Source organism: Hirundo rustica, chromosome 4 (genome assembly GCF_015227805.2).
Source record: "Hirundo rustica isolate bHirRus1 chromosome 4, bHirRus1.pri.v3, whole genome shotgun sequence".
Classification (NCBI taxonomy): domain Eukaryota; kingdom Metazoa; phylum Chordata; class Aves; order Passeriformes; family Hirundinidae; genus Hirundo; species Hirundo rustica.
The window spans coordinates 2,600,950-2,667,564 of record NC_053453.1 but is presented as its reverse complement, the minus strand read 5'-3'; the positions used below and the strand labels follow the sequence as shown (position 1 = coordinate 2,667,564).

The 66,615-nt window shown below is 48.9% G+C and overlaps 1 protein-coding gene across 4 annotated transcripts; it reads right to left on the bottom strand.

Moving 5' to 3' along the window:
- Positions 1-7,387: 7,387 nt before the first annotated feature.
- On the bottom strand, positions 7,388-52,300 carry PODXL (podocalyxin like). Of its 4 annotated transcripts, none has more exons than XM_040061822.2 (9): positions 52,194-52,300; positions 23,209-24,057; positions 20,961-21,124; positions 20,410-20,475; positions 14,680-14,836; positions 13,818-13,879; positions 13,561-13,725; positions 12,159-12,215; positions 7,388-10,959 (listed from the first exon to the last, which is right to left on the bottom strand). In XM_040061822.2, the coding sequence occupies exons 1-9, from the start codon at positions 52,228-52,230 to the stop codon at positions 10,765-10,767; spliced, it is 1,752 nt and encodes a 583-aa protein (XP_039917756.1). In that variant the 5' UTR covers positions 52,231-52,300; the 3' UTR covers positions 7,388-10,764. The 4 variants fall into 4 exon arrangements, with proteins under 4 accessions (XP_039917756.1, XP_039917757.1, XP_039917758.1 ...); XM_040061823.2 differs by having other exon boundaries at positions 7,388-10,956; XM_040061824.2 differs by lacking the exon at positions 12,159-12,215.
- Between the last annotated feature and the right edge of the window lie 14,315 nt (positions 52,301-66,615).

Below are 66,615 nucleotides of genomic sequence, written 5' to 3'. Positions count from 1 at the left end.
AGAGGCACCATGTGGCCAGAGAGGTTAATCCAAAGGGAAGTCTTCTTGTGGCTTTGCCAAGTGAATTTTCCTTCTTTTTGTCCTTAAGGCTGGGAGTCAGATGATCTCTTTGCATTGGTGTATGCTATGTAACCTGCTTTAAATTCTAACCAAAAATTCTGAGCAGTGAAGTATAAATTTCCTTTTAAAATCAGCCACTTGCTGTCAGGCAGTAACACAGGTACTTTGAATTTCATTGCATGCTGATCTTTAAAGACACTGGTGATATTCCAGGAAAGCATCTGATGTGCTCATTACAGAAAACCTGAAATACAAACAGTAAAGAAACCCACTGGATCGGAAAACAGCCACCTGAAAACATTTCACAGCCCAGTGCATGCGAGGTAATAAATATCCGAGCTGTGCGTGAGAAGTCTTCAAACCTCACCATCATTGCTTGTAGGCTGTGTCTGAGGCTGCTCTTTAGCTTAGACAAGACAAACATACTCTATTTGCCTTTACTTTAGATGATAAGGTGACTTTGTGTATGAACTTGACACCACATAATCTTTGCACTACAGTGAGTAGTTTTATCTTAAATTCTGTGTTAACTTGTAAATAAGGTATTGCGAAGGAAAGTATCATTCCTTGTCAGAGAGGGACTCATTCATCATGTTTTGGGTCTTTAAAGCCAAAGTTCTGAGGTTCTGGTATGTCTTTTAAAGCTGGAGGAAGTCAGGATGGGGTAAACCCGATACAGACATCCAGACTTCACTCTTGATTTAGCTTTTTAAAAAATATCCCTTGAAATCCCTCCCTGTGTTTGATTCTTCACTGACTGACCCTTACAATACCCATCAGTGGATCATCTCCTTGGAAAACAAGAAATTATTTTTTATGTTGCTCCTGTCAAGTGACACACTTTCTTAGAGAAATAAAGCCCTTCAGAATTGATTTTTTTTTTGTCACTTAGATTAGGTGGAATTAAGTGAGTTTGTTAATGTTTGTCTTACACAACCCCTCATAGTAGTCATGAGGTAGAAGTTGTTGAGAGTCCCAAAATGACTTTTCCAAGCATGTTCTGCTTTTGCAGTGACCCAAAATGTTGTCATGTGGCAGAAGGACTTTGTTACATGTTGTTAAATGAGATTATAACCACTTCAGCCACCTTTTTGCCTCTTTTCTGTTAAGGATCCCATTAATTAGCATTGGTCCTGGGAAAGCCTGGAGAGTGATGCAGAATGTTCATTGGAATGAATTGTAGTTTTTATCTTCTTGGTCTTTTAAAAATATTTGTGATGTGTTTATTCTTACAATCTCTTCCTTTTGCTGAGCATAATGAGGAAGGAGAACTTTGTCTTGGAAAAGTTTGCCCTTTCCCTTGGTGGCATCTTGCATGGGTAGTTAAGGTAGTTGTACCCAGTTGTGTAAATAAACCTCTGGAATTTGGTTTTTGTTTGTCTGAGATGGCTCTGGGTGTACACAGGTACATGCTGCCTCAGGGATCTGGCTGGAGCTTCCTACCAGAATTTCAGTTAGCAAAATCTTGTTTTGGAAAATCAGTCTGGGAACACCCAGTTGGAAAAGCTTTTCTAAGGCATTGCCTTGTGCAGTGGCAACTGGAGTGAAATTAGAGATTTTCCTAAAGAGCATAGAAAAGCTTCCCTTTGTGGGGCGACCAAGTTAAATGAAATCACTGAAACTTGTTGGTCATTGTTTATAATTATCCAGCCTGAAAATTGAATGATTTAATGATTACAGTTTAAAGACTGAGTCAGTAAGCAAATTAACTGGACCCACCTCTTTGCAGGAGGGTGGCAGAGGTGTGGGGCTGAGATTGCCACAGCTCATCTACATGTTACTTTAATTGGCAGCCACGAGTGTCCAGGGCTCCATGAGCTATTCCTTCTTCCAGAAGAAACTCCTTCCAAAGCCGAGTAATGACTCTGGAAGAGTGTTTTCCATAGGGCTTTGTGGAACAGCTGTTGGCTGAACCATTTTCCTGATGTGTGCAGATTTTTCAAAGGGAGTTTTCTCTGTCCCAAAGTTTTTTGCTGACCTGGCCCTGCTGTGCCAACCTGCGCTGGCGAGTGATGGATTCAGAGCAGAGTCCTGAGGAATGCTTCAAAGTTGCATTAATGCTGCTTGTGTTAAATGCAGGAGGGTGGCAGGTACCTGTAACACAAATACTATCAGCTCTCTTGCTGCCTCCTGCATTTCAGAATTGAGAAGTAAATGCTTTTGTAGAGCTTATTGGGTGAACTTTAAATTTGAATAACTTGTGTGCAGGCAGTAATTCTGCTGATGAAATGCTGTGCCACTTCTGGGGAAAATGGCGAAAATTAGTAGATACGTTTCCATTCGGTCCCTTTTGTTTTTAGAAGTGGAAAAATGTCTTGTGAATTCTTGAGTCCCCATGTATGCTTTGAATTTTAGCTTATTTAGTTGGCTCAGAGTTAAGGAATGTTTGGCTATTGTCAAGTGAAGTCCTGACAGTAAAAGCAGTTCATGTGTGTCTCTGGAAGTGCTTGTGTTGTTTTATAGCTGTACTTATTACAGAAACAGAGGTGGACCCGGTTGAAAAATTAAAATTATTGGTGTTTTGATTTAGGGAGAAGATTATAGAAACTCTGAGCTTGGCCTATTTTAATAAGTACACGTGTTAATTTGGAGATTTGTGAGAGGAGAGTTTAAGAACAACTATATGACTTGTTCTTGGTGTAGATTGCTAGTAGTATATAAGCTGTAAATACTGTTGAAATGTAAATGTGCTGTTAGAAGCTTGTTAGTGTATCTAAATGCCTGTGGGAATGGGAAGCCCGATCATATCCTGTCATGGAAAAGGTTATGCTGGAGATTATTCAAGTTGTGGTAATGGCTTATAGGCAAAATCCCTCTTTTACTGAAAGCTTCTAGTATAATGAAAAGTTGGAGTGGAGAAAAAAGGTTAACTGTACTGGAACCAGGATAAGAGTCCACGGCTCAGCGCTTAGATAAATTGACTCCAGATGCTTTTGTCCATAGGCAATGGATCCAAACGTGGTTTTGGAGTGGAAGCCAGCTAATGACCAGCTTATTGCTGCTGGAGAGTCCTTCAGGAGAGCCTGCTGGGAATGCCAGCAGGTATCCATCCCTTCGGCATTCCTGGCAGAGGTCACAGAGCTGGCTGGAGTTTGGGATTATCCACGTGTGCTTTGGTTATATCCCTAATCCTCCGAGGAGGGTGCGCTGCCTGCGTGGGCTGTGTGTAATTCCAGCTGCGTGGCTGAGGTGTGGAGCTCTGCAGGATCCCCAAGCACAGATCCTGAGGATAACACACTGCTGCTGTCTGCTTTGCTTTCATGGGCTCTGTTTGATAGGGGTGAACTCCAGGTATTGCCGTGACCCAGATTCAGTGCTCTGCTTCCAGTGGAGCTGCTGTCAGTGCATCACCTCGGTACCCTGAAATCTCAATTTATTCTTGGTGCAGACACGGCTCCACGCTGCCTTGGCTTCCAGCTGTTTGCTGTAAGTCAGCACAGCTTTTACTGCTGACCTGGAGAGTGTGAGTGCTCTCAGAACTCACTCGACTGTTCAGCTCCGGTGTGGAATCACAGTTCATTCCTGGAAACAGGGATGTGAGTGAGCAGCTCAAAACTGGCTCTGCCAGGTTAGATTTTTGGGTTTGCTACTAATTTGAAAGGAAAGTCTTCTCACTAGCGGGTGTGATGGTTAAAGCATGACCCCTTGCTTATTCCCCCATTTATTCTAAATTTCCTTTCCCTGTGTGGCCGTTCACTGCTATTAAAATGCTTCAGACTTTCCTGAGTTTAATGGGTACCTATGGAGGAATTAAAGGTTAGAGCTGCGTAGTGGTTATTGAGGCATCAGTTTCCCCACATCATACTCCCATTACTTCCTTTGCAAAACTCCTTCCTGCTGCCTCTGAAACGCTCAGGAAGGATCCTTGTGATTTACACTGTTCTTTCCAGGGCTGTTTCTCATCCTGGGTAAGGACAGGGAAGCGTAGGAGATGATTTCCCACTGCAGCACACACTTATTTACTCGTGCCCTTCCATGGCCTCACATTCAGTACTGTGATATTTCTTCCCTCCCATCTCAGGGTTTATTTTGTGTGGCCCCAAGAGGAAAAAAGTGATGATACCGACCCTCAAGTTGTCCTAGGTTCCTGCACCTGCTCTAATCATCCCAAAACCTTCACAAATATTGGGGTGTTTGGTTTGTTTCTGCAGCAGAAAGATTTATTTCTGTAGCATGGCAGAGGGAATGAGAAGAGAAATAATCTTGGAGTTAATTACAGGGATGCCTGATGTGAGCAGGTGTGTAAGGTGTGGTCTGTCTTTGTGGAAGGGCTTTGAAGAACTCTCCTAACAGTAGCTTTGCTGTTCAGAGCTGATTTTACAATGTGAGCTGGATTCTCTGGCTCTTTTTCAAGGAGATGTGATGCAATATCAGCATCTTCAAGTTCTGGAGCTTCACCTCAAACTTTGGCCCCTCTCCACCCCAATGATACCAGAGAGAATAATACAAATTTTATTCGCTCCACAGCAACTGTGAGGAAGCCAGGTGGGTTTAACCCTGCTCAGACAGACCGGAGGTGGTGCAGCACCATTGGCTTTTGGATCAGGTCTGGCTGCCTTAAGGGATTGTTAAAACCTAAAAACATTCTGAGCTTTCTGATGAAAGCTGCCAGTTTGATTAAAGGAGATTAGGTGCTTTTTAATTAATGTGATGGTGGGGAGGCTAGGCCATAACAGTGGCTCCAGTGGTTGCAGTCATCTCCACATCCCAAATAGCAAAGGATAGGTTTTACTCCCCAGTGACAGGAAAATACGCTTTAAATATCCTGACTTAGTAACCAAGGAGTTCAATCAGTTGCTTAGTGTTTCACTAAATAGAGAAGTGCTGCGGTGTGTGAACAGGGTCTGTTCATTAAAAAAGCCACTTTGAGGCTGAAAAGTGGTGGTTTGTTGTGTTTTTTGGGTTGGTTGTTTTGGTTTTTTGGTGGGGTTTTTTTGAGATTTTAACAAAAACTCAGCTTTTAAAAGGGGAAAATGGAGGAGAACTACTGTGCTGCTGACTTGTTTTCTCCTCCTGTCTGCTGTGGTCCTTGGGAATGCAAACCAGCAGTGGAGGGTGAATATTGCCTTCATCTCTCCCTCCTCATTCCTGTCCCTCCCGTTGGTGTTTTGATGTGCAAAACACACTTCACTTCAGATGCTGCTGTGCGGGGTGGTGGAAAGGAAAACAAACCCCTCGTTATTAGTAGCTGTTGCCATTTGCTAAAGCTGTATTTTCTGCTGTGTCTTCCAGCATTCCCTCCTCCACAGCAGGAAATGAGGGGGTGCTGGGGAGACTGTAAGCCAGAAAAAAAAGAGTTTAATTATACAAACAAATGTGTTCATGGGAGTCTTGCGAATTGGAGGCCCCGAACCACGCAGACCACTTTGCTGGGGGACAGAAATCGAAAGTCTTAATTGGAGGTGACGTTCCCGTCCTTATGGGCTGGTGGTGTTGTGCATGTTGTGCTTTCAGATGCTGAGATGCAGCCTGTCTCGTTTTAGGAGAATTGAGCCTCGTTAAATGTTTGCCCTTTGAAACTGCTGCAGTTTGCCCCTCTTAACCAGAGGTAGTTAGGATGAAATGCAGACATAAACGAGGGTGAAATGCAGTAATAAGAGTGAAATGCAGAAATGAGGGTGAGTTGCCTTTCCCTCTGACAGCCTGAAGTTGGTGGCATAGGCAGGACCTGGGTAGCTTGGGGTCGGGCACCAGTGAGCTGCCTGGGCACCATCACCTCTCTGGGGTGGGGTTTTGAGCTGTTCGTTGAGCTGTTGCCTCTACTCTGATGGTATCACTGTAGTGTGTGATGGTCTGTTTGTCTGGACACTTGTGTGTTACACTTCAGTGTTCATTATCTCGTCCTCTGCACCTCAGTGTGGTCCCCAAAAGCTGGTTCTCCCTCCCTAGTGCTGGAAGTGTGAGTGTCCACCCCCCTGTCCATGGTTTGGCCTCTCTGTTCTGTTTTGGCGCCCAGCTTGAAGCGTTTGCACCTCCCCAGCAATCCTGCAGGCTCTGGTGTCCGACTGGAATCCCTTTGGTGTCTGTGCTGCAGTTGTTGTCTGGGACACCTGAGCACAGGAGAGCTGAGCTGAGAGGTGTGGACAGCCCTGGGCTGGAAGGAAGCATCCGTGGAGTGATGAAAGCTGTGAACTGCTCATGTGTTTTAACAGGCAGGCCAAATATTGACTGCTCCTGTGCTGAGCCCATGGTGGTTACAGGCATCTTCCCTAGACTCTGGTGATTCCCCTTCCCACCCTTTTCTTTGTGGATGATCTTTGTTCAGCCTGGAGTGTTAATTTTCTTCCTTGGCATAAATCATCTTTGATGATTTCTGGGTTGCTGTGTGAGCCCCATGCTGTACATAAATGAATGAGTGACACGAGGAATATCTACAAATGTAGTTATGTTGTATGTAATGTACATAAGGAGAGAATGTATTTTGTTCATTTTTTTCTTAATAAAAATGTATATGCTAGCAAGGGTGTTGATTTAAGGTCTGTTTGTTCTCACGTCGCTTCGGAGAGTTGAGAAATGCCTGTGAATGTCTTTTAGTGGTGGAAAAATTGTGAAACTAGTGGTGCATTATCTGACCCTGTTGCCTGACGTCACTGATGAGCTCAGTCAGTATCCCATTAATCCAGCATATTCCCAACATTCACAGGAACTTTTTCTGGGGAGGAGGAGCACGGAGTTAGAACATACTCTGCGGCAAACTGCTGATTTTTAATATCTGACTTCAACCAAATACCCTTTTTTGTTTTGTTGTTTTTTTTTTTTCTTTATGTAAGCAGAAACTTAACCTGGAACAAAATGTTTTATTTTGGGCTCTTGAAGGCCAGTGGGGCCACTGAAGTGCCCACGCTGCTGCTGCTGCCCCTGTGCTGCCCTTGGGTGATGCCTCTCCTGCTTTATGGGTGTGATGTTTGATTCCCTCCTCCACAGCGAGGAGGGGCTGCAGACCAGAGGTTGTTAGGGTGAAGTGCAGAAATAAACAGGGGTGAAATGCAGAAATAAGGGTGAGTTGCCTTTCCCACTGACAGCCTGAAGGCATCAAGAGCTCCAACAAGTGCTCAGGCTGTGGTGGGGGTGCCATCACATCACCCCGGCCTCCCACCCCTCTGAGTTCCTCTGGTTTTTAAATTTAATAGGTTTTCCAGCACTGTAATACTTCCTTCTGGATAGGAAAAATGCAGTCTCTTCCATGGCAGGCTACCATGAAGGTCTGGCTTGGTTTTGTTCCAGCTGGTGCAGTTTTCCCATGGAGCATCTCCAGAGCAGGAAGTTGTGGCCCTGGAACTTATCCTCTGCCCTGCCCACCCCCTCCCCACTCAGCCAAAGACACGAGTTTTTTACATAAGAATGTTTATTGACAGAAATACATGATGCTCTCAAAATATATTTGTAGGAAAATGCAAGAATAATCTCTTACAATCCAGTTCCTCAGTAAATTCCAGTGTAAATCAGACTCCTGTCCCCATGAGAGATGCTGCTACACACAGTATGTAAGAGCTCTACTATATGTGCAAGGTTCAACAGGTGACCACCTGGGGAATTAGGTTTTCCTTCTCCAGTCCCTCATGGATTATGACTTGTGTGTCTTCTGTAGGCAGCAGTCACAGTATCAACCTCATCAGCTGGGTCACAGCACTGTGAGCGGGAGATAAAATGCTCCTAAAGTTATTTACACGTTTCCTCGTGAATCTGAAAATAGGAAAGTCTCTTGCAAGGACATCTGAGCTGCTTGTAAAGCTCTCACCGAAAGGTAAGAGCAGGAATCTCTTTGTACAATGTGTGGGATGTTAAAGCTGTTTTGGGCGAGAGGAGTGCGGGGAAGGGAGGAGGGGCAGGGAGAAAGGAAATGCCTTGGTATTTTTTTTTTTTTTATTTATTATTTTTGGTCTAACAATTATGGCTACAGTCTATGAGAGGAAGGGTTAAGGCCAAAGATGCTCATTGCTGCATTTCCTACCTGATTTTTATATTTTTTTCAAAAAAAAAAGAATGTTCTCAACATTTAAAAAAAAAAAAAAAAAAGGTACTGTTTTCTTTTCCTGTGGAAATAGCTCTTTTAAATAGGGGAAGGAAAATCTACTATAAAATATTAGTGGTTTAAAAATACGGTGTCTGGAAAAATAAATAAATGTACAATTCCTATTCAAATATAAATCACTATAAGCACTTGCTGAGCCGTTAATATCCTCACTGCTCGGAAAGATTTAAGGTTACTTGATCTCAGGCCTCTGTAGGGTTCTCTTGGACAGTCTTTGGACCTGACTCATTAAAGCACTTTGGCATCTCTTTGCTGGGAAGGGGGAATCTTTAGGCACGTGCCAAAGCCTGACCGCCTGGAGGTGCCCTGCCAGGGGTGTCCTCGTGGCAACTCCAGCCCCTGTGGCCACAGCATCGCTGCTGCCCTGTGTTTTCACTGCGTTTGTTTTCTGGGAAGGACAGAAATGTGAGCTCATGGAGCTGCTGTTTGTCTCTCAGGGCAGCTGGGAGGCCACATCGCTCACAAGAGCAGTTGTGGATGCCGAGGCCCGTTCTCTGAGACTCGTGGCCACGTTAAAGAGCTGAACTTGATGATGCCAGAACAGGGACAAAGCCGTAGCACAAAGTTAGCTGGGCACGAAGTGTTTTTCTGCTTCATTTCAATTTTTAATCCCCTACCAGGCTGGCCTTTAGCTTTTTTTTTTTTTTTCTTCTCTTTTTTTTTTTTTCTATTTTTAAGATTTTTATGTTTTTTTTAATTTATTTTGTTTGTTATTTCTCCTCCCCTCCAAAATTACTTCCCCATAGTGCAGTGCACAGGTAAGTGAAGTGTGCGGAATACATTGCTAATGAATAGCAGGAATATTTACATACAAAAATATAAAGGTTTGAACGCTTCAGACTCTGCCCTTCAGTGCAGGACAGAAGGGGGAAGAGCCACTTATATTTTCTGTCAGCTCCTGTCATGGGACTGAGCAAAACACCCCAAATCCCCTCCTTCCTGGGTACTCCCAACTCCACCAGGGTTTCACCAAGTTTCCCATTGCTCGGCTCTGCTTTTCCCCTCATTCAGGGCGGCCATGGGAGCGGATCCCAATGGGGTCACCTTGGTGGCAGAGCCCAAAGGGAAATGTCCTCATCATGCCTTGGTTTATGGCAAGCAGAGGAGCAGGGCTGTGTCTGGGCATCGCTCTTATCTGCAGCTCCTCTGGCTTGCAGAGGGTTTGGGACAAGCACCGTCTTCATGTTGGGAGAGCGCCTCAGCCAAGTGACCTTCAGGTGCTCACGTGCGATGATCCCTGCCTCTGCCAGGAGTGAGCTGCTTCAGCAGAGCAAAGGCATGAAACTCTCCCCAGCCTCTTACAGCCGCTTAGGAGCTGTGGTGGGGAGTCAAAATCCAGGAATGGCCTCAGTCCAGCCATGGTTTTCTTCCCTTTAAAGCTTCAGCAAAGGGAGACCTGGGTGACAGACCAAGGGTTGCAGGACAAAGCTCAGTCCCAGCTTCGCTGCTGAGCTGGAAGTTGCTTTGCAGGTCTCTGTTACTTTAGTGGCTTGTGAAGAAGAGCTTGAGAGCATGGGCTGAGCTTTTAAACCTCATGGGGATGAAACACCAAGGGCCACCTGAATTGCCACCAAGCTCCCTGGCTCACGTTCTGCTTCTCTTTTACCTCTTCTGCTGCTCACGCAGGAAGATGTGTCCTCAAAAATCACAAACCATCGTGGTGCATGTGTCCCACAGTTTTGTGGAGGATGGATGAGGGCTGTGAGATACTGCTGTGTGATTCCTGGAAGGCAAGTTATCCTTCTAGAGGGAAATGCAGCACCAGAACTGGGCTCCTGCACCACAAATCCCCCAGCCTCACACCTGGGCTAGAGACTCTTGCTCTCCACACCCTTCCTAAGAGGGATGAACTCAAGGAATCCCTCCTTTTTCCTCTCCCTCCATCTCATCCTTTCAAAACAAGAAGCTGCTGCACCTCTCTCGGTCTCCGAGAGGGTGCAGGATCTGTTCCACAGCCCTTGGCAGTAGGGCTGAGCATCACTTGGCACTGCTGCATCCCTGCCATCCCATTGGATCCGGATGCATCCATTTACCTGGGGCACAACCAGGGGCTCTTGTGCATTTGAGGAGAGGATGGAAACCAGACTAAAAAAGGAACAGGCTGTTCCAGCTTTTTTCCTTCACTACCTGGGTGTCAGGGAGGGCAGGGTGATGACTAAAGAGCGTGGGCCAGAGGATTAGTCGAGCTGTAATTGCCAGGTGCTGCTTTGCTGTCAGACGTGCTCCATCTCCCGTCCTATTTGCTTCATTTCTCTTGATTTTCGAGCTGCTCGGTAGCTGGAGGCTGCAGCTGGCGTGGTCGCATGTGGGATGGGAGGGGACATGCTTGGGGGAGACACCAGCAGCCCTTCAGGAGCAAAACCACCCTGTTTGCCCTTGGCTGGTCAGGTCTGGCTTGGGAGGTGGCTGGGAGATGGGAGGATGCTTGGCCAGATGTGGCCACCAAAGTGGCTTGTGTTGATGTGCCCCAGAGGTGTCTTCTCATGTCCTTTCCTCTTCCGTCCTGCACCCTCTGTGGGGGCACAAGGGGCCATGATTAGTTCATTAAGGGATTTTCTGTTTTTCAGGGGGGATTTTGCCTTATTTTTGGACCTCTCTGTGTGTGTCTGTGTAGGGTTTATGGGTTTTTCAGGGGGCGGGGGGTTGTTTCTCTCTTGAGCAAGTTCTGCATCCTATAAATGCGTGTCCTCCTCTTCCTCCAGGTCTTCCTTCATGAGTGTGTCCAGAGGAACGATCCAGCTGTCCCCCAGCTCACCGTTGAGGTTCACCTTCTTCTCCTGCATTTCGGAGGAGGTCTCCATCACCTCCAGCGTGGGGTTGTCATGGTAGCCGTTCTCCATGGTCTGCATCTCCTCGGTCAGGCGCTGCTATGAGGAAAGAAAACCATAAACCCCACTGAACAACACCTTGGCCACGCTGTGAGTGTCACCTCAGGGCTGTCACCTCCCAGCCAGCTGTGACAGCTGCCCCATGTGGATTTATATAACTACATACAGAGACTTTGGTGGTGAGGTTGAGGCGGGGGGCAGCGAGGGGATAGCATGGAGCTGGCAAGAGGAGTACTCTGCTGATGGTGGGAAGGAGGAGAGAGCAGCCAGAGACTGGAAAACCTCCAGGAGCAGCTGCCAGCTTCAGTTTGGTCCACCCAGGACCTTGGGAAGAGGTAGAGCATCACTGCATCCCAACTCCTGCCTCCCTACCTCAAATCTGCTCTTCCCCTCCCCTTTCTCTCCACCCCTGTCCCTTTTCAGTTGCTTTATTATTCTCCTTTACTCAGGGGTAGCTCCCACCTGCCAGATCTTGAGCATTATCCTTCCTCATTCTGGAACTCTCAATGGAAACCAGGCAGGGAAAGATGGAATCAGGCACTTTGTCACCCGGATCCTTTGATGTGATATGCTTCAGGCTCTGACTCAGTCCTTCATCCCTTTGCAGAACCCCAGCCCATCCTAATTTTGCATCCGCTCGGGCTCCTGCATCCCCATCCTTCCCTAGAGGGATTCAGTGGGGAACTGCAGCCCTTGGGCATCCCTTTTGGAGAAGCACAGGGCTCTCGCTGGGTCCTTCATCCCCATCCTTCCCTGGAAAGGATTCAGTGGGGAGCTGCAGTCCTTGCTCAGCCCTTTTTGGGGAGCCCTGTTAAAATCTGCCTGGATTCACAGCTTGCTCTATTACAGCGCTCCTAGTAAATGTCAGGAGACAGGCGTGGGAGGGAATCCATGGAGAAGGAGAGGGATGGAGAAGCAAAACCGCAGGGCTTGGCACTGGCAGAGGGGCTGCAGAGGCGCTGCTGGGTGTCCCCTGTGTCACTCGTGGCAGGGTGGGGACTGTGGGACGCTCGAAAGCAGAGGATACACCTGGGCTCTCCCAAGGGCTGCTTCCCTGTGGGATCGCCGGTCTCCCATCACGGCGAGGCACCCTCCAGCCATGCAGCGAGGGGAAAGGGGCTGTAAAGCTGGGCTTTAGTCCTGTTAAAAGCTCCTGGGCCCTACCAAGCGCCGGCGGTGAGAGCTGGGGGTGTTACGGACGCGGCGCCCGCCCCTCCGATCCCTGTGTTGGAACTCACATTAAAGATCAGGGCCACATGTCCATCATCAAACCCGGGGACATCAGGGTGGATGTTCTGGGTATTTCCAAGGTAAAACAACAGGGAGGGAGGTGGGGGGGTGGGGGGTGGTGAGGAGGGTTGGATGGGAAAAGAAAAAATAGAAAAAAAACAAAACAAAACAACTTTCAAGTCATTTTTGGAAATGAAACAGAAGGAGAACAAAAGAAACCACCCAAAAACAAAACCAGGAAGGAGGAATGTGTCTGGTTTTTGGAAGTAGCATCCCTTGCTTTGGTTTTACTATTTTACCCCGTGCCTGGTGGGAATTTACCTCTGGAACTCCCAAGCTGGACTGGTATCTATTCCTCTGCACCAGGTTATTTTAGGGACACATGTTCCCATCACTAAAAATACCAGTTCCCTCTTTCTGCCTGTTTTCTGAACAACACGGGGCCTGTAATGCTGTTATCTGTCCCTGGTGGGATGTTTTTCACCCCAGCCAGGGAGGTTTCACACAAGGGATGATGAAACCCTGGAAGCTCCAAGGAGACCACAGTGCAGGTCAAATATTTATTGAGGTCTTGCCTCTTCCCCTATTTCTTCCCAAAAAATCACGCCTGGTAAGTACAAACAAGTCTGACAGGGGCATTGGTTTGCTCTTCCCTCCCTCCTATGTTCACCTACCTTGCACTGTAAATATTTAAAACTTTATGCCGTGTTTTCCCATGGGGCAGAGGTTGGGATCACTGGGAAAGGATGAGCTGGTTCAGGGCAAAATGAAGTAGGAGTGAAGTAGGTTTGCTTCTCCATCAGGAGGGTGGCTTACCCTGATTGCATAATCTGATTTCATAATTATTTTCCTTTTCTGTTTCTGGCTGTCCTTGAGCTAAATCCTCAGGAACAGCAGCTGGGACCAGTGCAAACCTCAGTGCTGCAGGACATGGGAATGGCCAGTCCTTGCAGGTGGATGCTACACTAAAATCACCTAAGATTTCTTCCTGAGATAAAAAAGCACGTTATTTTCTCTTTCTGTGTTGGTTCTTCCTTAAATCCTGCTGCCGCTGCTGCTGCTCTGAAATTTGGCCTTGGCCCAGCTCTTGCAAAGGCTGAGCCCTGCGGTGTCGATGTCTCTCCTGCTGATGCCCTGCACACAGCCTGGGGCTCACTGGCACCCAACCCAAGCTCCACTACTTGTAAAACGATTTCAAGAAATTTTTTGAGGGGTACAGCTTGGTTTTGGAATGGGGTTTGGGATCGAGAGATCCTTTCTTGTCAAAATTATGACCCGGGGTTGTGCCCACTGGCCAAGCCAAGATGTCTCCACTGGCAGAGACAACAGCACTGATGATCCTCACCTCCTGAAGATGCCTCTGGGATGGAAAGGTCTTGGGATACCTGTCCCACCCTCCAGCCACCTTACCTGGTCCTTCTTTTGGGAGAAGCGCTGGTGGCAGCCGTAGATGGCCGCGACGAGCAGCAGGGACCCGGCCAGGGTGATGATGGTGATGATCAGGGGCGTGCTGAACTCGTCGTTGATGGTCATGTCCTCCACCATTTTGTCTGAGGTGATGTTGACGATGCCGAGCTGCCGCAGAACGGACAGGTCAGGCTCCTGTGTCACCCACCATGAGGGGACATCTGTGGGGGCAGCTGTGCCACGATCAGGGACCCTCTTACCTCCTCTAACTTGTCCTGCTTCTCCTTCAGCTCCTTCAGGACTTCTTCGGAGTCCAAGGGATCTGGGGGAAGGGAAAGGCTTCAGTGAGCCCACGGTGTGGAGAGGGGACAGGCTGTGCCACCATTCCCCAGTCAGAGAGGTGACCTCCTTTCTGCAGGAGGGGGATGAAGATGTCTGGGGCTGAAGCCAACCTTTGTAGGTGCTTCACAGCCAGACAAGGAGCCAGGATCTCTTCTGGAAGGGAGACAGCCCCAGAGGCCCCAGGCCCCCCCCATCCACCTCCAGTGGGTGGTTTACGAGTGAGCCCAATGGGGGCTGTACCTGGCTCCCCAAGGATTAGTCCCCAGTCCCTGGGTGCCTTCCCTAAGGGTGGATATGGGGCCTGGATCACCCACTCAACCCCTGCTCTGGTGATGGGGATGGAGCTCAGGCCTTCCTCGCTCTCATGCTGGGGCAGCAGGGTGTCTCCATCTCCCAGGCACCCTGATCCTAAAACAACCTCTTGGCACCCCCAGGCTGAGCTGTGTATCCCAACAGGGCTCTGACATGGGCAAGAAGCTCCTCTCTCTGGTCTTTGGAGAAGGATTTGAACTGGGTGCCCAGTTTTAACCACCTGGGAGGAATTCTTCCTCCTGGAGACTGGTCAGTGCCTGGACTCAACACGGCAGAGGGGTCTGGTGCATTCCTTGGGGCTCAAAGCTCATTTCTGGCATCACTGTACCTCTCCCAAACCACTGGGATGGGCCAGCTGCAGGAACAGAGCCCTTTGGCCAAACTCTAGTAGACCTGAGGACTCTGCCAAGCCTCCAGCTCAGGGGTCCCCGGTGCCACCCCGTCCCAGGAGGGTGGGATCATACTCACGGTGCAGGACCACCCACACGGCCCAGTGGCGGGAGCGGGGCTGGCAGGCCATCAGCGTCACCGTGCACCGCTCCCTGCTGGCGTCAAACACGTGCTGGGCCGTGGAGCAGAAGGTCTCAAAGAAGGAGTTGTTGTCGCTGGCAGCCCTCCACTCAGCCTGCGGGGACAGCGAGGGTCAGCGCCGCTCCCCCACCCAGACACTGCCCAGGAACGTCCCGCCCCATCCTTATAGAATGGCTCCTTTAGGACTGGACGTGCCGCTCCGTGCCCTGGTCTGCTTGACAAGGTGGTGCTGGGTCACGGGTTGGACTCGGTGATCTCAGAGGTCTTTTCCAACCGAATGGATTCTGTGATCTTCCCTCATCCCTGTGCACTGCCCGGCTGCCGCCGGCCCTCCCAAGGAACAGGAAAAGTTTAAAAGTAGTTTCTTTACAAGAAGCCGAGCTCTTGGCTGCCGTTCCTCGCCGGGGCCCTGCACCAGCCTTATCTGTGAGCCGCAGCTTTCGGTGTTCCAGGAATAGCAGGTCCCTGAGGGAAGCGGGGCGGGGAGGCCGGGGGGCCGCAGCGGGAGCAGCGCAGGGCTGTGCAGCCCCACAGTTCCCCCGCAGGCACCTCCAACCTCTGTCCCCACCAACACAGGTCCCTGTCCTGCCTAAAACATCCCCACAGCTCTGCAGGGAACAGCAGCAGAGTGTGTCTTGCTTTTGGATGGAATCACCAAGTCGTTTGGGTTAGAAGGGACACAAAATATCACCCAGTTCCACTCCCTGCCACGGACAGGGACAACTTCCATAGGCCAGATTGCTCTAAGCCCCATCCAACCTGGCCTTCAACCCTTCCAGGGTTGGGAAAGCCACAGCTTCTCTGGGCAAACCAAAGCATGCATGAAGAGATGGGAGAGGGGTGGATGGAGCCCACGGTCCCTCTGTGGTGTTCCTGAGTTTTTTTCCACAAAGCTTTGTAGCATCTGGGAGCTCGCTAAGGTAGAGGGGATCACCCTCCTGCCTGCACAGATCCTGACCTGTGGATGTGGCACTTGGGGACATGGGTTAGTGGTGGATTTGGCAGTGCTGGGTTAATAGTTGAACTTGATCTTTGTGGGCTTTTCCAACCTAAATCATTCCATGATTCTGTGCACAGACCTGGCCCTCACAGGTCCTGTATGAGAGGCGCTGTATATACAGCTCCTGTGTGCACAAGTCTGTGTGCCGGTGATCCTGTGTGTAAAATTCCTTAATCCCTGCTGAAATGAGGTGCCTGGCTGGGAAAGGCTCTGCTCCTGCCTGCTCCATCACCCCAAACCTTCCCCTCCCATCCCAACCTCACCGGCGGCTGGCAGCACCCCGCTTGCTGCACGCACCTAATCTCACCCCATCTTATCTAAATATTTGGGAAGCAGCAGTGGAGACAGGATGCACTTGCCGGGGCGGAAGGCTGGCCCCGGATACAGTGCGAGAGTGAGCTCAGCATCGTGAGGCCCTGGCTGTCCCTGGGAACAGCCGCTGTCCCTCTCCTGTCCTTCCGCTTTGCACCGAGAGAAATTCCCCGGGGCCCCTCTGTGGGGTTGTACCGTCCCCGGGAAAAGAGCCGGGTGGGAAATCTGCCCCAGCCCGAGGGCAGCATTCCCTGGAAAGCTGGTTCTCAGCAGGACAGGGAGGAGGGGGCTGTAGCTCGGTGGTTTTATCACGTCTGGACGCTGGGTTGTGCTCCTACGCTTGGAATGTCCTGCGATTTTACCAGTCCCTGTCTGCGCAGCACTTTCTGCTCGGCAGAGGAAGGGAAAGCCTCTGCTGCCTCCCTGCATCCTCCTTCCCCTGGTTTTGCCGCAGCTCCGCTTTCCCCCAGCCCTCCGTAACCTGCTTCTTCCCCCACCACCCCATGGGGAGGAAAAAAAGACTCTTTTTTTTTTTTTTGGTGGGGAGGGAAATGAGATGCGAGGCTGAAACGTCGCTGAGACCACTTCAGTGGCAGCTGGCGAGCAGTGCCTAAAGCCCTTCGGAGGGTGAACTGGAGGGACTGGCCCTTTCCAGGGCTGGAGAGGGGCAGGGTGAGGCCGGCAGGGATGGATGCCCTGGCAGCTCCCCCTGCGCCGCCGGAGCCGCTCGCATTCCTTGGCCAGAGTTGACAGGCGCTGCCGAGCAGCTCGGATCCGGTTCCCACACTGGCGGGGACCTAAAACCAACATCCCCGAATGAGGTAACAGCACTTGAGTCAACAAAACACCGCCGCCAGCTGCACGGGGTGAGGGGGCACCACGACCCTGCTCGGCGAGGGAGTCCCTCTGCCTGCTCCAGGGACTGTCCTGTGTCCCCAGAGCGGTGGGTGCGAGTGGTCCTGCTGTGGGTTTTACATCCCCCATTGCAGCAGGTTCAGCATCCACTGGCTCAGCTCCTTGGGCACATCTGTGTCCAGGTGGGGGGCAGGAACCCCTGGGAGATGGACACGGGGTTGTGGGGCTGGACCACAGCTCAGGGCACACCAACCAACTTTGTCGTAATCACTTCTTGCTTCACCTAACTCCTTTTGGGGTTGGGATGAGGAGCAGAGTATCCATCCATCCATCCGTCCATCCATCCATCCATCCATCCATTCCTCCATCCATCCATCCATCCATCCATCCGTCCGTCCGTCCGTCCGTCCATCCATCCATCCATCCATCCGTCCGTCCGTCCGTCCGTCCATCCATCCATCCATCCATCCATCCATCCGTCCATCCATCCATCCATCCATCCATCCATCCATCCATCCATCCATCCATCCATCCACCCATCCATCCATTCCTCCATCCATCCATCCATCCATCCATCCATCCATCCATCCATCCATCCATCCATCCATCCATCCAACCATCCCTTCCAAGGCAGGAGAAATCCAACTGAAAATACATTTGTGAGCCAGACCTTGGAAGAAGTCATCCTATAAAATGTGAGGTATTGAGCTAATAAACCTTGTTAAAAAAGTCATTAAGATCCTGCTGTAAGCAGAGGAATGAGAAGGAGAAGGTGGGGTAACATGGACCAAACTGTTCAGCATTGGTTCAAAACATCACCTGAAGAGGAAGGACGCAGGGAACCAACCAGCCTGTGGAACACCTGCAGTCCACAAAGTGGTAGCAGTTGTATATGGGGCCTTTTTAAAAGGATTTATAGTCTGAGTTCCTTGTTTTCTGCAGAATCTGAGGTGTGGTGGGGTGACAGGTCTGCAGTTCCTGGGTTCAGTCCCAACTCTTTGCTGGGGCCCCCCAATCACTGGTGCTGCCCTGCCAGCCCGGCTGTGAATGGGGTGGGTGGTTCTGCGGCGTTCTGTCCCCTGCCCTGCGTGACCCAGACATGTCCCCCCACCACGGGTCCCCCCACACTGCCCTGGCTTCTTGCTGGATCTGAATTTTCAGTTCAATGCCACCCCGACTCTGGCTCATTCCCGGAGCAGGATCGGAGCTGTTTCTGGAACACTTCTTACAGCACACACTTTCCTGTTTTCCCACGGGTTGTGAAACGCAAAGGATTTTTTCACTTTGCTGTCAGGATTTGGCTACAGACGTGTTTACCAGGCCTACAAAGCAGGGAAACCAGATAGAGCCATTTCTGCGTTATCTGCTCGGCCTGGGAGGCACAGAATGGGCTGCAGTTTTCAGGAATACAACGAGTGGAAAGCCAAGGGCAAGCCGCGGGGGGAGGCGCTTTGGCAGCTGAGGAGGGCGATGGGATGGGAGGATGCACCCTCGCAGCCCTGCAGCCTTTCTGCGGCTGCCTTGGGGCGTAATTGGCATTTTGTGCTAACAATGCTCTGCCTGGTTACTGCACCCAGAGGAATCGAAGGGAAGCAGGGTGGGAGACTCCCTGGCTGGCCAGCTCCAACGCTCCGTGGCCCCGGAGCAGGCCATGATGCCGAGATGTGGTGCCTGCCCATCCCTCAGCTCGCTGGTGCTTCCCAGCCTCATCATCCCTGCTCCCGAAAGCCTCCCAGTACAACTCCATGGAAGGACAGCAGCTCTGGAACATCACTGTGCCCCGAAGGAGGGGGGAAGCTTTAACCACCAGCACGGTCCTAAGTCCTTTTAGGCTCCAAAATTGGATTTTGTCAATTTTGATTGAGTTACTCTGATTGAGTATTTTTATGTACTCAGTACAAAATCTGGTGAGAAGCTTTTCCAGCATGAACCTGCAGCTGTTTCCAGAGGTTACACGGGGAAAGGGATGGTCTCAGGACAGACCATCCTACCAGGGCTTCATGGAAATAAAGCCCCTCCTTGGAATCATCCTCAACATTCAGAGCAGCATCACTAAGGACATCACTGCAGGAGTGTGGCAAGGAGCACTTACACCCAGCAGCGGCCAGAGTAGGAAGGTGACAGCAGAAAGGAAGGGGCTTTCCCTCCTCCAGTGGATGATGCTGGGAGGTCCAGGCCCTTTCCAGTGCTTCCAGGCAGGGCCAGCACACAGGCACAGGGAATTTCAAGAGCTGCTGTGGTCAGTAGTTGCATTCACAATGTGTCTGAAGGGGTTCTGTGAACGCAGTGTGCTTCACCTGGAGAGTCCCCTCCAACTTGGCTGATTCTGTGATTCACTTAGGACAGGGAGGGACAGGACAAAGGGAAACAGTTTTAAATCAAAAGAGGGGAGATTTAGATTAGATATTAGGAAGAAATTCTTTACTGTAACGATGGTGAGAAACTGGAGCAGGTTGTCCAGAGAAGCTGCGGCTGCCCCATTCCTGGAAGCGCCCAAGGCCAGGCTGGACAGAGCTTGGAGCAATCTGGTCTAGTGGAAGGCATCCCTGTCCATGGCACAGGCTGTGAGAAGGTCCCTGAAGTGCCAATTTTCCAGTGCTCACACTGCCATAAACCAGAGCATTATGCCAAAACCCACCCCTGAGCCCTCCCCGCAGTCACTCTGTCAAAATCTTACCAGCCATTTATGGGTGTCTCTTCCTCTTTATCACTAACAAAAAACTTCTTCCAATTTGGAACATATCAGTACAGTGCATCTTCCCTCTTGCGGGAAGCTCACAGTTTCCACCAGAACCATTGTGAAGGTGGATATGCCTCAGGAACACCAACAGACAGTGCCCACCCACCAGAAATGTGTTGGTGTGTGGTCCTGGTTTGGGCTTGCCTGCCCCCAGCATTCTCACCACATTTTACTGCTCCCTGGTCTTGTAGAGGGACTGAAACAAGTGAAATGTTTTGGGTTTTGGTTTTTTTTCCTCTCACTTTAGGATTCTGTGAGAGGATTGAGGAGCACAGTGAGTCCCAAACTCCAGGCTCCTCTGCTTCCCTGTTGCTCTGCAGTTGGATGCCACCCTCATCCCAGTGTGAGGTACAAGATCTCACAAGTGCATAATAACTGTGGAGGAACACCTCATTTTATTTTTTTTCCTTGGGTTTTGGGACAAAATTCCAGCCCCTCAATTTAGGCAAAAAGCTTTCCTGCTAGCATAGGGAAAGATTTGCCCTTAAAAATGTTCCATTTGTCTTTCTGTAAGACCTGGGTGGGCTCAGCTGGTCCTTCTACTTGGAGAAGACAACACCAGCCTCTTCTCCTCCTGCCACATCCCCCACTGGTGACCCTGCTGAACGTGGGTTTGCATTCACCATTTCACATTGGTTGCAACTTTGATGAAATTCCCTCATTTCCGAACATTTTCTCACACGCTCAAAGCAGCACAGGTTAAAACCTGAACCTCCAACAACTACTAATTCTCCATGGAAGTCAAAAAGGTGGTACTTACACAGGTTCTGGGTTCTTTCAGCTGAATGGTGGGCCTGATATGTTGCACCTGGTCTTCACAGAGGAGCTGGAAAGGCAGAAGAAAAGCAGCTCTCAGTGGTGGACAAAGGTTGGAAGGACAGTTGGTCACCAATTCAACAGCCTGTTTGTTTCCTGGGAAAAAAGCCTGACTCCCTCATGGCTGCACCATCCTGGGGCATTGTAGAGAGCCAGAAGGTCCCCCCCTGAGCCTCCTTTTCTCCAGGCTGAGCCCCCCCAGCTCCCTCAGTTGCTCCTGGTGCTCCAGACCCCTCTCCTGGACACACTCCCCTTCACCTCCATCCTCATTATCACTTCTCTGGAAAGCTCCAGGAGAAAGGGATGGCAGTAAATGACCTCAAATGATCCTTTCCAACCCAAAGAGTTCTGTGATTCTACAACCTGGACTTACTTTGCTGGCAGATCTCTCTCTCTGACACAGAAACAGCAAGAAGAGCCAGACTCCACGTGCACATGGGATGGCAGCTGAATTGACACCAGAGAGGTGCCCACCTTCCCATTTGGTGCCATTACCTTGTTTGGGTAAGAAATGTTGGGGTGCTGGTGGCCAGAACTGCAGCCCTCTGTCTGGTCTGTCTGGTCCCCTGAGGTTGGAGCCGGTGGCTGGGCGCTGGCAGGGCTCTGGGAGGCACTGGTGGGTTTGGCTGCTGCAGATCCATCATCGTGGGTACTCTGGTCTGGCTCCCCAGTATGCACCAAAAAAACAAGCAGACAGACACTGACACAGTATAGGGGACACAGCTGGCACTGCTCTGTTAGGGATCACCTCAAAGTCAGTTTTTATCTCTAGCCCTGCCTTGAAGCTCATTGTGTTAAAGGCTGGAGAGGCTTTAGATTGCTTCTTTAATTTTATATATTTTTGAAATTAGCTTTGATATGGAAAGGATCTGATTACTGATTTTATTTTCTGCTGCTGAAACTCAACAGAGTGTTCTGGAGAGAGGGAACCAAAGGCAATCAGATGGCTGTGTGTGGGTAATCACTTAGTAGTATGGGGTGACCCTCCTTTCACTTTATCTGAGGTGTCTTCCACAGAGATTCCCTCAACAGACACAGACCTGGCTACCACCTCTGCTGGGAGGGGGTGTAATGCCATAACCTCTGCTGGCTGCAACTCCATGGAAAAATTCCAGGGTGCCAAGCTTGGAAGTAGTGCCTGGTTCTGCAGGAGACAGCCTGGGGTGTCCCGCCTGGTATTCCAGAAGGACACAAGTCCCAAATCTACCAGCCCCAATCAGGTGTCTCTGATACCTGAGGTCACCTGCAGGACTTGGTTAAGTTCTGTCGCATCTTAGAATTTTTTGTGCAGTGAGAGGAGTGCAAGGAGCACAGCAGCCTCCTGCCTCCCCAGAACCCTTTGAGGACATGGATCTTCATCACTGGCTTTCTAATTGATCCTTAAGTGGTGACAAAGAGATTTAAAATGCCACAGGATGTTCACAGCCTGTTTGCTCTCAGGACTCCTGCCTCTTCCACAGAGAAGATGAGGGATATTTCCCACCCAAACACATTCTGAAGGCTCCAGGAGAGAATTAATTCCAAAGCCATCTGTTTCTCATGCATTCTGCCAGCTATTTATTAAATATAAAGGGGTTTTTAGACCTCTTCAGGCTTAATGCTTGAGGCCCAATTTGAATTAACATAATTTTATAAATCATCCTCCAGTGGAGAACAGCCCTGTGGAGCAGGAGGGGAAAGAAAGGAAAGAGAAACATCCTTCATGAAAATATCCATTTCACCTCATTCCTGCCCACACATGAAAACATGACTCGGGGGAAGCCAGTGAAGGTGGCCTTGCAATAAAACCTTGGCCAATTCAGCGATGCCAACAGCTGGGAGGCTGAGGTGGATGGAGATGGTTTTTGAGCTACCTCTGTATTCCAGGTAACTGGAAATCAAGTCAAGAAGAGCATTTTCCAGGGGAAGATAATGAAGGGCTCCAGTGTGACCACAGCTTTCATTCAGAGCCAGATGTGAACCCACAATCCCAGCTGGGTCCGGAATGCTCCATGGAGCTGTCACAGTCCCACAGGGTGATGACTTCCTTCTAAATGCCGGCAGACAAAATGCCACCTTGGGAGGCTGAACTGTGCCTCAGAACTGTACTGTAGGAACTAACACAACTGTAAAACTCCAGAGGTCAGAGAAAACGCCTTAATGGTGTTCAGCAAGGTCCTAAACAGCACGTGGACACTCCTAATGCTGCTTAGACAGCAGTCAGCAGCCCAAGCCCTCCCGCAGCACTGACGAATGTCCTACCAAAGTCAGACTCCTCAGGGGCTCTAAACTCAGAGTTTAGCCACAAAATCTCCTTAGTCATCTAAAGCTCATTTTCTGTGCATGCCCAGACAGCCTTCCCTAAGCTGTCAGCTGCACCAGGGATCTTCCAGGGGCAGCATTCTGGGGGCTGTCACACTGCTTCCCCCGCTCTCCCGCGTCAGTCCTCAACCCGTCGCTGAAGATCGAGTCACTGCAGTTGATGGTGCTCCAGGCACCGTTTGGTCCGTCCAAAAGCCAATGCCTGCACTTTGCCAGTTGATTCGTTCCTTGAATTTCATTAACTGCATTGACTCGACCTCCACCGAGGACAAAGGGGACCTGAACGTGCGCTTGTCACACAGACAACTGCGCTGGAAAGTCCTGAAATGAGACAAGGTGGTGACAGCCCATAAAGGCAGGAGGTGATTAGGGTAGCCAGAGGAAGAGAAAACACAAAAAAGCCTCCCCAGCACGGGAAACCAAGGTTCCTGTCTTCTGTTACCTGCCCCAGGAGCTGCCATGGTGCCTGCCTCTGGGACCTTGTGTTTGCTGCCAGGTTGCAACGTCGGAGTGGTGGTGAAGGATGAGGATACAGTTGGAGTGGTAACAGGAGTGCCAGTGCTTCCAGGACTGGTGGAAGTGGTTGGAGTCTGTACTGAAGGACTGGAAGAAGGAGGCTGCTTGATGGCACACTGGGGAAGAGAGACATCACACTCCTTGGAGCTTTGGGAAGGCTGAGTCCTCTCCACTGTGGTGCTTGCAGTGGTGTTAGGCAAATGATCCAAAGGCTGGTTTCCCTGAGGCTGTGCGGTGGGAGAGGATGGGCCAACAGCTGCTGGAGGACTGGTTGCATTAGTGACAACGTGTTTTGCAGCAGCGGTGGTTCCCGAGCTTCCCGAACTGTCTGTAGCTCCACTGGGCTGCTGGGAAGCAGTGGAGCTTGCAGCAGGGGTGGTTTTGGGGGTGGTGGCACTGTGTGAGGAGCTGTCCTGCCCAGACATGTGGGACAGGGTGGTGGTGGCCGACGATGCCACCCCCAGTGTTGTGGCGGTGATCACTGTCGCTGTGGTAGGTGACGTGGCAGCGGGGGGCGGTGACGCTGCTGGGCTGGTGGTGGCGGTGGTGGTGTTGGTGGTGGTGGTTTGAACAGTGGTGGATGCTCCCACAGGGGTCTGAGTGGCTTCTGTCTTAGTCGTAGTGGCAACGGTGGTTTGGGTTGTGGTCGGTGATGAGATCTCTGGCGAGACCTTTGTGGTGCTTGCAGTGGTGGTCACCGTGGTGGTTTTTGTGGTCGTGTTGGTCAGGGTTTGTCCTGGGTCTGCAGAATCCGGATCATCCTGAGAGCTGACACCTGGGGAAAAGTAAAAATGCCAAGGTAAATGCTGAACTAAGGAAACTGCCCTTGGTTCCTCCTCGGAACATGTATTTGTGGAAGTAAACACTGGGGTAAAACACAAGTCATTCACTCAGGGCTTGCCTCCTGCTCTCCAAAGTTATATCAGATTCCATGCTCTGGTATCACTTGTCCAGCAGGAAGTAGAGCAGAGGAGGACAAGAGGAACCTCCAAACGTAGCCAAACTCACAGGACTTCAGAGCGAGAGCAGGGGGACAAGACCTGCTGCACCTGAGGATGCAGGTCTCCCTCAGATGGGAGGGCCACCAGCTTCCATGCAAAGCCCTGCAAGTGGCTCCCAAAATGAAGCAGATCCTTGTAAGGGGACAGTCAAGGGATGCACTGACTGCAATTGTCCATCCCTGTTATGTCTCCCACATCCCTGAAGGGGTAAGGTGACAGAAACACAGAATCATTAAGGTTGGAAAAGACCTTCAAGATCATCAAGCCCAAAAAATTACCTCACATTATCACATGCAAAGAGATCTGTGTTTGGTTTCTGAAGAATACTTTGAACTTTCAAATGATGAAACTGTTCCTCAGTGGGGGATGCAGCTGAAGGACAACTCTCCTAACGAGAGAGAACTCTCCCACAGCAGAGAGCTCTGCAATGTGCTGCAACACCAAAATATGGTATTTTCACTGCTAAACCAGTATAAAAACCTGGGTCTATTCTCCTGTTTGTAATCACTGCAGGAGCTCCATCAATGGTCACAGGGAATTTCCCCACATGGTGACCACCAGTTCTGGGCTCTTGCTCAAATTCACCCCTGGAAAAGTTTGACCAATTTTTCACCTTTCAGGAAATATGTGCTGAGTCACTTTATCCACGGATCCCTCTGGAGTCAAGGCTACAACCTGATTTGGGGACAAGGTTCTTCCATTTGGGGACTGCACAGAAGAACTGCTCTAATTTTTTTTCCCCCATGAAGAACTTTTATATCATTTCCAACCATCCGAAACAGGAGTCACACTTCCAAGGACTGATTTTTAGCCTAATGCTGCTCTCCTGAGATCTGCTTTGCTCCTTTGTGCTGGCACAAAGGCAAAGTATCTTCTCCTACAGAGCCTGTCTATTGACACTGCTTGTGTATCAAAGATCTGATGAAGCTCAAGTTTCTGGTGGGAAAATTGAACTCCACCATGCCAGGATGTGGCTTGAGAAGGACCTGGGGAGTGGGATTTGGGATGGGGAGGCTTCAACAAGTTTGAGTTCCTGTGGGAGCTGTCTGGAGGCAGAGTGGGTTTGGAGGAGGCCGAGGAGATACAGCTGGGCCTTGCATAGGCATCCAAACAGGGAATGGAATGGAATGGAATGGAATGGAATGGAATGGAATGGAATGGAATGGAATAGAATAGAATAGAATAGAATAGAATAGAATAGAATAGAATAGAATAGAATAGAATAGAATAGAGAATATTTCAGTTGGAATGGACCTACACTGATCAGCTCACACAACTGCCTGACCATTTCGGGGAATCATAGTACCACAGACTCATTTGGGTTGGAAGGGACCTCAAAGATCATCTCATTCCAACCTCTCCCGCTGTGGGCAAGGACACCTTCCACTATCCCAGGTTGTTCCAAGCCCCATCCAACCTGGTCTTGAACATTTCCAGGGATGGTGCAACCACAGCTTCTCTGGGTCAGGGCCTCACCACCCTCCCAGCCAAGAATTTCTTCCCAATATCCCATCTAACCCTGCTCACTATCACTTTAAAGCCATCACTCCTTCTCATGTCACTCCATGCCTTTGTAAAAGTTCAGATCTCCTCCCAAAATGTGGTATCCCCACCAGCCCACAAGGAGCAGCCACTCCTGGAAGCACAATCAAGATGTGAGTGTAACTGAAAGTAGCAGCATGAATTATTTTAGGAAACACTTGACTTGCGAGAAAACATTTCCATTACATCTGCAGGAAAAGGGCTTTTGTGGAGATAAGTCATATTTCCTATAGGCTGACCACTGTCTGCAGGAGAAGAAGAAGTAAAGAAGTAAAACCCCATCACAGGGTCCTGACAGATAAACCCCAGGTGCCAAAGATAGGAGGGAGTTTTTGACCTACCACCTCCTCGTTGTGTTATCAATTTGTGTGGCTTGGATTGCCAGTGATGGTTGCACCAAGCTGGGGGGAGACCAGGCATCCAGTGAGCCACAAAACGGGTCTGTCCCATAAATAGGGTATAAAAGTTTGACAGGGGGTCTGACAACAAAAGAGGTACAAAAAAAATCCCCTAAAGGTAGAAACGATACAAAAGAGACATAAAGAAAGAAAGGGCTGGAAGGAAGGAAGGAGGAAATCCCCTGCTGCTCTCGTTTCCTCTTCATGCCCTGGCCTCACCCCACAGGGGGAGAGATAAAGGCTCCAAAGAGAGGTCAAAAATACAATTCAAATCAACTCAGTCCAAGAGAAGGGGACAGGTCCATGCTTTGGCTCTAGGCCAGTCCTGGTGGCCAGCTGGGACCACCCTGTGATCCAAGGAACCAGGATCCCTGCCCCAGCACTTCCCTGTCCCACCCTGGGGAGATACAGATAGGATTTTACCATTCTTAGCAAAAAAAAATCAAAAACCCCTGGGGGCAAAAGCCCAAAGCAAGGGGTTGTTCTACTGATGGAGAGATCTGGTAAGATCCTCCAGGCTTGTCCTGGCTGGAGCGGTAGGAGGGTCTTTTTTGGGGCATGAAGCGTGACACAGCTCCCCCAAAAAAATGACTAGGAGAAGAAGCAAGACTCAAGTTGGTGTCCAAAAATCTCATTGGTGTTTTATCTTTCTATGTTTCTGTATCCACTCCTAGTGTTCCTCTTCAACTAAGGTCAAGAGACGTTAAAAAAATCCATTTATTCTTCCTCATTAAGCCAGGACCAGTGATTTAAGTGGGATCATGGGCTGGACCTACAACACACCAGTGGAGAGGAGCTGTTGCTACAGCTGAGGGAGATCCTGTCCCACAGAGCAACAACATCCATTTCCATACCCACCCTGCAGGTTTTTGGGCACCTTTCTGTCAGCAAAATTTACCTTTGCTATCCTGCTGCATTAAATTAAACTGTTTTCTCACTGCTGCTGCACAAGGCGCTGCTGCAAGTCATGGGACTCAATACTTTCCTGCAGTTTTATTGCTTTGAGCTTAATGTTGTTTGTCCGGGGATTCTCTCTCACTGCAGCCTCAGGAAAAAAAAAAATGCATTTAATTTAGAAAAATTGCATTTTTTCGGTGTCTTGCAGGATCACCACCCACAGAAGACCTGGCTTAGGCAAACCCATTGCAAACTTAATTCCAAACTGTAGAATAAGCGCCACAGTCCCAGGAGTCACTGTTTTCCTTCCACACGTACTGTATCTCTTTCAAATGCCAGAAAATGTTGGGTTTTGTTTGTTTCTTTTTTTTTTTTTTTAATCTCTTCCTCCCTTGCTGGCCACCTGTGCCAAATTTCAGTGGTGGACTCAGGGGTAATAACTGGTAACGAGCCCCTGCTTGCCTGGGCTGGTGGCCAGTATCACCTGACAACTGTCCCTAGCAGAAAAAAATGAAAAGGATCTGGTTGAAGGAGGAGGAAACCCCTGGTAAGAACAGTCAGACAGGACAGGATTATGTTTGGGCCCCCTTCAGCATGAAAATCACTCACAAAAGATACAGTAAGTCCTTTTGCAGGGAACAAGTGATCCCTTCACGCTGTGAGTGCTGGAGATAAAAGGATTTAAGGAATCTGTGAGAGAGGAGGAGGAGGAGGAGGATGGAGGAGAGATCCTCCAAATTATCACTCCCCTCACCCAGAAGAGACCCTTCCCAAAATAAAGTCCACTTGAATTTCAGCCAGAGTCCCTCACCCTGTTTTCCAGAAGGCAGAAAAAAAAACCCAAAAACACCTGCCCCTGACTTTCCTGGCTGCCTTTTGGCACACCAAGGCCACTTTTCCGATTTCACTTTTCTGGACCATCACCAATTCCACATTTTAGGGAAGATGAGAGCAACTTAGCAGCTGCTGGGGGTATTTTGACAACACTTGTCTGCAGTGAGTATAAAGGTTGATCTGAGCTTGTCTTCTTGCATGTATCCCTCAGAAAAGCCAAACCTTCGGCGCTGGGTGTGGGGTAGATCTGTGTGAAGAGGGCGCGAGCCCCGCACGCATCCGCGGGCTCCGCGGCCAAACAGGAGGAAATGAGTCCGCTGCAAAAACATGATTTCATGTCCGGATACGTGTATCCCATGACCGGGCCTGGGATACAGTGTGTCTGGGATGGGACAGCCAGGAGGGGAGCCTACTTTCCCTTACTGCTGATGACCCAGATGGGCTTGTTCGGCCCGTGTGGGAGGCTGGAAGCGCCTCTGTGGGCGCTCGTGGATGGGGATGGTGTGGGAGTTGTCTGGTCGGGGGCTGGTGGGACGTGAAAAGTCACCCAAAATGTAAAAGGAGACATGAGCTGCTCTGTGCCAGCACAGCTCCTCGCAATAGCAGTTACAGACACGGCTTTGAGCTGCTGTGCACCACCTCTAACCACAGACTCACAGAATCACAGAATGGTTTGGGTTGAAGGGGACCTTAAAGCCCTCTAGTCCAACCCTCTGCTGTGAGTAAGGACAACTTCCACTATCCCAGGATGCTCCAACCCTTGGTCTTGGACACTTCCAGGGATGGAGAAGACACAGCTTCTCTGAGGGCCTCACCACCCTCACAGGGAGAAATTTCCTACTAATATCTAATCTAATTTCCAACAAATACCTAATCTAAAGTGTCTCTCTTCCAGTTTAACCATGCCATGGAGTGATGCTCTGGCTGCAACCTCAGTGCAGTGAGTACATGGAGTTTTCAGGCTGGGGAAGGCACTCAGGGGAGGAGCTTTTTGGAAAGGTCAAGGCTTGGGGTGCAAAAAGAGAATCAAAGAGGCTCAAAATGCAGAGTGAAAGGACATGTCCTGTCCATCCTCCCACAGCCCACCCAAATCCAGCAGTCAATTCCCTCTCCACGCAGCTCCTCTGATTAATTCCCTGCCCAACAGCTTCCCGCTTCCTATTTTGGTAACACCTCCCCCTGTCTTCCCCCCCCCCCCCGCCCACCTTGTCAAAACAGCTCAGATATTGGCTGAAATTCTATTAATAGTGAGAAAAGGAAACTCAAAAGAATAACTTAGGAAATGGTGGGTGACACACCCCACGCCGGCGGGCTGAGCCCGGCTCGCAGCCTTAGGCCAGGCAGCTCCTGCTCCTCCCAAGGCGGGATGAGAAAGCTAAGGAGCCTGAGCAACCCAGGGAAGGGGAAGGGATGTGAGCCAGGCCCTGAGGAAGTTCCTATTTTCCTCCCCTTTTTTTTGCAGCCTTTCCTGATTGAACAGGGGCAGCGGGTTGAGTTCATCAAAGGCAAAGCAGGGGCTGAGGCTCAGGGGGTGGTTTTCCTAGGGGACAGCGTTTGCCAAAGCGACTGAGGAAGCTCCTGGACTTTTCTTTGCATTTCAAGAAGCTCCTGGGAGCAAGGAGGGTTTCATCCACCCGCTGCAACGCAGCCATGCCTGAGGTGCAGCAGAGCTCAGTCACTGCAGAGGACAGGAAATCTGTCACCTCCTTTTGAAACTGTGAGAGGGATCAGATTGGCAGAATATCACAGAGCAGTGTTATTTATCCTGGAATTAAGCTGGGCTACCGGACCAAGTGGTTACTTCACAGGGTTTTTAATTTGGCCTGTGCAGAGGCTCTTTCCTTTCCATCGTCTTAGGGATAGATGGGATCCAAACCGGGTCCTCCTGACTGCGGGGATTTTAGTGAGGGATTTGGTACAAGGATGGTTTACACATCACCCTGGCACTCTCCATGTCCTATGATGCTTTCCTAATGTGCATCACCCAACCCCTCTGCTGCCAGCCTCACCATCAGCTTTATGAAATGGCTTCACCCAGGCCAAAGATCAACTTGGCTTCCTGGGTTAGAGAATGGGGAAAGATCCAACAGCAGCTGCCAGAGCATTCACCTCTAATCCATCAGTCCAATCATCCAGTGCAGACATCCTCTCCAAACCCCTGCCAGAATAAAAACTGCTACAGAACAGTTTGGATAGAATTGCTCTGCAAAATGCTAAAGATGAGACCTAATGGCTGGGTCTAATTCGTGCTGCAATAACACTCGGGGAGGAGCTGCATCAAAGAAGTGTGGGCAACAGGTCAGAGGAGGGGATTCTTGGCTGTGAGGGGTGTGAGACCCTGGCACAGCGTGCCCAAAGAAGCTGTGGCTGCCCCTAGATCCCTGGAAGTGTCCCAGGCCAGGCTGGACAGGGCTTGGAGCAACCTGGGACAGTGGAAGGTGTCCCTGCTCATGGCAGTGGGGTTAGAATGAGATGCTCTTTAAGGTCCTTTCTAAACCAAACCATGCTATGGTTCTATGAAAGGAGTGTGCCTGGAGTCTGATTTAAAGTCACTGGGTTCATTGTCCACAGGGAAGGAACCTCCTTTGCCCTGCTGTGAAAAGACTCTATTGAAAAACTCTTCAAATTGCTGCTGTTTGGAAGTGACAGCGAGATCAAGGCAATAATGCTGACAAGTGCCTTCTTCTCTGCTGTCAAATTGAAGGAAACTGCAGCCACAGCCTCTGCCCTGAAAACCCTTCCCAATAAACCCTTACTGTCTGGACGTGGAGCAAGGCAGGGAGGGGAAATGGATGTGCTTCAAGTCCCAAGCACTTTTGCCTCATCCCCAGATGGAGAGGAGTATCCAGGGCTTCCTACTCCACTGCCAGCCTGGAGATACCCCTCAGCAGGAGATCTGGGGCTTGTCCTCACAGCATTTTAGCATCATCTTGAGGACTCGAAATCTGCAGCATTTTGCAGTGAGTCGCAGTAGCCCAAAGGTCACTCTGCTGCCAGAACTGGGGAAAAAATCAAGTTTTCCCTATTTTTACCAAGTACAAGTAATCCTGCAGCCCACAGAGCAGGACTTGAAGCAAACCTCACGTGATCTTTGGCTGCTTCATCCTCTCTGTTAGATCTGCCTGGCTTTTATTTTATTCATACAACAGCCTTTAAACCTCCTTGGTTTCAAGCAAGAAATCCACCCGCAGCCTGATACACTTTTCCTGCCAGGACTGCAACACGCGTCCCGAGAACGCAGGTTTTGATGAAGCAGCATTTTCTGACGACAAACTTGCTTCATTAACAAATTCCCCATCAGCTCTTTCTGCAAGTGTTCAAGCCAGCTCAGCTCATCTGCTGTTTCATTTGGAAGTACGACAAATATTAAAAATAATCATCCCAAGGCACACCTCCCCACACTCCTCTTTTCCTGCAGCCCTGACTCGTCTCCTCTTTGCTCCCTTGGTCCCTCTAAACACCACATTTGGGGAGGCAGAAATGGGTTGATTTGCTGCATTAATTAATGACCAGGCAGTGGATTTGAGGGAGCAGGAATATCTCAGTGTCCCTCACTCCCACCTTCTCAAAAACATTGTTGAATTGTCCTTCATGCCACGCTGGGACCTCTCTTGAATTTTTGCTTTAGAGTCTGGGGTTTGTCAGAAATTTGTGATCAGTGGCATTTTTCACCCAGCTGGTCCATCCCAGGCTGTTTTGCATCCCATGGCCAGCTCCAGCCAGAGGTGAGGAATGCCAGCAGTGGGAAGTCCAGCCTCTCCTATGGATAAACATAGGACATCCTATTTAGGATTGTGTCTCCATGACTCTTCTCATGGAAAATCTGTGACTATCTAAAAAGTGAAGGGGAAGGACAAAAAAAACCATCAGGAGACAGGAAGACCACTCTGGAAAACGAAAGCTCCTAAATCCTTCACAGGAGGTTGTCAAGGAGTCAAACAAACACAAATACATGTGCCCACCTCTTATCCACGCAACCCACGGGCATTTTTCACCAGTAAGCCTGGAAATAATCCTCTTTCTACCAGGGAAAAGAGGATATTTCCACCTGGCTCCAGCCATGCACCCTTCCCAGGCTGCAGAATGAGCTGGGGTCTCTGCGGGCAGAAACACTTTGTCATGTAGGAAACAGCATTGCACCTGCTGGAGCAGAAATTGTGGAGCACGAGTCAAAAACACCTCCTGTCCCAGCCTGACCAGGCCCTCCAAAACGTGGCCACGCTGCATCCTGAATCCTTTACACCATTGGAGTGGAGCTATCCCATGTTGACCCTGCTTCTTTGGAGGAGGATTTGTGGCCTGTATCAAGAGGACATCAATCACCCATTGCTGAAGGACACGATGTCTGGTACATTTAGCCCTGAGACCCCTCTATTTCTGCAAAAGTCACACAGGACTTTGGAAGAAACTCAAGGTTTACACCAAGTAACGGGCCAGAAAATCTCTCTGGGTCAAGGTAAAGAGCAGGTGCTTCTGTCCCAAAGCAGTGGTAGTGAGTCAACACAACACTGAAAACCGCAGGAAAGCTATAAGAATACAGAACTTTGTGATAATACTGAATATCTGGGCTTTTTCTTCAATGTCGTAAGTCTTTAAGACGTTCTTTCAGGATTTTATCTGTGAACATTAAAAAAACCTTATTTTTAAAGAAAAGACAAATAGGTTAAAAGTTTAGACTTCTCCGAATTTGGACAGGAATCTCAGGTCCATGAGAAGAACCTAAAGGCTGGGGCAGCCAGATTGGGAATTCCACCTTGACCACATGAGGATCCCACCCAGCTTTGCCACCTCTCTCCGTGGTGGAAGAAAGGTTGGGGGAACTTCACCACCTCTCCCCAGGGTTGAGGGCAGGGCCATGAGTTGACTCCCGCACTAAGGAGCCGTGGAGCTGTCGGCAAGGTGGTGGGAAGGAGACCTTGGGGGAAGCCAACACTGTTAACTGCTTGGCCAGAGCACCAGCTTTGCTCTCGAGGGCTGAACTAGCAGCCCCTCCTGGGGACTTGAATTCCTTTCTCCAGCCCTATTGCTCACCAACGAGGGTGTCTGGGGACACAGATTTATTCATTAAGACAGAGAAAAAGTTCCTCCCTGTGCTTTTCACCCCAGAAAGATGAATCATCCCTTGCTGGATTTTCCTGGAGGACTTCATTCCAGACAGCTTGGGAAGGAGTGAGGACGTGAGCCCGCGAGACAGGAGCTGATCTTTATACGGCCTGATGGCTTGTCGACACAGGGGCACTCAGAAAAGATTAATTTAAAATTAAAAGGAGGTATGATTTCAGAGTGGATTAGTCAAAGTGCACACAACCCACCAGGTGGCCACTCTTGTTTAGCTTTATATCAGTCTTTACTTAATTTAGCCCAAATGAAGTAAGTTAAATCAAATCAAAATCTCCTCAACTCTTAAAAAACCTGATTGGGGGCGGGGGGGGGGAGGCTGATGCACTTTAGGAAAGTTAATTCAGGAGAATTTTGGTGATGGTCCCCACAAAACAAGCTCTTAAAGGCTGCACTGACCAAACATCAGGAATGGGGCACACTTTCCTCCCCAGCTGAGGTTGGCCTTTCCTAATTCCTGGTCATGGAAAGCTCTGTTTGATGTCAGATTTGATGTCACATCATAGAATCATAGATTAGTTTGTGTTGGAACAGATGTTTAAAATCTTGTCCAATGCCCCTGCAATGAGCAGGGAAACCTTCAACTAGATCAGGTTGCTTGGAGTCCCATCCAACTTGGTCTTAAACATTTTCAGGGATGGGGCATCCGCAGCTTCACTGGACAAAATGCAACAAAATCTCAGCACCCTTATCGCCAAAAATCTCTGCCTTGTAGCTAATCTAAATTGAACCTTGTTTGGTTTAAAATCATCATCCCTCGTCCTATTGCAACAGACCCTGTTAGAATGTTTCTCCCCATATTTCTTATAAGCCCCCTAAGCTACAGAAGGGCCACAATCATGTCTCCCTGGGACTCAGTTTTTCCCAGTTTTTGCCATGGAGACAGGCAGGACAAGAAGGCAGTGGAGAGAGCACCTGGCAAGTTGTTGGGTGGCGGGGGAGGGATGAAATTCCTTCCCTTGCTCTCCTCTCCAGCTGGCTGGGTCCATATTTGAGTTCATGCTGAGCAAGGCAGGGACGGAGCTGGCCCTGAGCTACTCATCCTGCCAGCTGAACCTCTGCCAGCTGGCGGGCACCGGGGAAGAGTTGTCACATCCAATGTCACTCACATTGGGTGCCGTGCATCAGCAACATGCCTAGACTTTATCCACGGGCGATGAGGGTCACAAGGCTCCTGTGGGAGCAGAGCTCCTGTGGGTTGGTTGAGCAAGCAAAACTCCTTTCACTTTTGTCACTCTAATTTTTGCAGTGAGGAAAAGGAGGAAATATTCCCTTTCTTGTGGTGGGGGTTCTTCCTAAAGGAGAAAGATCAACCCCAAGCCCAAGGACAGACTACAGGCTTCTCTGGGACCTCACAGCCTGACAAAGCCAGACCATGGAGAGGCATTAAAGCTGGTATTAGCAGCAGGGGTCTAATGCCCAAACCTCTGCCATCAAAACCAAGGATGCCATCCCCAGCAGGACTGAAGCTGCAGGCCCAGCACACAGGAGGCCCAAGCCACAGCCCTAAGGGGCAGTAAACAAGAGGAGAGACCCTAAACCCAGAAGAACAAGGAGACGTCGACCTGGTGACAGGCTGTTCTGGTACCAGGTAGAAAATGGAGACGGGTGAGTGGGAGGTCAGTTTGTGCTGGCACGAAGCGCTGCCGTGGTCCTGCAACGCGCTGTCCCCTGCTTCTTGCACCTCCCTTTCCTCTCCACCTCCCCTGAAGATTTACAGCAGCCTGTGCCTGCTCTTGTCACTGCTGTTGGTTGTGTGGGGAGGTTGCCAGTCCCCCGGGGCCGTGCTCCGGGCAGGATCGGACATTCCCTGTCTATCCCTAGGACAGAATGGACCAGCGGAAAAGAGATGGTGGGGACAAGATAAGGCCCAGGGCCTCACCCTCTTTTGTGCACCCAGCGCCTCTGATGAGTCACAAATCAGCCCAAATTTACGCCCTCCATCCAGCAAATTTACTTTTAACCTTTTTGGGGTCACGAGTCACGTTGCCTCCCCAAGCCCATCTCACACACCACCCATCACCAGGCCAGGATGAGCCCACGGGGGATGACCTGAAACATCTTGACCTGGATAATCCTTGTGGGTCCCTTCCAGCTGGAGACACTCTGTGATTCAGAGATCTTTGGTTTATTGACACTCTAAGGTGATGTGAAAGACACAAGTGATGCCAAGTGTCATAGAAATCATCTCCAAGGGGCACTGGTGACCCCCTCAAGCATCCCAGCTTCTCTAAGTAAAATTTTGGGTGATTACTGGTTAAATATCATTCCCCAATTCTGTCTGCTCTGCTTCTCTTTCAGGCTATGCTGGAGAGAGATTCCTCTGCAGGCACATCTGGGACACCTGCAAATCATCACTGACATAAAACCTTCCACCTCACACCCCTCATCCCTTGATTTTTGCAGAAGATGGATACCAGGATCCATCCCTCCACCACAATCAGCCCCCCATGACCCTGGCCAGCCAGGGTTACTGAGCCAGCCGCCTGGAGATTTCCTGTCAATGCCGTGAGGAGAGCTCCACATTTCCTTGGGATCCTTTGTGTGTCCGTGCTATTTTGGGTCCCAGCTTGTTCTTTTTTTTCCCTCCAGTTCCACACCCACACCTCCCTCAGGGTGGGGTCTTCCCAGATAACTGGGAAGCTCTATATATACACATGTGCTTGCACGAGCACCTACAGATATTTATATAGCTGGGCCTGCGAGTGGAGCCTTCGGGCATGGACTGGACACGCTGGACTTGGCAGGAGGCTCGGTGCTATTCTTTAGGTGGGGAGAGCCTCGGAAGGGAAGGACACAGCCAGCCCTCCCTCTTATTCAAAACTATTTAAAGACTGTCTGGCACTGAGTTTCTTTCCCACCAAATGGCTCCAGTGACGATCTGGCTTTACAGGCCCGTGTAATCTGATCAGCTTCTATTGTTGGCAAATTTGTAATTGCCTCGTTATTTAACTCCCCTGAAAGGGTCCATTTTACAGAAAAAGAAATCCTTTTTGTTTTGTTGTTTGTTTGTTTATTTTATTTTTCAGGAGCAGTGGGACTCAGTTTCTATTTGAAGCACTTGTGTTCTTTGATACCTCCTGTTCCTCCCCTCCTTAAAATAGTACACATGATCACAGAAATCACTTATTAAAGGCACAAACAGTGAGAAACTACCTTTTCCAGTGTTGTCCCAGGGCAGGACCCTCCAGCAGAGCATATTTGCTACCCAATGGCCTCGGGAGGAGCTGGAAGAGCACTAGCAGAGGAAGTGGATGGGATTTGAGCAACCTGGTCCAGAAGAAGGTATCCCTGCCTGTGGCAGGGGAGTAGAATGAGATGGTCTTTAAAGTCCTTTCCCACCCACACTATTTTGCAACTCTGTGTTCTAGGATTTACTTCCGGAGAGGAAGGATGCTCCTGTTGGCGCTGTGTGCTGGCTCACCTTCTTGCTCAGCCACAACTCTCTAAAGCAACCCTCGTTACACTTGTCAGCCTCTCCCTGCCTCAGTTTCCCCATCTCTACCTGCAAGAGTAGAGAGATTTTGGACAGAAGAACTGTCTTCATTTACAGTTTGATCCAGCACCTTTCTAACCGGGGCCCTAACCTTGGTTGGGTGCCAGAGCAATACAAATAATTACTAATAGTAAATCCCATGGGAGTCTATTACATTATGGTCCAACTTCCTCCCAAACAATTGCTCCTCTTCCTTGCTTTGTGTGTTCTTCAAAAGAAGCAGCTGCCGTGCTTTAGGGCTGGGACACCGGCCCTGGTAAACACACACCCAGCGTTCCTACTCAGCTGGGACTGGGCAGCAAAAAGAGATAAATCTGATTGGAGACAAACACACTGCAGGCAGAAAAAACCCTGAGGGTTTAATGGAAACAGCAAGGTAGCTGCACTACACAGGGTTTGTCCTGTGGAGTCCCTCAGGGCACATTTATTTGCTGGTTTTGGGATGATACTGCTCAGAGTGGCAGTGAGAGCATGAAATGTCAAGAGCAGAAGTGCCCAGTGGTCCCAGGGCTCAAAACATCTTCATTCAGAGAGTGGTGAGGGTCCTGGCAGTGCAGGAACACTCAGCTGAGGGAAGCAGGGATTTACTGTGGACACATCTCTTGCAGGTGCTTGGACGTGTCTCTGCTTTCCACCTGCACCGCATCACCCCAAAAGTACATAAAGGGAAAGATGGGCCAGAAACAGGAAGAAAAATGTCCTTGGCCCACAGCCAGTGGATCAAATTGTCCTTGTAAGGCCTACAGGATATGGGAGCTCTCCTGTGCCATTCGTTTATGTGCAATATCAAACCCCTACAGGAGCTGGGAACCCAAAATATCAAGTGTCCAACAAAAGGTTTGATGGTAGCACAGAGAGGCCATCCCAAAGTGTCTTGAGTGGGCTTTGGGTGAGCTTTCTTGGGGTCCTTGGGGCCTCATTCGAACAGCTTGCTCTGCAACACATGGTGGGATATTTCTGAGGAGGTTTTCCCACTGCCAGGACCAGGAATTAAGGCCTGCACAGCAAGTGGCAAAGTGGAGAAGGAAGAAAGGTCTTGCTTCTTAATCAGCCAACTGGCCTGACTTAATGCTGACAAAGAACAATGTCTATTTTGGTCATCCCTTCCAAGATGGAGCCTGCAAAAGCTTTAATTAGTCGATTAAAAGTGGCTTTGTCATAGGAGATGAGACAAAACCGGGATCAGCCAGCTGGGTTCTTGGCTGCTGAATGACATTGTCTTTCCAGCCCAATGACCTCATTGTTAATGACTCAATAGGGGAACAATGTTGTCCACCCAGCAGCCCAGCAAGGAGCGAGATTCCTGCGTGGTTACAGCTGAGCAGAAGAGCATGGGAAGTTGAGGGATGTCACCGGGTTGGGGATGCAACGCTTTGCACTCAGTAGGTTCCAGTGGCGTGGTTGCGTGCTGAGAAACTCCAGCAAACAAAATGTAATATATGGAAAAAAAAAAAACCCAAAGCAAAACACAGCACACAACAATGGTCATACTCAGCTCCCCAAAAACTCCCTGGACAGGTAGTGAGTTTGAGCACAAAGAGATTCGCTGGTCAGGGAGGAAAAACCTAAGTGGTATCTAGAGGAAAGCAAAGCTTACATGTAGGGTGGTGTGGATGGAAGAGACCATCTGGAGGGAAGAGACCAAGCTGTCCATGTCACCTGTTGATCTCAGGGCTTTGCTGGCATCTCCCTGCCATCAAATCCTTCTCTCCAGGGCAGTGCCTGGAGGCTGTGCTGCGGGGAAGGCCATGGAAGGGCAAGGGAAGGGAGCAAAGGATGCAGGAAGGAAGAAGGAGCAGCATCCCCTCCCTGCTGCTAATCATCCTCCTCTTTCTCCCAAGAGAGGCCACCACATCTGCAAATACCAGGCTGAGTTCCCACCTTGGAGGGGATCCACAGAGGTGAGTGGCAGCTCTGGGTACAGGAGGAAGCTGTGGGGATGGGTTTGATGATAATATCCCAATCCCTCCACTCCTGGGATGGCAGACACCAGGTCCTGCTTTGGGAAATTCTGACATGTCACCCTGGGCATTTCCTTTAGGAAACTGAGCTGGAGTTGTGGTGGGGCTGGAGGTGGGAGGAGAGGGCAGGGACATGATGGGACCACAGAAAGCCACCAGCAGAGCAGGGCTGAGAGAGGGTGCTGAACTGGGATTCAATGGGTGCTGCTGGTTGTAATCCTGGAGCTGGGCAGTGGTGATGGAGCTCCTGCTCTGGTGAAGACTGCAGCAACATGAAGACTCCTGGCACGTGTGCAAGTGATCCCTGGCCAAGTCAAAGCATGGCTTTGCTGCCAACACTACCTGAAAACATGATCCCTGGTTACAGCTAGGCAGAAGACACAGCTGAAAAATCCCCACACGTTTCAAATGCTCATTTGGAGAAGCAGAGTCAGCTGTGCAAATATACCCTCTCACTGCCCTGAGCCCCATCTCATCCTGACATCTCTGGAAATTATAATTGGATAAAATGCTGCTTGACACCACCCAGAAGTCAAGCCCTGAGCCTGCTGACCATGGGGGCAAGAAAGAGCTGAGCCATCAAAAGCAAATGACAGCTTCTAGCATTGCTCATTGATGATCCTCAGTAACAGATTGTTGTTTGCTTTGACTTCTTAGCAACTGATAACTTTAAATAATGAATAACTTGAAAACCAAGGTGCTGCAGACACTGCTCAGTGGTGCAGGCATGCTCCTACCCCTGGTGGTTGGCACAGAATCATCACAGAATCATGGAATGCTTTGGGTTGAAAGGGACCTTCAAGATTGTCTTGTTCCAGCCCTCCTGCCGTGGGCAGGGACACCTTCCACTAGACCAGAGCTCCACTCAGCCTGGCCTGGGATTGCTCTGTTTCTCCATCACCAGTCCCTCCCAGTACCCAGACCTCTCAATGTGGACCACAATGTCACAGAGGAGAGGCTGAAATGCTCAAATGATGTCAACCAACAGCACCAGGTCCTTTGCCCAGGAAGATTCTGCACAGCAGAGCAGCTAAATGAATAGGACACATGCTGGGATCCAGGTACTGCATTTTGGGACTAAGGATGACGCAGCAGATGGCCAAGTCCTGTGCTGCTGCAGGATTCAAATCTGCTCTTCCAAACGGGAGCAGAAACAGTGTTGGAGGAAAGCAAGATGTGGAGCAAGTCCCCTTCTTGCAAACACCCCTGAAGCTTGGAGGGCAGACCAAACCAGTGATGGAGATGAGTTACAGCATCGGGGTGTTTGGGTGCTAGGCCCTCACCCCGGGAAGATGGCTCAAATCCAGATCCAAGCAGATCCAAAAGCTGATCCCTATTACTACAGAACAAATCCTTTATTCCTAATCCAGATTATCAAGCAGAGGCCTCCTCCTTTCCCCACTCTTGTCAGGTTCATAGCAACAGCCAGAGCTTGAACAGACTGGGAAAATTTGCAACTCTGGCTTTGGGGAGTCGTGAGAGATGCAGGTGGCACCAGTAACAAGCCATTTCTTGCCTTTTGTGAGGAGAAAAATGGGAAATCTGTCCACAGGCACAACTTTCCATCTCAGCAAAGAATAGCCTTGGTGCTTAAAACAGGGGCTGAGAGACCTGAGGGTCTCAGAAATAAGTTCTAATAAATATTACCTCAAATATTCCCTCTGTCTCCTTTCTTAAAAAAAAAAAAAAAAAAAAAAAAAAAATCCTCTAAGAAATATACTCCTGAGGCAGGAATGTTCCTAATTTCTTGAGCATCTGATCTTGTCGGATTTGAGCAGAGATAGAATGTCACTGCCCCTTCTCTCTCCTGTCCTGCTGTGGGGGGAGTGCCTCTGCTCAGACCGAGTCGAAATCCTCGCAGGAAAAGCTCGTGGGCTGCACTTTTCTTACCCTTCCCCTCACTGTGATGAGTGTCAGCCTTCAGGAGGGGACTAATTAAATAAATAAATGAATAAATAAAGTGGGATCTCCAAAATCCAGCTTCAAAGGCAGTTCCCTGCCAGCGGCTTCCTTGCGCCGCTCCTCCTCACCCATCCAGTTTATCAACGCTCCTCTTCCAGCACCTCAGGGTACCAATCTGCCCAGCCAAGACAGAGATAAACCCCTGCCCCAAAACTGCTTCTGAGCTGGATTAGAAAGAAACCCTCCCTAAAAGGCCAGCTGGGCCCGGGGCATCCCCTAGGAGCTGCTCCCAGGGAAATCAGCTTTGCATCCATCCCCACATCGCTGCTGCTCCCCCAGCCAGCCCCCTGCTAATCAAGCCTCCCCTTAATCAGATTGGAGCCATCCTGCCAGACAAGCAAAAGGCTCTCAGGGCAGACAAAGCGTGGAGCTGCAACCCTCCTCCTCCTCCTCAAACACAAACACGGCCCCGAAATAGCCGGCATTCCTTCGGCGTGGCTGTCCCCACGGTGTTCCCCATCAAACCCCCAAGGCACACGCAGCTTCTTTTGGTGGTTTCCTGATCTTTTTTTGTTTTGTTTTGTTTTGTTTTCCCCCTTTGCAGTGTTTTATCAGGATTGGCAGTGGGATTTTTCTGTGTGGGAGCACAGCGGAGATACGGAGAGTCATGCACAGTGGGACAACTCCAGAGCTTGGCTTTGGGTCTACTCCAAAATAACTCACTCTCCACAGTGTCCCCAAGAACTTCTCACCAGTAGCCATCGTGCTGGGGCTCTGCACCCATCCAGAGGCTTATCCTATTGTCCATGGCATGTCCTGCAATGCTGAAAGCCTCTGTGCTGGCCAGGGATTAAGTGCAGAGACTCCTGGAGGAGCAGGAGCTGCTGGTGGGGCCATGTCACTCTGCTTCCATCAAGAATGCTGGCAAAATGCTGTAGTTTTCATTTCTATCATGATCAGGGAGGAAGAGTACTGCTCCTTTGGGGTTTTCCTGTGGCACCCAAACTCCTTTAAATGCCCAAAATTTTATCTGGTGCAGCTATCAGCTACCCATAGCCAGATGCAGTAACAGAAACACACAAACAGGTGGATTTTTTAAGCAGAAAATCCTTTTTCTTTCCTTTTCTTTTTCCTTTTCCTTTTCCTCTCCTTTTCCTTTTTTCCTTTTCCTTTTCCTTTCCTTTCCTTTCCTTTCCTTTCCTTTCCTTTCCTTTCCTTTCCTTTCCTTTCCTTTCCTTTCCTTTCCTTTCCTTTCCTTTTCATTCCTTTTCTTTCCTTTGCTTTCCTTTCCTTTCCTTTCCTTTCCTTTACCTTTCCTTTCCTTTCCTTTCCTTTCCATCTGAGCTCCTGTGTTTCCCTCACCAACCCTCTGTAAAGGACATTCATAAATGCACACACTGATCGTGACATCCCCTACTTCTCTTGCCACCAATCCAACCTCACATTTCTACTTTTCACCACCCTTCCACCACTCCACCCTGCTTGAGCCACTTCCTTTGCCAGAATAAAAGCTTTTCCCCCAGCCAAACTGGCTGCCCTAAATCACCCCCTGCAATCTGAAGCCGTGATTTGGAGAAACCCAGAATGGGGAGCGTGGACAGTGATGGGTGCCAGGTTTTGTCCTTCACTGGGCAGACAACAGTGGGGGTGGTATTGCCCATCCTTGTCCTCGTTAGGAATTGCTTAACACCACCCCATCCACTGCTGACCTTCACCTGTTTGGAAAATTCCCCAGAAAATAATGTCTGGAGGTGAGATTGTGAATTGCAGGCCAGGTTTTGATAATCACTCAGCATGGAGGAACTTCTCAGGAGCATGGCCATTGTGGGGTGCTGCTGCTCCCAGGAGCCTGAGAGGGATTTGGACTAAGGAAATGCAGAGTGAGGGCTGCAGGAACCTTCCCAGGGTCTGTTAGTGCATCCTCCACCTTGAGCTGGGTCAAAATGCAGCTTATCTGAGACCTTTATCAGCCTAATTTGATGTATTGCAGCAGAAGCAGATATGTTGTCCCACTGGAATGGCTTTGTGCAAAGCAGTGATGGCAGGAGTGGCAATCACAATCACCTCAGGATTATTTTATTTTCCTCCTTTTTCTCCTCACTGTGAGTGTTGCCTTAAACAGCAAAGTTTTGTTTGCCAAGCTAGCTGGGGAAAATGCTCTCATGTTGGATCAGCAAGGGGACACATCAGAACAGGCTGAATAAGGGGAATGGGCCACGATCCGTCAAGGCAAAATGTCTACCCAATTTTTGGGAGACCAGATCTTATCATCTAGCACCAAAAAAGAAAATTAAATATACAACAGTGAGACTAAACCCACTCAGGACACCCACGGCACTTGGGGAACTCGGCTTTTCCAACACTAAGCGGGGCTGGATTTGGATGTGAGACAAAAACAGGGCAGTCAATGAAAGCCTTGTTAGTTTTTGCTCCTCTTTAATTGCTTTCTGCCTACACTATGGGCAGGTGTCCAGGGTATCCAGACATTCAGCATGGGATAGTCAGGTAGACAGTCAAAAGCTATCCATTGGAACTCCCTCTGCAGATCAAGGAGAGACACACTCAGCTGCTCCACCAACAGTTAATTCCAAGCTGCGAAAGCAACTGGAAATTGACAGACGAAAAATAAAATCGTTTCCCCTTCCATTTTAAACATTTTAAACATTTAAACATTTTAAACAGAAAACGACTCCTGTTAATTTGAAACCCCCGAGGGACACAGAACAGCCCATTTCAGTCACTATCTCCATCACAGATTGATGCTGGAGATCTGCTCAGCAAATTGCTTAGCACTAAACTGAAAAGTTTGTTGAAAAGTTTATTGCAGAAGGTGCCCAGCTCCTCGGTTATTTGATGTATCTTAAAGGAATTGTAAATGCTATTTTGCATTTGTCAGTTTAACAGAGATTTTCCTCTAGGAGCAAAGAGTGATTTCCATCAATAAACCCTAAACTAGTTTTATTCATCATTACCAGGGATTACTCCAGAGATGCATAAATTGGAAATCAAAATAGAGAGGTCTCAGGCTATAAAATTCCTTCAACAAATATGTTCAGAGTGTGCCAGCCTGGTTAGAAAACACAGCTGAAAGGCAAGAGTGGGCTGTAAATCTCCAAGTTTTACAATGAGGAGAATCAGCCCTGCTTAAGGGATATAGCTATGAATTGTAAATGAAAAACATGATAAAAATCACATCATTCAAATTATGACTTTCTACTTCTGTACTTTAAGTCATGATTAAAATTCATAATTTAAGCCACATCAATTTAAATCAAAGCATCCTTCCATAAAATGAGGTTTTGAACCCTTTGTGAGGCTTTAATGAGAAAAAAAAGACCATTCTCCTGTTGAATGTGGTTAATGGGGATTTACTGGTGCCATTCGTGGGCAGGAACTGTCTTAGAAGCCCACAGAATCACACGGACTGAGAGCCTTGGGGGCTTTTTTTAGCCATCTGGGAAAATTTTAAGGAAACAAAATAATTGTCTGTAATAGGGTGTTGCATTAATCTCTAAACTTTCTTTTTCCGCAGCATTCCGCATACTGAACAGGACAGGAAAAAATATTCTTTATGTCAAAGAGATCAGCATCTCTCCCTGGCTTTTTGGTATGGGAATGACCCTGAGGCTTGGGAAAGTGGAGGTGATGGGGAGATTAACTCCTGCACACTTGAAATTTGGGCTCAAGGCTGTGAATTTTGCTTTCTGGCTTTACAGTTGACATGATGCCCTGTCTGATTTTGCTTATATTTTGTCATGGTTTGGATCTCAGTTGGACCAAGATTCCTTGGAGCCCCAGAATTGTTGGTTCATCCCATTTGCAGCACAGGTATCACAGCTTTTTGTCACCACAATGGCAATGCTGTGATTTGGTATAAACTTATATCCCTCAGAATGAGGCAGTGGAGAGCACAAACATTTCTTAGCATTGTGTCAGACCAGATCAGGGTGCTGATCCATCTGAAAATGAGACCAATATTAGAAGGAAAAAAACAACAGAAAAGAAAATAAAACAGGAGGAGGCTGTTTTCTGTTTTTACTGTGTGTTGCTACTTTCTCCGCTTTGCCAAGAGAAACCCACAGGAACAAATTCTTGTTTGTTTATTTGTATTTTTATTCCTTCAGGCTCCAAAACCGAACTAGAGAGTGATGGCTGTGGAAAAAAAAGCATGATGGGAATACTGATTTGGAGTTCTGCAACCACAACCTGCTTTGAGGCTGCTCCTTATTAACTGAGTGCATGGTAGAAAACTTGCCTCCCTTACCTGTGCTTTAAATAATTTCTTTCTTTGCTTGGTAAATTAGAAATATATAGAAGTTGTCCAATAAGGACAACTTTATTGCTTATTTAATGTGGATATAGATATAAATGATATAGATATAGATATAGATATAGATATAGATATAGATATAGATATAGATTAGATAGATAAAGATATAGACAGATATGGATATAGATAAAGATATAGATAAAGATAGAGATGAACATGGATATAGATTATCTATCTTGAGGACCTTGGCTACTTGATGTTGTTCCAGTGCAACCACTGCTAACCAGATCTGTGTTGGCACACAGCATCTCTTTAACTACTCTGCTTTTTCTCACAGTCAGGGCTCGCAGTAGTTTGATAAGCAGCTCATAATTGTCACCCTGAAGGCTCTCCCCTTTCCACAGCCTGCAGCAGTATCATTTAAACTTTTCCCTTTTTCTTTTTTTTTTTTTTTTTTTTTTCCCCCATTTGCCTGCATGGTGGAATGTCTTATCTTGCCCTCCTGCCTTTAAACTCCAAAGAGGAGGGAGGGGGAAAAAAAAAGCGGTTTTGCTATTAGGTTTCCAAGAAAGACTTTCTCAAACAGAGTTCCTCTAAGCCTTTCTGAAGAGACTTTCAAGTCCCCTTTGTCCAAGTTAGAAATTGGGTATTTTTCTCTTTGCCTGTATCCAGCAGAAGCCGCTTAGAATAAATGTCTAACAAGGCTGTCTCCTCATTTCTCTACAATGGATCTAATATATGTTTAAGCATTAGAGCTTAATTTCTAAGCCAATTTCTACCTCCTCCTCCAGTTAAATTTGCCAAAATCAATTAAGGCTGAGAGAGAAAATTTCAGCCTTTGCCATTAATAACTGAGGCCCTATTCTTCCACTGCAAAATGACCTTCCTTCCCTTTCACCACCCTCATCAGCCATGTGGCCTAAGACCAAAGCTCCCTGCACCCAGAGCCTGTGAAACAGAGAAAAAGCCACTGGATTAATCCAATTTTTATTCAGGATGATAAGGATATGAACCAGACCTCAAAGCAACATCTAAAATGGGACTGACTCAGAAAGAAAGAAAAAACAAACAAACAAACAAACCAAAAAAAACCACCCCAACCCCCCCCTCCCGCCCAAAAAAATCTTTTCAGTTTTGGAGGAGCTTTTAACGCAGATCCCATCTCTGCCTATTTCTAAGGATCTGTCCTGCACTTGACAACAAGCACAGATTCAGTTTTCAAACCCAAGGACCATGCTCTTCTTATTTGCCTGTTCATTTTGCAGCCTTTAGGGTGCACTCCTGACCCACCCCGCCAGCAAGAAGTTCATCCAAATCCCAAAACCATTTTTTTTTTTTTACATTTTTGAGCGCATACAGACAATGTTACACAACATAAGTGTCTCCAAGGGCAGGTTCTGGATATTTTTAGTGCAACATCAGACCAGGTTGGGGAGCATTTATGGAAACAAGCATCTCTAGTGGACAAATCATCCCAAGACACATCTGAATTGCCTTCAGAAGACGTAACTGGATTCAAGGATAACTCAAGTTCAACCTTAAACACCTTAGTTAAATATCTGAACCCACATGTCCTTACCTTGGGTCCCTCAGTGGGTAGGAAGAAGCAGAAGAGTCACACTGTGACTTCCAATTTTCCCTTCCTCCTCAAGTCCAGTCATCCCAATTTGTCCAAACTGGAACCCATCCCCTTCCTGCCTCCACCCAGCTCCAAGACACAGAACTTTGGATGTTATTCACAAGTGGAGCCTTGCCGAAAGCCAAATCTCAGCCTGGCCCACTCCTTTCCCTCTGCTGCTCATTTTGGATGCACATCTAAAAGCAGATGCTCCAGCAGCGCTGGAATTCCCATTGCCCAAAATAAAGGTTCACCCCCGTTCCTTCCCCCTCCCTCTCTCTGCTGGGTGCTGAGACACTGAGACATCACACTGAGTTGGTTTTAATAAGTTTGTTTGAATTCTCCTTGTGTCCTTGCGATGCTTTGTCGCCAAACTGTCACCAGTGTCGGCTTAGAGCGCCTGGCCCGTGGCCAAGAGAGCCGTGAGCCGCGCGTTATTTACAGGGCAGAAAAGGTGCCTGCAACACGCAGAGCTGCAGGGATGCAAAGGTTTGCTAAACAGGCACATCTGGTGGTGCGAAAACTTCCATCAGCAAGGCCTGGGACCCAACAGGCAGATGAGTAATGAAGGATATTTGTGCTCTCGGAGTTTGAGCAGCTTCGCTTCACCTCTTGAAGGAGAGAGGGATTTGTTTTCTCTTTGGGGTATCCCGGCATTTTCTGGTTCCCAATGGATTTCAGCAATGTTCAGTGCCAAAGGCGGGCTCTAAGATACATAACAGCTCAAATCAAGTGCACATGGGCATGTAACCCTCAAAAAGTCACCCCAAATAAGCCACCACAGAGCTCTGCACTACCCAGAGGCACGAAAGCTCCTATCGGCATTTTCCAAGATCCCCACCAAAAATCACTATTTCCAGCATTATTTGCAATTCAAACCCAGCAGGTAACTTGAAACAGGTTTAGTCGTCCCTGAAGGAACCTCAGGTTTACTGTGAGGGTGGGGAGGCCCTGGCACAGGGTGCCCAGAGAAGCTGTGGCTGCCCCTGGATCCCTGGAAGTGCCCAAGGCCAGGCTGGACAGAGCTTGGAGCACCCTGGCACAGCGGAAGGTGTCCCTGCCCATGGAATCATGGAATCATTAGTAGGAAATGACCTCTAGGAACATTAAGTCCAGCCATTAATCTAATATGCCAGGTCCACCACTAAACCATGTCCTTAACACCACAGCTACACTTCTGAACCCTTCTCGATGCTATTTGTGCCACAGCAGCCCCAGGTGAGAGAATCCCCCCATCCCTGACCACTCACTGCATGGTCTTGCCACCAAACACTTGAAAAACAGAGAGAGGAACTCCACAACAGCCAGTTCTTTAAACAGCATTTCACCTCTTCAGTTTATAGATGGAAAAAAAAAAAAAAAAAAAATGGTTTTTGTAAAGCAACAAGGGAAGATTATCTGTTTCTTCCCAGACATGGCTTTTTAGCATAAAAATCAGCATGTTTTTGGATGGCCCCAGTGGCTGAGCATCTCTGGAGCTGTGATATGGGCAGAACACATCCCTCCTGCCTGTTTGCAGTGGATCTGTGTTTTCCTCAAGGATCCCCACAGCAAAACACCGCAAGGCTTCATCCCAGCACTACAACAAATATATAATTAGGGCACTTAAAAACCAATGAAGCTCAGACAAACTGTCCCCAAACCTCCCCAATAATGAAGGGGTGTGGGGCACCATCCCACCAGGCAGTTCAGGGAAATAAATAAGGGGTTTTTTTTATTAAGCCCCAGTGGCAGACAGAGAGGTTTTTGGGGGAGATGGGGGGCACATCCCCAAAGGAGCTGCAAGACCCCCGTGGAGAATCAGGGTGGCCTCACAAACTGTGAGTGAAAGACTTTGTGGGTTTGTTTGGCAATTCCAAACCCAAAGGAACTGCTCTCTGCACCATGGGATATTTGGCAAAGCCCTGGGGGTGGCAGTGGACGGAGCACAGGTAGCTGGAGAACAACAAATGCCAGATGACTGAGTGCATTGCTTAGAGAGTAGGGGGGGAAAAAAAGCAAAAAAAAAAAAAAAAAAAAAAAAAAAAGGCAAGGTTTGCTCAGGATCTCTCTGTGAAGGAAAGGGCAGGCATTGCAAGAATTCAGAAACAACATCCTTAGGTGGAGATGGGCCAGTTGTGGAAGGAGCTGAACACGTAAACAGGCTGTGGAGCAGGAAGCTGGCAGGAGCGTGTGAAGGCTCTGGAGAGGGCTGGTGAGATTCCACGGGCCTGCACATGGGGAACGGACCCGACCGGGCCACCCGGATTCCTGCAGGGCTCAAAACCTCTCGTGCTGCTCTGCCCTGGGTGGTTCCTGCTCCTGCAGGGGTGGTGTCAGGCTGGGAACAGCACTGGAGGGCAGGTGCACACTCAAGCTCTCCACCTGCGCTCTGAGTGTCACTGCCCATCAGCTCGGCAGTGGGGAGGGAGGAATTCCTGCACGTCCACAGGTGGGTTTGCTGCAGGCATCATCCTGCCTGGACCACCCGGAGGTGAAGCTGCTGAAAGCACCTGAGCTTGGACTTTGAGCCCCTGCAGCACAGAGCAGCTCAGGCAGAGGTTACAGCAGGACCTCACCTCCACAGAGAATCACGCTGTAAGGATAAAACCCCACTCACCCCATCCTCCCCAGCCCTGCAGAACTTCAGGGAGCTCTGGGTGTTTTGGTGGCTCCTTGGGGACATGGCCATCCAGATAAAGCGGCAAAGTTTAAAGTACCTAAAGCCCAAGAGCTCCTCTCTGCACTCACAGAGCGACAGAACCCCCAGGATAACGAGTCCACAGCACAGCCAGAGGGGTCCTCACTGGTTGGAAATTCCTCCCTCAGTCCCCAAAAACACCCCAGAACTCATGCTGGTGCATTTAGACCTTTTAGAAGTGCAGATGGGGAGACAAAAGGCATGGTTTATAGGGAAAATTAATAACCAAAGTGCTACCCCAGCCTCCCTGTAAACGCTGAGAGCAGATATTTCCAGCCCATCTACCATCACCACCAGCATGAATGATCACCCCCGTCACAAGCCTTTCGAGCAACTCCCTGGAATTAAATCAGTATATTGCATGGTTCCAGTTCCTTTCATCCAGGAATCTCCAAATTATTTACAAACAATCCTTTAATTAAGCCTCCCAAACAGCCCCCGGGGCAGTGTTACCGGGTCCGTGCAGGGAATCGAAGGGTTTGCGCTGCTAAAATGGCAAAAAAAGTTGCAAAAATCTTATCAGAGTTCCTCCAAGACAAAATATCTTAGAAGAGTCTGTCTGCTCTCTGCTTTGATGCTGATTCTAAAACTCTCTGCTGAAACATTTTTTTTTCTCCTCCTGGGGACATGGCCCCAGTTGCCTCCTCCTGCCCCTGTCGGGATTAGTATTCAATGGATAAAAAGATTTTTTTTTTTTTTTTTTTTTTTAAATTCACGTCTTTGACAGCTCGTCGACAAACGCGAACTCCCAGTACCAGGGAACTCTCAGTACCGGGGAGGCAGCCTGGGAATTCAGCTTTGGGGGTGAAAAACGGTGTTTTGGCAACAGGGATTTCAAACCCATCAATCTGCGGTTTGCTTTGAGCCCGCTGCTTGATCTACGGTAAAAGCCCTTCCTGCCCTTTTTTGCCCCCAGGACAGGTTTGAGCTGTGGCTCTTTTGAATCCCCTGAGAATAAAAAGTATTGTTTGTCTCCTCCTGATGCAATTTTGCTATCAGACCGCCTCTGGGAAAACAAGATGCAATGCGGAGAAAGAAAAAATAAAATAAAATATTCCATGAAGGCGCTGTAACATGTAACTCTGAGCCCCTCCCCTGCTGGTGGAATTTAAAGATGTTTTTGCCTAATGTTATGTTTGCTGCATCTCTTGTACACACTGGCTGTGCCTTGTCTGAGGTTGATTTTCTTCTGATTTAAGCAAGGATATAAAGGGGAATCTCTGCAGATTCAGAGGATTGGGATGTACAAGCCTGGAAGTCAGAATTTCTAAGGAAATTGCCGTACCCCAGAGAGCTGCTTTTAAAAACTTCAGCAACCTTGGGCTGGCTCTGCTCTGCCTCCCACACAGAATTTGTCACTTTCAAAAAACAAGCTCTCAAATCCTTAAATCCCATTTCACATCCGATTTAAACACAGCAAATCATGCAGGCTCCATCCTGATCATTATTTCCTAAGATCCCCAAAATACTATGGCTTCACTTACAAACTCAGCTTCTTCCCACTTAAGAAGGAAGGCAAAAAAAGATTAATTTTAGGCATTGAGGAACTCAGATGATCACAGCAGATACCAGTCTCGGAGTTAAGCACTGCTGGGACTCTGAGCCCAAACACTCAGCAAAAAGGGATGCCTATCTTGGCCCCTAAGGAAGAAAATCCTGGTTTCAATACCCAGGGAGCACAAAAAACCCCAACACCTCTGAGGAGCTTATTTCACAATTTAAGAGCAGCAACAAATGTCAGAAAGCACTGTTTTGAAGGATATAATCAATTAATTTTTGGGAAAGATGTAATAGGATCACTTCAGAGTGTTATAGGAACAGGTCCGCACAAGATCCCCCAACTAAGAGCCTGTTTTGTCCCAGTCTGAGTGTATTTATCACCTCGTTTTGGAAAGCAGAACAAAACCTTCTGAGAACGCAAAGTCAGCTAAACTCAGCCAAATTCTGGCCAGAACAAGAAAAATTGCATTAGCAGCTCCTACTTTATGCCAGAATTAATGATGCTCAGGGCTTCCTGAGTTTTAATGGGAAGAGAAATCTCTTTTAAAGCCCATGCTGGCATCAGGATAGAGGTTTACACCTGCTCACCCAACACACCCCGCGAGTCCCAAGAGGAAGAGGAAGAAAAAAAAAGGAGCAGGCAGAGATTTCAGCCAGACCTCTGGGAATTCACCCTAGAGTTAAATCCCCAGGGCCCTGCCTCCACTTGTGCTTTTACCTCCGGAGCATCCCCCAGCTTTTGTTACCTTGAATAAAAGCATATTCAGCTCTACAGAGGCTCTTCTGGGAGCCACGAGTTGGAGCAGGATTTTTATTTTATTTTATTTTATTTTATTTTATTTTATTTTATTTTATTTTATTTTATTTTATTTTATTTTTCATTTCTCACCTCCCTTGCCTTCCCTGATTACAAGCAAGAAATGCCCCACTCCTCCCTACCTTTATTCACTCTGGAAAGCATCAGTGCCTTTCCTTTCCCTGCTGCTTTTCCATGCGGTTTATGGCCACCTCTCCAACAAAACACCCCAGCAGAGAACCACAACTCCCACTCCATCACCCTGAGCTTCACCCCGAACCCCAACCCTGCTGCAGGAACTGTTCCCATTCCCAAACCTCCCCAGCACGACACATCCCCGAGAGTCTCCAGTTTAACCTTTTCCCAACTCCACCATCAACTTCCCCCCAAGGAATTTCTGTCTCCAGCGGTATTCCCCACTCCTCTCCCGCGCCACCCCCGGCTCACGTTCCGTGGGTGCAGCACCTGGACCGCTGCAAGAGCAGCCGCACCACGCCGAACCCAAAGTCCCCCCGAGCTCCATGGGACCCCAAATTCGGGGTGAGGAGCTCGGCGCTCCGCACATCGCTCTCCCAAGAGCCCGGACCCCCGAGCGGGGGCCCGGGGAGCGGGATGCGGGAGGAAAGAGCGGGAGGCTCGGGCTCGTCCCTCCGCAGAACGAAGCGGCACTGCGGCTCCCGCTCCCCGAGCTGCGCTGCCGCGGAGGGCTGGATGTGCCCGGGGTTCCGAGAAGAGCCGCGATAAAGCCGCATTCAGGGGGCGGGTGGGCGCCCGGCGTCCCCCGGCCGCTTTTCCGCCGAACTCGCCAACAGCACCGGGAAAAGCGGAGCGCGGCGAGAGGGCGAAGGATGCTTGAAGCGGCGAGGCAGGCACGGGAAAGCGAAGGGGCGGCACTCACCGAGCAGCAGCAGCAGCAGCAGCCCCGCAGCCCGCATGGTGCCTCGGAGCGGCTCCCGGCGCGGCTCCCGGCGCTCTCTCCCGGCGGGGCGGGCGGGCGATGCCCTCCCTCCCCCGGCCCCGGCCCCGGCCACGGCCCCGGCCACGGGCCCCCCCTTCTCCCGCTGCCGGGGGAGGCGCAGAACGGGCCCGGACCGCCCCCGCCTCCGCCCCCGGCGCGGGGGGAGAGAGCGCCGTGCGATGGGATGGGATATGGGATGTGGGATGTGGGAGATGGGAGATGGGAGATGATGGGAGGTGGGAGATGGGAGATGGGATGGGATGCAGGAGATGAGATATGGGATATGGGATGGGGAATGGAGATGGGAATGGGGATGGGAATGGGAATGGGAATGGGAATGGAGATGGGATGGGATGGGGTGGGATGGGATGGGATGGGATGGGGACGGGGATGGGGACTGGGACAGGGATTCAGTTGGGGATGGAGCAGGCTGAAAGAAGTGGGGAATGCACCTGTGGAGGGGATGGGGGAGTTTGCTGGGGGGAGATTTGGGCTTCTCAGCTTCCTGGATGGGTTTGGGGTATTTCGTTGGAGGTGGGAGGTTGGAGAGGGTTTAAGGGATTTGTTAGGATGGAGGTATCAGGGGAGGATTTGGGGTTCTCAGCTTCACTGAGGGATTTGGGTGTTTCATTGGAGTTGGGAGGCTGGAGAGAATTTAGGGGTTTCATTGGAAGTGGGAGATTGGCAAGGGCTTAAGAGTTCATCAGGATAGGGGTATCGGGGGGCTTTGGGGTTCTCAACTGCAAGGAGGGATTTGGGGGTTTTGTTTGAGTTGGGAGGTTGGAAAGGGGTTTAAGGGGCTTCATTGGAGAGGGGTTCTAGGGGAATTTGGGTGTTTCTTTGGAGTTAGGAGGTTGGAGAGGGTTTAGGGGTTTTGTTTGGATTGGGATTCGGGGTTGACAATTACATGGGGAAGTTTGAGGATTTCACTGGAATGGGGATGTGGGGTTGGGATTTAGGATTCTTAATTGCATGGGGTGATTCAGGGGTTTTGTTAGATTTAGAGGGTTGGGGGGCGTTTGGGGTTTTTATTGAAATGAGAGGAGTGAGGATGATTTAGTATTTCAACCTACAAAGGAGTGATTTGGGGGGTTTTACTGGAGCTGAGGGTGGATTTGGGGTTTTTATCATGGTGAAAACTTGTGGGGGATGGGGAGTTTTAATCTGGATTGTGGTTTGTAAATTGATTTTGGATTCCCACTCTCATGAACAAGGATTTGGGGTTTCTGTTTGGATGCAGACTCAGGGATCTCTTTGGGATTCCCACCTGCATGGCAAAAATGTGTGGGTTTTATCAGGATGAGCATTTGGAGCTGGATTTGGGATTTTCATCTGGATCGGGGCTTGGGATTTGATTTCAGATTCACATCCAGGTGTGGGTTACTTGAGGATTTTTATCCAGATTGGGTTCATTTTGGGGTTCCCAGCGGGGTTTATTTGGAGCTCCCATCATTTGGGATCACCTTTTGCATATACACCACATGCACAGTAGCCCCTCCTCTTCCCCTCTGAGAATGTACATTTTCACAGGATATTTTCTGGGAAAGATTTGAGAATGTCTCAAAGGAAACCATGCCCTCAAAGCACGAAGGACAAAATTATGATCAAATCTTGGCACTGTTTTGTGTTGAGGCACTGAAAGCTGTTTTGTGGTGTTCAGGCAAGGAGGGCTCACTGCAGCTGGGAGGAGACTGAAAATAAGCTCAGGGCTGGGCACTGGAACCTCCTCTTGGCTCTGCTGGATCCAGATAAACCAAGAACCTTCCCAGCCTGGACCCAGCGGTGGTAAAGAGAACCTTCACTCCAAAAACAACTTTTCAAATTCAAATTATTTTCTTGATGCCTTCAGTTAAAGGTGGACTTTATTCTTGTTGCAAGACCACCTTCAGAAGACAAGGACGTGCTTGGGTTTGCTGGCTCAGCCCTCCCTGCATTGCATGTTGTGCCCAGAAAATGTTTCTTGTCCTGATTTAACTTCTGGGTCAGTGCAGAGAGATTTTCCAGGTGCCTCAGCCCAGCCTCGCCTCTTCTTGCTACAACTGTGCACTACACAGCACCCAAAACTGTGAAACTTGAGTTGCAATAAATTAATGAGTGTATTGGTACACATCATTAATCCTGCCAGTATCAGAAAGGCAGTTCCTTTAATGGGAAGAGAAATCTCTTTTAAAGCTCATGTTGGCATCAGGGACAGATAGGGGTGGATACCTGATAAGTATTTTTAATAAGAGATCCCATTCACACACACACTCTCCCAATTTTTGGTGTTAGTTGCCAAGCCAAGTCAGCCCAGGGAAAAACCTGGTCTGTTTCAGTAGAACAGAGACCCTGGAATAGAGAGGAGAGAGGTGATGCTGAGCTCCTCAAACTCTCTGTTTATGGCACCAGTGCCCATAAAACACTGCAAAAATATCCTGTGGCTCATTGCCTGGGAGATGGGGGTTTCCCCAAGGTGTGTTGGGTCTCCTCTCTGACTGAGGACTGTGGGAATAACAGATAAGAACAGAGCTCCCTTGGCAGCAACCTAAGGAAAACAGAACAGTCTGAAATCCACTTAAAAGTCAGGCTGGACTTGGTTTATATTGTGTGATGTCTGTAGCTGATGATGTAGAGAGTTAGGAGAAGAATTCTGCCTGGTTGGTCCCATCAGCAGATCTGGGCTGTGCTGGTCCCTTGGCCCTGGGCAAAGAGGAGGGAGCCTCACCCCCTGAGCATCTAAATCCTTCTAGACTGATGATTTGGGATGTAAGTTTTCTTTTAATTATCACAAAAGGCACCCTGACGCTTACACGGGGAGTTTTGTGAGTTCTCAACAGACTTGGACTCTTTTGTTTCCTCCGACCTTGGCTGCTGGCAATTACCACGATGGCTGAAACAACAGCAAGGACTCCACTTCTCGGAAAAAGGGATTCATCCAGAAACATGGAGTTGAGCCTCCTTTTCCAGGAGGGCAGCAGGAAGGTCTCCCATTATTCCTGCTGCTTTGCAGGGTGCAGGCGCCTTCCCACCCGTGCCGGCTCCGAATCTGCCTCTGCTGCAAAGGCGATAATTACTGAGGGTGTCAGATCAAGGTTATGAACCATGAGCAGCTGATGGCAATAAGAAAGGGATATTTAGCATGACTGCTTCAGAAGCTGGGTGTCTGATGAGGTACATCCCCACCATCAGCTGGGGGAAAGGTCAGGAAAAAAACCTGATTTGGGAAACTGGGCATTTTCTGGGGGTCTCAGAAAAGCATTCCCAGAAAGATGGAAACAGTCTTTGACATGCCAAGACATGCAGCATTGCTAGCTAGGAGTTTTATCACGAGTAGCCCAGTTTTGGAGGTTTTCCTAAATACCAAAATCACAGGGCCAGGAAATTATGTACAGGCTTTTGCTTTCAACTCCAAATGTGAATGTCTCAGAGGTGAAAGGAAACCCTTCAGAGAACGGCCTGCACAAGCTGCCTGAGAAGTGGGAGCCAAAAGTAAGAATTCACTTTAAAATTATTATTGGCATTATGATTATCTAAAATCTCATGGGCTTAAGTGAGTCAAGAGCGTTTTTTTCTAATCCTGACATTGATGTGGCTGCACACAAGCTCACATTTACCTGGGTCTCTGTGTTCCAGCCAAATATTTATGTAAGGCTGTGAAAGAGCAGCACAGGGAGTCAGTGGTTTCAAGGTATGCAAGTCAGCTGGGCCGAAACCCTCTCAGGAGGAGGAAGACTCCACATGACACAAGATTTCCTTGTTGGGGAAACCTCAAAATGTTTTTGTGATTCCCCAAGGGGTACAGACACCCCATTTCTTCTGCAGTTTAGACGCAAACTGGACAAAGGAGTAGAAAACATAAAGCAGGAGTTGCTCTTGTGTTTCACAGTGCTGGGATAAATTCCCCAAGACAGTTTTATCTTCTCTGCACCTTCTTGGCTGCTTTCAGACTCATCACAACATTTGACTGACGTCTCCAGGCAGCCTGGCAATATTTACCTCTCCTCACAGAAAATGACAGAGGGAAGCCTGCACAGCCTGAAAATTCTCGGGCTGAGATCCAGCTTGGGATCATTTAACCTGCCAGTAATCCGATTTTATTGAATGTCGTCACCCATCTCCTTGTGAGACTGGGCACAAAGTAATAATGTTTGGAATTCAGATTTGGGGTTAAGATGAAGGGCTGATACCTCTGACGTGAGCAACAGTGTGAGCAACAGCCTGTGGACTCCTGGGTTGAAGATCACTAGAGGCTGTTACAGGAAAGAAGGCAAAAAAAAACCCAAAAAACAAAACAAAACACCACCAACCTAAAAAACTCAAATCCAAACTACCGTCCTTTCATCAAGAGATAAAAATACCTGAGGTCTGATGTTTGTATTTGTATTTCAGAAGATGGGGAGTCAGAAAAGTCACGTGGGAGTCTGTTCTTTAGTCTGGACCTGACCCAGAAGAAGGAAACAAAATGCAGCTTGCCTCAGGAGCAGGAATTGTCTTGACAAAGCCAAGAACAGCCTGGGATGCTGCTCACAATGCCAGCTGTCTTTTCCTGAACTTCTGTGAGTGAAGAGGCAAAAATCCTATTGGTATTAGACAAAGACTTATAAATCCAGGTTCAGCCCTCAGTTCTGAAATAATCTGCTGACCTCAGCTGTGGTCTCATTTTGAAGACTTCTGTTCTTCCACTTTTCTCTGCACTTGACCATACAAACGGGTGTAATTTCTGATTCTCTTGGGTTTAACTTTCCAGGAGAAAAAGTGAGGAACCTCATTTTCAGCAAGCTGACAGCATTCCTGCTAGGGAGCTGCTGAAGTGTTTACCCACCCTCTTGGTAAAGAAATGCTTCCTCACATCCAGTCTGAACCTCTCCTGACACGGTTTTGAGCCATTCCAGCATGTCCTGTCCCTGGATATCAGGGAGGAGAGCTCAGCACCTCCCTCTCCACTTCCCCTCCTCAGGAAGGTGCAGAGAGCAATACAGACAACTCTTTTTCCAAGGCCACAGTGAGTGGACGACTCCTGCTCCAGAATCCCTTGTGTTCATCCTCCCCACAAACTCCTGCAGAGGTCTGTGGGCTGTGAAGGACCAGTGGAAAACCTCTAAAAGAAATCTGGGATGGATTATTCCATTTTGCTGGACAAGGGATCAGCAATGCTTCCTTCTAGATGGAGCAGGGAAACTCCTTGAAGTCCCAGTCTGGATTCAGTGGGAATTTCCCAAGATGACCCTTAGGTGCAGCGCACCTCTACAGCCCTAAATATCTTGGGCACACACTGCTCTCCCAACACCAGCTCCACATCTCTTGGAAGTGGCTTTGCCACCACCTTTTCCCTCTGACAAGGATCTGCCCCCAAAAAAGCCTGGAGGTTACCAGGGCAACCTGCAAAGTTCCGGCAGCTCGGATCATTGTTTGGGGCTGCAGCAGCCCAGAGGAATTCGCTATTTGTTTTAGAGATAAAAGCTGCAACTTCCACACATTCTTCTTTAATTTCACTCTCCATTAAGTGCATTGCCCTGTCATAACAAAGCTCATTGAATTATTAGAGATGAGGGGAATTTTTTGGAGCCTGGAATGGGGAAGGGGATGGGAGGGAGCTTGTGATTTGTCTCCATGGATCCCCCCCATGGAGCATTTAGGATGTGTTAGGGCTTTGTGCGGGTGCCTGGGGGACAGTGAAGGCTGGGAGTGAGGGCCAGAGGGTTGGGTTGGGTCAGGCAGCCTTGGGAAAACCCCTTTTGTTCGTCTCTCTGTACCTGTCCTGGACTGAGTTTCAGTTGTTGTCCTCCTGCTTTCCCTTGCGCTTTTCTAGACATGGATAAAAATTAAAGAGGAAAGAAGGGGTCAAATGAGAGCCCCATGTCCCAGAGTAGTGGTTGACTCCTCCAGCACTATCAAAAATCTTATTTCATCTTCCCCAGTCCAATGTCCACTACGAGTCTGGTACTCCCAGCTGCCTTGTGAGCAGTTTCCTTCATGCCTGGTGCAAGCCATGGGTTACTGAGACATGAAGCCCCTCAGAACGTTTCCTTCCACCCCCAAAACCCCTCCCTGGGATACCAGCATGGCAGCGTTGGTGGGAATCCTGTGCCACCCCAGCTCCCCCAGTCCTTATGCTGGTGTTTGTTTGTGGTAAATTGAGGCGAGAAAGGTGCTTTTGGAAAGGGGAATTCACTTCTGTAGTGGGAACCCAATGAGTCACTTCCTGCAGTCAGCTGAGGTGAACCCCACTCCTAAGTCTCATTTCTAATACTCATGTTTGATTTAGTTTTTGAAATGTGATTTTCCCCCTCCTGTTCCTCAGTTTCCCAACAGAAGTTCGAAGTTACATCCTGCATCTCAACAAGATTAACAAGGCGGTCAAGGGCTGGGTCTGTGAAAGGTTTTGACATTTACAGAAAGAACATGCAGTGGAAATAATAAATGTTACTACTTCCATGAACTAAATATTTGAACAGATAAACACATTTTCCCTTTGTCTTCCTTAACAGCAAGAGGTTTTTAAACACTTTGTGTGGAGCTCTCAAAGGCTGAAAACAAACCGGGAGCTAATGGAAACGCTGCCTCCCTTTTATTTCCCTGCTTCCATGTATCAGTGAAGACTGATTTAAGGGACATTCTCCCAGTTAGTGGAAATGCGTCACTCTCATCAGCAATAATGGGAATTACAGAAGGATTGCAAGGTTGCAAGCTTTGACAAGGATGGAGCTAAATTTCCCTGCAGAGACAGGAGAATTCCTGCTTGCATCTAAACATGCGGACTCTTCAGGAGAGGGCAGCTGAAGCTCTCTCCCCCTCCAGTTGCAAAAGAATAGCAATAAACATCCAGGGGAAGAGGGGAAATGCAGTGAGGTAGCAGGAGAAACCTCCATCCAGCCAGTTCCTCACCATTCCTGCAGCTCTGTGCAGATGCCCACACCAGCAGCACCCCCAGCATGACAATTTTTGTGCGGTGTCTGAAAAGAAAAGAGAGCTCCAAGCTTTCCAAGCAGCTGGAAAGGAAAGGCTATGAAGGTGTGAGATCCTGTCATCATCTCCCCTCTGCTGGTGCTGGGACTCCCAGCGAAGTGCTGACCCTGGGGAAGGTTTGTTGTAGTTTCCCTGCGGCAGTTGGGTGCTGGTGATCTGTGATGGATTTAACTTCTTCTCTGGTAGGATAAGTTAGGCAAGAGTTATTAACCCAAATCACCCCAAACGTGGAGTCACTGTTGATTCAGCTTAAGCCAAGCCCACTGCCCAGACACTGGGAAATTGTTGCCAGGAGACCTTGTGCAAACACTTCACCTCCTTGAGATCAAGCCAGCTTGGAGGCAGAATGCCTGCAGCCTCTACCAGTAAAAAGAAATTCTCCTTTTAGCCTGGGACATTGGCAGTAGGATGAGGTTTATTAAAGCTAAGGAATACTGATGCTCATTCTTGTTGTTCAGATTGATCTGAGAAAGCTCAAATGGATTTTAAAGCTGCCTTTTGCTCAGTGCTGTGCAAACAGGCATGGAGAGCATTCCTGTCCCAGCACAGCATAACGCCACATCCTCTTGGCTGTGTTAAGGATGTTAATGAGGTACCTGGGGAGCTGACATTTCGTGAAGGACAATTAGCAGCATCCACAACCCTCCACCTTGGTATTTTACATCAGATGCAGCCCTGCTTCGTGCCTCAGCTCTCTGCTACCTGCAAGAGGAGGAATTCAGCTCACAGATGGAGGAGGTGATGGCAGGGGAGTTGCTCTGTCCTAAAAATGTCATTTTGGCTCTCCGGTTGAGCATCCTGAAGGAAGGAGGTCTGCAGGGGCACTCTGACACTTGCACCAGTCAGATGCACACCCCTGCTCTGCAGCGCAATGGGCTGCAACTCCACCAAAATAATAAAAGGGAAGAGTTAAAAGCCAGAGCAGAGAGAAAAAGAAGAAAATTAATAAATAAATCCCCAGCAATCTGTGGTTTGTGGCCTGGTCTCCTCTCTCCAGGGTGGCTGGTGGGAAAGTTGAGTGTCCAGGAGAACACTCCAGATGTGGTCTGCGTTTCACTCTGCTGAGATTAACAATAAAAGGAAATTCTGGGAAGAACAGGGGGCTGGGCTGGACCTGCTCCTGTAAGAAAAAAGGTGGGAAGGCCCCTGTTGTGGGGAGAGCTTAGCTGAATTTTTGGGACTGAAGGAAGTTGTCATTATGTCACTTCATCCTGTGTGTGAGAGAGAATGGAGGAGAACATCTGCAAAAGATGCAAAGGGAGCATACGAGGCTTTGACCTCCCTCTCCAGGTTGAACTTGATCGGTTTTCCTGCTAGCAGATGGCAAATCCACTCAGAGGAAACCTCCAATTCCTTCCCCAACAGGCTTTCAAACAGCTAGACCTCAACACACCACCAGCAGTGACCATGTTGGAGAGGTTCCATGGCTCAGGGACCTCTCTAGCATGGTCACTGCTGATGTTGATGGATCAGGCTTGTGGGTTTGGCAAATCAGGCAGCAGGGCATGGGGTGAAGGAAGTGTGCTTTCCATGCTTTGTCTGATGGATGTACTCCAGGACTGGAGCTGGATCCCAAACCTGCCAAGAGCAGATAGGAACTGGAATCCATACTATTGATCTCAATCTGTACTCTTGGTCTCTGCCTAATGTACCTTGGTCTGAGTCAGAGGGAAGGCTTAGCCTCAATCCACACCCAATTATTAAATGCTCCACGCTCTCTGTAAAGTTCCTATGGCTCCTTGGTCACCAGCAGTAGGACTTTGTCAAGAGTGTCTCTCCATTTAGGGTCTCTCCAGTCACTGGAGAGGAGGGAGACGTTTTCCTCCATTGCCCTGGGTGGGATGAACAGAGAGAGGTTAATGTGGATGTTCACTCTTTTTCTCTGGGAAACGTGAGAGGAGTCACCCCCTCACCACCCAGAAGGCAGTGCCATACTAACTTCCTTCATACCTGGGAATATTTAGGATCCTGAACGCAACAAGGAAAATGTGAAATCTGTAATATTTCTGTATTTACAAGTCCTTGGGCAGTGGGCTCAAGCACTGAGATGACCGGTGAGGGCAGGGTTGCTCATCCATGTGCAGCAGCCATGCTGATGATACCCTGGAGCACCCAGGGTGGAAGGAGCAGGATGGGTTCACCAGGGCGATAAGGGAGCTGCAGCACTGGGAAGAGTCAGGGAACCTTGGAAGAACTCCCAGCCTTTCGTCTCCAAGACCTTGAGAATTAAATTGATTCCTACCCAGACTTACGGAGCATGGTTAGTTAACATGTAAGGCTTCATCTGGATCAACACAAACTTCTTGCTTCAAAACGTGGAAAAACCTCTCTGAAACAAGGACTGTGAGCACAACTGCTGTCCCGTGAGAATCCTCCTTGCAGGAAGAGCCTCACCTCCTTCAAAACTACTGTATTCACAGGCTAGATGACAAACCCAGATGTCGACTCCTAATGCTGCTTTTCAAGATGCTGGATTAAAGAACAGGTTGATGCTGTAACATTGTAATTCACACACTGAATTACAAAAAACCCCCAAAATATTTTCTCCAAAAAGAGTCTGTTTTGTCCTCTCCAAACTGTTTTCTCTTTCATGTGTCTGCATGTGCTGGCATTACAGAACAGCATTTATTCCTGCACATAGGAGGACAAACATGGAAAACAGGAAACATTATGGCTATTTTCTACAGATAACAAACCAAAATATGGTAGGCCTGACCTCACCCTCAAAACTGAGTGAGTGGTTCCCAACTTAGTTGTCCTTTTTGAGGACTGAACCTCAGATGAGCGAGAGCCAGAGAACCAAACTCTAGTGACCAGCCCAGGCTGGGATCTCTCTTTTCCTATTTTAATGTGACATCACTGAGTTTTCCTCATCTGCTTCCTCAGCTCCTACGGCACCAGGCAGGGTGGGACTGCTCATTCTTCATTAAAAAGCACAGGATAATCACAGGAAATAGTGAGAAAGAAAATGGAAGCCTGAAACCTCCTCTGGTGTATTAGTCACAGAGAGTTTTCTCTTCGATGTGCAGTGGGCTTGATATGAGGCATTTATTTGTCAGTGAATGAGAGAGATTCTCACTACAGGGTGCTTGTGCATGTTCTGAGAATGGAAAACAGAGGAGTCCAAAGCAGAAAGAGGAGTAGGGAAGGAGAGGAGCAGGAGGTGGTGAAGAGCTCCCTGTTTCCCTGAGGTCACTCCTGGTGGGACACAGAGGCACAAGACAGCACGTATTCAGGAATAAACGAAGCTGTTCCTCCTTGACTGTTGTCATCTCTTATTAACGGGCCAAAAGCCGCTCTCCTGGCATGGCACATGTCCCACCACACCTCTTCAGCACACAATGTGCTAAAGAACAGCTCTCCCTATATTTAGTATTCCCTATCTCCCATTGTGTAGCTACAAACACATCCCACCGGTGCTCCATGGGCACGCCAAGGTGGGGCTTGGTGATTCCTGGTTCATGCTCCCTATTTTTAGCTATCAGATGATGTTTGCATGTGTGTCAGCTCCTCGTAATTCTTTCCAGGAAACAGATCTGGACACAGTTTATGGCTCCCCATGATGTAAAATCCTGCACATTTTCTCCTCCTGGTGCCAGTGGGATAGAGATGGAGAGAGGGATTGGAGATGTGTCCTGCAGGTGGGCTGGGTGGGATAAGGTGAGATGATCCCCCCAGGGAAAATCAATCCAGGCAGAGCTCTGGGGACTCAGTGAGAAGAGAAGGGGAGACCTTGTCGTGTCCTTTCAATACTAAAACAAACTTTTTAGCAGGGACTAAATAAGACAAGGGGTGATGGTTTTAAACAAAAAGGGTCAATTCAGATAAGCTCTAAGGAAAAAAAAAATTACAATGAGTGAGAAAAAATACTGACACAAGTTATCCAGAGAAGTGGCAGATGCCCCATCCCTGGAAACATTCAAGGTCAGGCTTAGAGGAACCTATAGAAGGTGTCTCTGCTCATTGCTGAGGACTTTTAAAGATCTGTTCCAATGTAAATTGTTCTCTGGTTCTATGACTTAATGCTTCCACCTCATACTGTTAGGCACATTCATCTTCTCACAGGATGATGTGGATTACAGGAAAGCCTCTTGTGGAACTTCTTCCTGACAGCCACCAAAAAGCAGCAGTTTGAACCTCAGCAGTGGGGCCATCCTGTCACCATGGACTTTCTGGCCTCTTTTGCTGGACCCTGTCGAAAACACGGGTGAGTTGGCACACGGGCAGAATCCAATCTGATGGGACTGATCCAATTCCTGGAGAGACTCTCCTACTGTCTTTATTCAGAGGCTGCAGTGGATTAATTAAATGTTTAAAGCTGGGGAACAAAGGACAGGAATGCGTGTCTGATTTTCCCAGAGGAGCCGTGATGCTGGTCCTGTTCTGTTCAGACAGTTCAAGGATGATCTGGCAAAGGGGGTGAATAGTGAAATCAGCAGAGATTTATGCTACTGAAAACTCACCAGGAAAACCTGCTGAAGGATATTCTTCCTAGTCTGCGGGAAGTGAGCAGGAAAAGGGACAGCCTACGTTTGATGTTGAAAAGTGAAAAAGATTGTACACAGAAAAAAACAGCAGCCTGAGCCTACAGAGACCCCAAATTAGCCATTCCCAGGGTGTCATCCTTGGGTCCCTGCAAAGAGTGAAATGTCATCACTGCACTCAGCCAGAGTCAAAAAGGTCAAATAGGAGTTTAGGGTTTGTACTAGAAGAATTTTGTTAAAAAACCCCACCGTGGCGTGGAGCAAATCACCTGGGCTGTGACCCCTTGTGGGGTGGGTGCAGCGCTGATCCCACACCTGGGGAGGACACAATAGTGCAGGAAAAGGTAAAAGCACCAGGAACAATTCCAAGCCCTGAATGGCTTCAGTGCAAGAATAGACTGGGTCCCCATTGTCTGCAGCAGAGAAAGCTGAGCAGGAGAGCAGCCACTGGGTCACAGCATCCGCAGGGAGAGGGGCAGGAGGCAGGAGCATTTGATCCTTCCTAAAACTCCAAGAGCTGGGCAGCATCCCTCAGCCAAGCAAGGAGCCAGGAAGAGCTCAGGTGTGGTTCTTGCTGCCTCGGCACGCTCTGGAGGCCAGAAGCATGAAAAAAGCTGAAAAAATTTAATGTCCACAGGTGGCTGATGAACACGATGCTTTGGGCCACCACCCTCGTGCTGGAGTTCCTGGGGACATTACCTGTTCCTTGCAGTTCTCATTCTGCTCTCTAGGAATATTCCTCCATCCCCACTCTCCCCCTTTATCCACCCCCTTATTTTGGGAGTTATTTGGGGTTATTTTGGGGACCTGGTGGTGGCTCAGACCGGGCTTTGCTGAGCTCCAGGGTGGTGGCTGTTATTCCCTGAGGAATGTGACCAGCTGGGATCTGACAGTGAAAAGAAACACTGCAGAATCGTGTCGAAAGAAGAGCCAAGGGAGCCCCATCACACAGCAATTATGAAGGGAAACCAGCCAAAAAAATGAAGGGCTTGAGCCCCCAGGGATGTAGAGAAGATCTGCTTTCCTACAGGGATCAAAAGGAGACACAGATACCCAGTGAGGTGGCAGGGAGAGCCCAGAGTTCCCTTGAGAGCGATTACTCCTTCAAAACCCCAACGAATTTGTAGTTTTTTGGTTTGTTTTCTTGGAAGCCTTCTGAGGAAGGGGATAAAAGGGGCTCTCAGTTCTGGGAGCGAAATCCCTTCTCTGCTGGAGGGGGCAGGAGGCTTAATGCAGCCCGGCATCCCTCCCTTTCAGTTCAGCCCCCAGACACAAAGGCAGAAAAATGCCAGGAATTTCCCAGCGCCCTCCCCAGACCTGCTCCCATCTCCCTTTCCCCCCCTCGCCACCTCCTCCTCCGGCTGGGAGGGAGGAATACTAACAACAAAACTGGGATCTTTAATAGGCCCCTTCGCCTGGTCGCTTTGGGATTGAATGCTGAAAAGGATGGACGTGACCAACCATAAGGAATGATTCTTCTTCAAGTCCCATGTCTTGAATTTTATTTTTTTTTTTCTTCCAAATTTCTCCCCCCTTTCTACTCAGCGCTGAAAAAATTCCTCTCGGCCCCTCGCCTCTGTTTCTTTCCCTTGGAGTCGGGCAGCAGCTCTAATCACTGCTGGGTGATTAGCATGTGAAGGGAGAGAGGAAAACAAAATCTTTATTGCTGGCTGGTGGAGCCGGAGCAGCTGTCTGGATGGATGCTGGCTCCCGTGTGATCCTCCCCAGCGCCTCTGATCCCTTCCACTGTGGATGTTTTCCTGGAAAAGAACAGGCGACGCACCAAGGAAGGGCAGAAAACGGGATGGGGACAGAAGTCAGAGCAGCCGGGCTGTGTTTCGTGGGTTAAAAAAAAAAAACAAAAAACAAAAAACAAACAAACAAAAAAAAAAACCAAAAAAAAAAAAAAAAAAACCCAAAACAGAAAATAGTTTTTTGTTTTCAGCTTTGAACTTGGTCAGAGTAGTGGGGGACAGGGACTTCAGCGCTGTGCCGAGAGGACGATGGCAGGAATGAAAGGATAATTTGTGGTGCCGACCTCAGAGGAACAACACAGAGCCCTTTGATGAGTCGAGGCCGGGGATGGAGGAGAGCTGGAGGCTGGGAAGGCAGAAAAGGCAAATTCCAGGAGTTGGGTGGTGGTGGGGACAGCGGGATGGGGATCCAGCACTGTCCCCTGTGGGGGAAACCCTGGCCGGCAGACGATGGAGGGTGGAATGGTTTTTTGCTCATCCTCCCCAGCGCCTCGATGAGTGATGGATGTGCAGAGCTCCATAAGGAGTGTGCAGCAGCCTGGTGCAGTAATTACAGCCCGAGGTTGGGCAGGGAGTCCGAAAGGACGTGTTACTGGAGTGGAAAACACTATCTGTTATTTGTTAGGAGGCTGTGATGGGAACGCCGGTGCCTCTGGGGCCGGTATTCCCTGTAAGCTCCAGAGCTGGCCGCGCACAGCCCCTCCTCCCCTCGCTCCAGGTGTTTCCTCTTCTGAGCTCGATAATGAAATCTGTGAGCCCCAGCCAGTTTATATTTAGTTTCCACCACAGCTGGCCGGGGTCTGCTGGTGCGTAACAAACAGCGGCAAAACGCCCCTGGTGGGTTTCCAGTCCCTAAGGCCCAGGAGCTGCCTCTGTGGAGGCAGAGATGGGGTTTGAGGGATGGGAACAGTCGAGCCACCAGCCGCTGCTCTGGACCAGCCCCCACAGAGCCATGAGATCCAGACCAGTCTTGTTTTGGGAACTGTCTCTGGCTATGCAAACTAATCCCATATAATGTCTGGTATTCCTGACCTGTCTCTGCTCCCTTAGTGAAGAAGCTCTTACCTAGTGCAGGTATCCCCCACCTTCCATGTCACTTGTTCCTCAGGCTGAGCTTTACTTTGGTCTCCTGTGCACATTTGGTGGGGTTCAGCTGCCTGGTCATGGGTTTATTGGGTC

What these genes read in the sequence shown, in the direction of transcription:
- PODXL (XM_040061822.2), bottom strand. Translation starts at nt 52,230, where the DNA reads ATGCGGGCTGCGGGGCTGCTGCTGCTGCTGCTGCTCG. An exon ending in ACATTTCTTACCCAAACAAG is followed by an intron (nt 20,476 to 20,960) that starts GTAATGGCACCA and finishes CTGCCTTTCCAG; the next exon opens with CTCCTCTGTGAAGACCAGGT. An exon ending in AGCAGGACAAGTTAGAGGAG is followed by an intron (nt 13,726 to 13,817) that starts GTAAGAGGGTCC and finishes GTTCTGCGGCAG; the next exon opens with CTCGGCATCGTCAACATCAC.